Source organism: Panthera uncia, assembly GCF_023721935.1.
Source record: "Panthera uncia isolate 11264 chromosome B3 unlocalized genomic scaffold, Puncia_PCG_1.0 HiC_scaffold_1, whole genome shotgun sequence".
Classification (NCBI taxonomy): Eukaryota; Metazoa; Chordata; class Mammalia; order Carnivora; family Felidae; genus Panthera; species Panthera uncia.
This window is the reverse complement of record NW_026057582.1, coordinates 72,453,264-72,510,354: the sequence shown is the minus strand read 5'-3', so window position 1 is coordinate 72,510,354 and position 57,091 is coordinate 72,453,264. Positions and strand designations below refer to the sequence as shown.

The 57,091-nt window shown below is 44.9% G+C and overlaps 2 protein-coding genes across 6 annotated transcripts; one reads left to right on the top strand and one right to left on the bottom strand.

Moving 5' to 3' along the window:
* Positions 1 to 11,004: 11,004 nt before the first annotated feature.
* DAD1 (defender against cell death 1) lies at positions 11,005 to 31,899 on the bottom strand. Of its 2 annotated transcripts, XM_049611643.1 has the most exons (3): positions 31,597 to 31,899; positions 21,900 to 22,074; positions 11,142 to 11,246 (listed from the first exon to the last, which is right to left on the bottom strand). In XM_049611643.1, exons 1-2 carry the CDS (start codon positions 31,805 to 31,807, stop codon positions 21,944 to 21,946), a joined length of 342 nt encoding a protein of 113 aa, XP_049467600.1. In that variant the 5' UTR covers positions 31,808 to 31,899; the 3' UTR covers positions 11,142 to 11,246; positions 21,900 to 21,943. The 2 variants fall into 2 exon arrangements, with proteins under 2 accessions (XP_049467598.1, XP_049467600.1); XM_049611641.1 differs by lacking the exon at positions 21,900 to 22,074 and having other exon boundaries at positions 11,005 to 11,246; positions 31,597 to 31,897.
* Positions 31,900 to 31,992: 93 nt separating this feature from the next.
* Positions 31,993 to 55,824, top strand: ABHD4 (abhydrolase domain containing 4, N-acyl phospholipase B). Of its 4 annotated transcripts, none has more exons than XM_049611627.1 (7): positions 31,993 to 32,096; positions 46,051 to 46,139; positions 47,177 to 47,549; positions 47,707 to 47,861; positions 49,792 to 49,903; positions 52,679 to 52,865; positions 55,287 to 55,824. In XM_049611627.1, the coding sequence occupies exons 2-7, from the start codon at positions 46,100 to 46,102 to the stop codon at positions 55,659 to 55,661; spliced, it is 1,242 nt and encodes a 413-aa protein (XP_049467584.1). In that variant the 5' UTR covers positions 31,993 to 32,096; positions 46,051 to 46,099; the 3' UTR covers positions 55,662 to 55,824. The 4 variants fall into 4 exon arrangements, with proteins under 4 accessions (XP_049467584.1, XP_049467582.1, XP_049467585.1 ...); XM_049611625.1 differs by lacking the exon at positions 31,993 to 32,096 and adding an exon at positions 42,529 to 42,634; XM_049611628.1 differs by lacking the exons at positions 31,993 to 32,096; positions 55,287 to 55,824 and adding exons at positions 42,529 to 42,634; positions 53,601 to 55,162.
* The last annotated feature ends 1,267 nt before the right edge of the window (positions 55,825 to 57,091 follow it).

Here is a 57,091-nt window from a genome sequence, read left to right as displayed (position 1 = left end):
ATTCTCCTCTCCATATTAAATGCAAATGCCCCTGGGAGGGTTAACAGAGCAAGACTTTATCAACCGTTAAAAACCTAAGGCAAATTCGTTTATTTTTTTTTCTCCCCTAAAGTAGTAATTCACTTTGGTCTGTATGCAAAAGACCCAGGCACAGGATGTGTGGGTGGCTGGAGAAGCAGCTCTGCTCCTGAGAGTTGGCGGCAAAGATGCTGAGGCTAAAGGAGACACAGGGGCTTCAGGGCAGGGGACCGGACAGAGAGACCCCTCCAAGAACCTGGGAGGAAGCCCAGAGTGAAGGAGGCCAAGGGAGCCTGTGGAGTCATGCCAGCCCTGGGCCCTCATCTGTCAGGGCTCTGAAGTCATGGACCCCTAAGGCCACCCAAGGACCTATGAGGTGATGGGCAGTGGCTGGGGATCCACTGAGACCCACAGAGAGAGCAGGGGCTCCTGGTTCCAGACCCAGCCCAAGCCAAGGGTGACAACACCTCGGGCAGGTAGGAAGCCATCTGGAAAGCAGAGACATTTCTATCCCAAACCAGCGCTCCTCGATCCCAACAAGAACCCTCCCTCAAGTCTAAGGTGGTTACACCTAAAGCCACCTAGAGCCAAGTCAGGGGGCAGACCAGGAGCAAGCGGGTGTGCTGAGGGGGTGGTGCAGAGACTGTGCTCATCTTTATTCACTCAGCCCTCATGTCTGGCTGCAGGGCCCATCAAGGGTGTCAGAGGGAATTAAAGTAGGCTTATGAGATGGCCCAGATACAGGGTTCCTGTGCCCACTGGGAGGGTCAGTGCTGGGCCTAGGGTCACTGCAGCAGAGCCCCTCAGTGCAGTAAAGGACCAGGTGTTGCTCAGCCTGGAAGGAAGAGGCTGCCGAGGAAACCTAGAGACACAGTCATTACATCTATAGCAAGGCCCAGCCCTGAAGAGCCCCAGGCCCCATGAACAGGGACCAGCCTCAAGGAGAGGAGGCCACTGTTCATCCCACTAGGGAATATGTCACCAAGGCCAGTTGTGGAACGGATTCGTCTGGACAGACACCCTCCTGCCCCGAAGGCAGAAGAATGAACCAAATGACTTCTCAACCCCAGGCCTAAGATCCTAGAGAATTCTCTGACCCAGAGACCTACCCCTGAGTGTAAAACTGGAATCACTATCCTGTCAGGAGAAGGGCAGGCTACACAAGCATGTGCTTCAGGAACACCCTGAAGTGGGGTCTTCAACTCCAACAGAGGGACCCTCTGCCATGACCCACTGGCTGCTGGAGAAGCAGCCAACTGAGTCTTCAAGGATTATTCATCTTCTTGCTTTACGCATTAAAATCCAACCCCTCTGGGTCACCTGGGAAGCCTTAACAGGTATCACCTTAGTTATCAGGTAACATCTTGGCAAGAAAGTCCACTCAACTATGCACTCCTCAGGATGGGAAGTGTATCTTGTTCATCTGTGTGTCCGCAACACCTAGCACGGTTTCTGTCACACAAGAGACCCTTAACATACACATGACTAGCAAATGGACAAATACATAATTAGTGCCGTTTGGCATTGGGAGGGAAACCAAGTTGGTGGGGGAGGTGAGAGGAGCATAAGAGAAAGGGAAATGGAGATTAATAGAGGAGTTGGCCAGGTGAGCCACTATTTCACAGTTTTGCCAAGAGCTGAGAGTAACCTGTCAAGAACTATCAGGAAAAGCAAAACCTGAGTGATGGTCCATTGGCCAGTGAAGCCCCCAAGCAGGCAATCATCCAATAGTCTGGAGGGTGTTACTCTGGGAGAACACACAGGGAGCAGGGTAGGCAGAACCCCCGACACAGCCCAACCATTGTAAGGTCTGGGCCAGAAGGTCACATGACTGTTCCACCTCACTTTCCCCACGTGGCCTATCTTAAAACCACTTCTCCAGTCTACCTCCCTGGAGCAATGTGTGGGACAAAGGGCTCCTGACTAAGGACAGACCTGCAGGGAGTAAGCCAGGTAGGGACCCCGTGCTGTCATTCTGTTAATAAGTGCGCTGACTGGTGAGAAGCCTGCAGGACCACCTGAGCCCTGCCTTTGTATAAGGCCACCTGGTTTCCAGACCTCATTTCACCCAGGCACACACATGTATAAGGTTTCCTCTGAGGATCACGCCGGAGAGCTATATTTTGAAATTAATAAACAGGTCAGACACTGAGTCAGTAGCCAGAAGTAGGACAGGAAGTGGAAAAAGTCTCCCACTTCCCTGCAGGTGTTTGGGGACTCAGGGCCTCCCCTCCCCATTTCCATGACGTCATGGTTGCCGAGAGGGCAAATGGGGCACCCTTTGAAGCTCTCCCGCAAAAGCCACATCCTCTGCAAACAGGAGTTAAAAATACTGAGTGTGAGATAGCATCGCCCCAGGCCACGTGCCGAGGCCAGGCGGGCTGGGCCGTTATACCGCCACCAACCGCAGGTGCGACAGGAGGACGGAGAGCTGGGAGGGGCGCGGAGCCGGGAGGGGACGGGACGGGGCGGGGGGAGGGCTGCTGGCGCGCAGCAGGCCGGGGAGGTGCTGCACACCCCGTTGCAGAGAAGCCTCCCCCGCCCGCCTCTGCCCCTCCTCTGAACCAAGCACTAAGATCAAACCTTGACCACACCTGATTAAACATTTGCTTAATACAGGGCCGGCCCTCAAGGCTTACGTCCAGCCCACCCTCCCTGGAGCCACATCTGGCCCCACACACAGCTGGAGCTGGTTGGTTCTCGGAAGAAGACCTTTACTCCAGGCCGAGGCTGAAGTGCTGGGTGATGGCCCTGACGGACATCTGCCTCTCGGAGACCAACAGCCCAGGATGCAGGAGACCAATAGGCAAGGAGCCTCAGAACTAAGACCAGAAACCGAGACGCAACGCAGGGCTTGGACGTCCCGCTCGGTGGTAGTGTCCCCCGCCGCCCACCTGGGGGCAGCAGCGCTCCACCAAAAAAGGCCTCTTTCCCTTAGTCTGCTTATTCTGAGGAAGGGAAGCCCCCCAAAACTTAGGAAAACCTCCTTCAGAAGAAAATAAAAGGGCAGGTGACTTTCATTCCGTGAACGGAGCCCCTGATCATTGCCAATCGCTGCACGGGGCTCCAGAGCTTTTGTGATCCTATCACCTCCCCGTAGAGGGAAGTGGGTCCCGGGTCAGGCCCCGCAAGCGGCAGGGGGCACTACCTGCCCAGGATCATCAGGCTCGCTCACTCACGCTCAGGCAGAGCGCTAAAGGGGAGCCTAGGGGGAGGAGCTAAGGGGAGCCTTAGGAGATTCAGAACTGGCGTTAGGGTCCACCTTCACCCTGGCCTGGTGCCGGGATCAGCAAATGCCCAGAGCCTCAGTTTCCCAGTGAGATCAGTGCTCTCTCACAGGGTAGTTTAAGAACCAACGCCTTCTTTCACATTGCTTTCCTGCCACGTGCCGGACCCTGTGCCAGGCTCTGGGCGTTGTCTCTGTACAACTGCATGACTCCACACAGATGAAGTCCAAGAATGGGCAAAAACAATCACCAGTGATAGAAATGAGAACAGTGGATGCCTCTGAGGTAGAAGGATTGACTGGGAAAGGCCATGAGGGAAGTTTCTGGGTGGTGAAAACTATCAGTATCTTGATCTGGGTGATGGTTACATGGATGTGTACATCTGTCAAAATGTGTCAAAATCTACACCTCGGACTTGTGCATTTTTGTGCATATTAATTAAATTTCAATAAAGCACCCTTCCTATTAAATGCAAACACAGTTTCTGTCCTCAAGGAGCTAACAGTCCAGTGACTATGTAAGCATGAAAGAGATGTGTCAATTTCTGTACTTTCATGATGGAGGTTTCCGTTACATTTTGGGGACGAGTCCTGGGCAGGAGTCAGGAGAACCGATTATCTGTAAGCTTCACAGCCTCACTAGTCTTCAACTTTTGAGTCCCAATTTTTCACCAGTCATGTGGATAAAATATAAAGTAGCCCACCTACTTCTCAATGCTGTCGGTAAGGGTGCACAAGCTTAGTAAACACACATGCATATACAGTAAAACCTTGGATGGAGAGTAACTTGTTCTGCGAGTGTTCTGCAAGATGAGCAAACAATTCTAATAAATTTTAACTTCATAAACAAGCGATATCTTGCAATGAGTAGTATGTGACGCCGAACGTCACACGATCACAACTAAGCCAATGTTCTTGAAATTCACTTTGATATACGAGTGCTTTGGATTAGAAGCATGTTTCTGGAACTAATTATGCTCACAAAGCAAGATTTTACTGCATAAGGAAATACCTGGGAGGAAGGACCATGGCCCCGCATGCTGATTGCCAGGCTGGCCCACCACGCTGACCAACAACAGCCCCTGGCGAGCTCCAGGCTCCCAGGTCCCACTAGCATGTGCTGTTTCCCATAGCAGATGACCACCTCTCACTTCACCATGGCCGTGGGAGCTTCTAACTATACCAGCATGCACGTCTTGCTCCCTCCATGGCTTCCAGCTTCCAGGAAGAACCTGGATGGAAAGAACCTCCTGATGGAGAACCTGCCAGAAACACTGGCAAGGCTGTGGCCCCATTTCTAACAAAAGCCACTACTCCTGGCCCCAGAGCACTCCAGGCCTCCCTGATCCCCTACCCTGAACACTTCTGGTTCTTATCTCCCCTCTCACCCTCCGGGGCCTCTGTGCCCCCAGAAAGGTCCCTGGGAGCCCCACAGGACACAAGATCTGAAAGCATAAGGCAGACTTCTCCAGCACCCTCCAGGGGACACCTTCTCGGGGCAGCCATCTTGCAGGCCAGAACACCCTTAATGGCTCCAGGCGGCTTTCACCACCTTTGGGAAGAGCCCAGTCTTCCTCTTTGCTCTTGAAATGGGAGCACATTCCCATTCCAGGTGTAGGGTCCACAGGAGAGATCCCTCCCATGTTCAAAACCTTTTGAAAATCCCACTGAGGCAGAGGAGAGTGCCTGTCTACCCTTTCCCTGAACCACCCAAATATAATCCGGCCAAGGAAGGAGAAGAAAAGAAAATATTAGGGGAAGAGCACATAAATGTAAGACAAGGCTGGCAGGACTTAAGAGAGCTTAAGGAGACGAAGGAATGTGGTTTAGAGAGTGGTGAGAAACTGGCCTCCATTTCATGCTTCCAGCCTTGATCAGGGGAAACTGGGTTAACCTTAAAAAGGACTTCTCTCCAGTGAAGACTTCAAGACACTATTTTTAGCAAACTCTGGGGTGTCCTTGCTTCTCCTGGCTGACCCGTTATTCCAGAGATTTACCAAGCAACATGGGTGTGGCAACGTCCTTATCTAGAATCTTTAGTGCATGATGGCCTGTTCCACACCAAAGCAAACATTGTCTCCTCTGATCTTCATGGTAAACCTAAGCCTAAGACAGAGTACTATCTCTCCCTTTCACAACTGAGGAAGCTTAGGTTAAGTGGCTTGCTGGGGATACAGAGCACTAGGCCCACATCAGGACCCCCTGGCTTTCCAGGAAGCAACTGTGGATATGAAGCCCCAGTTGGTTCCAGAAGCTGCCATCAGAGGGGAAGGAACAGGAAAGACCTGGGGTCTCTGGACTTCCCCAAGACAAGTCTTGTATTCTGCCTGGATGTCCCTCCCCTCTTCTGAGACTCTGCACCTACTTGATCCCCCCTTTAGAATCAGACTAGATGGCAAAACAGAGGCCCACACATTTACGAAGCACTCCTCCAATGCACATTGTTCCTAGTAATCTCCCGAGGCAATACTTTCATTCTTTTTTTTTTTTTTTTTAACGTTTATTCATCTTCAGAGACAGAGAGAGACAGAGCATGAACGGGGAAGGGGCAGAGAGAGGGAGACACAGAATCCGAAGCAGGCTCCAGGTTCTGAGCTGTCAGCACAAAGCCTGATGCGAGGCTCGAACTCACGAACTGTGAGATCATGACCTGCGCCCAAGTCAAACGCTCAACTGACTCAGCCACCCAGGCGCCCCCCGAGGCAATACTTTCTGCACATGCAAACTCCACTACTCATTCATATGGCAACACAAGTTAGTAAAGTAGTATCTAGACACACTCAGCTGGTTGGGCTCCTGGCTCTCTCAGCTGTCAGATCTCAGCCTAAATGTCACCTGCTCAGGGCTTTCCTGACCACTATTTCTGAGGAGCTCCCTCCCCAGTTCCATTTACAGCCACCTCACATTGTTTATGTCCTCCACTCCCCAAAGAACAACACGATTCTATTTATGTGCTGATGTGGTTCTCGATTCTATTTATGTGCTGATGTGGCTCTCGTCCCAGCTAGGATTTAAGGCTCTGAGTGGGAGGCACCTGGTCTGTTCTGATCACCTCTATATCTATTGTACCTGGCACAGAGTAGGCACTCAAATATTTTTTTAACTAAATGATGAATAGAAAGAGCTCTCCCACCAGATATGTCTTACTAATTAATATCCTGAAACTTGATTGGGGTAAAATGTTAATAGTTGAAGCTGAGTGTTGAGCATCTGGGAGTTTACTAGTCGTGTGTGTGTGTGTGTGTGTGTGTGTGTGTGTGTAAATTTCTATAATAAAAAGTTAAAACCTAAGTGTTCATCCTTGAATTTTAAAAAGCAGAGCAAGCCAGGGGCACCTGGGTGGCTCAGCTGGTTAAGCATATGACTTCGGCTCAGGTCATGCATGATTTCACCTGACCATGAGTTCAAGCCCCGCATCAAGCTGGAGCCTGCTTCGATTCCCTCTCTCTCTCTCTCTCTATCTCTCTCTCTGCCCCTCCCCCACTCATGCTCTGCCTCTTTCTCAAAAATAAACAAGCATTTAAAAAAATTTTTTTTAAGCAGAGCAAGCCTGAATAGCTGACCTAATGAGGGCTCCTGGCAGCGAGGGCTCTCTCCTCTGGGGAGAGGAAGGCCTGCCACTGGCCACCATAGTCCTGTAGCCTAAAGCCAGTAAAAGTGGATGTGCAGCTGAGGGAAAAAAGCAATATGTGTGAAATGGTCCTCAGCGTTTCTGATGACAGCCATGAGAGTACGGACACATTTGTAGAGCAATTACATTAACAAGGTACTTTCACTTACATTTTGTTGGGACAACATGTGAAGTATGATTATCCCCATGCTTATTATTTTATTATTTATTGCACTCAAAGCCTAATCCAAATGCTTTGGAATAAGACAGAAATAAGATTCAAACCCTAACACTTGCAGACTGAATTTCCATTTCCTCATCTCAAGGAATAGCACCCCCTTCCTCATGGGATTTATAGGGAAACATAAACAGCAGGAGGGCACTTAATACCATTGCAGGCACATGGTAGACACTCCATGTCAAATCACTCACTCTTGGACAGCAAGGGTTCTTACTTTTTAGAACCCTGTGCACTATGCAGTGCAGTACGTAGGTGCCTAATTATTTGCTAAATTTTAGAGACAGCACAAAAGGTCAATACAGACCATAAGCAGCAGAACAGGTTCTTAAATCAACACTTTCCAGTCAAACAAAATGCTTTCTGCAACACCAGGCTGCCTGGGGGAGGGGGAAGGGGTGGCTGGAAAATACATCTCTTTTTCATCCCATCGATAGAAGTTTTGCAATACGCATGGACCTGCTTACTAATTCAATGTAAGCCAATGTGCTTTATTTTGCTTTGCAGAAGCTTCCTCCTACTTCTTTCTTATTTCCCTCATCTGAGAATCCTTGTTCCGAGAAATGTTCTGGTCCCCTCACAGGAGAGATCCATTTTTTTATATTTGTTGAATTTTTTTTTTTTTTTAATGAAACGTAGGTACAAAGCCATAGAGCACTCAAACTTTAGACAGCCCAAGCCTCTGGTAACTGGCCAGTGCTCACTTTCTGAACTTCCACAACCAGAGAACAGGCCTCTGTGACCTCGCCAAGTATTTTCCAACCATCATAACAAAAGTATTTTGAAGCCTGAGATGAAAGGGTATGATCAAAGAGGCCAAAGGTATAGGCTGCTAAGAGAAGAAAACACATGAGATGGTTTCCATGTGATAGGGCACAGGAAATGTGTGGGCAGGAGGTGCTCAGGGCTGGGCTTCCCACGGCTGCAGAGAATGGCGGGGAACAGACTCTGTACAGTGGTTGTGGCAAATGGCTTCCGGCCCCACAAAAGAGAACAGAAAATAAAAATAAACCCACCTTATAAAAGGTGTCGAGCTAGAAGCAGCAGGAAATGCTGCTACTCTCTGTACCGTAGTACTCAAAATCCACTCGTTCCACATGCTGTATTGAGCACCCATGTGTAAGGCCCGTGGAGAGACATTATCGCAACACCACCGGTGGGTATTAAGAAAGGTCCAGAAATAAGAAGAAGCATCTAATGAACAGACTACCTATCCTGGTTCAGTGCCTCTCATCTACCATGTCTTTAGCTACTTCAGCTAAAAAAAAAAAAAAAAAACACACACCTAAGAGTCAGAAACTCCATTAGGGGAGTGGAGTAGGGGTAACACATTCTTTTAAGCTTGAAGGAATAGTTCCAAAGCTAACTCTTCCGTATATGCATAGCTGAGAACCACCGAGCAAGTCAAACAAGTGAGTCACTTGTAATGAGTTTTTAACTAAATTTAAAAACCCGAACTTCAAAAGCATTCTATAGGCATTTTGCCCTATTACATATGGGGAAAAAGACACTTCAAAGATGAATGTTTCCGGTTGATGGTCCCTGGTGTGGGTTAAATGGCCTCTGAAACAATAGCTAACCTGATTAACTATGTATCTCAAGATCATTGAAAGGCATTAAACAAAACCTGATGAAGTTTTGGGAGTGATGGTGGGGTTTGGAACGGACAGTCAAGAAAAAATTCTTGAAGACACTGGTGCAAAAAGGTGATTTTATTAAAGCATGGAGACAGGACCCGTGGGCAGGAAGGGCTGCAGTGGGGTTGTGATGGGTAACTGATTATATACCCTCAGGTTGGGAAGGAGTTAGGGACAGCTTAAGTCTCTAAGAAATTTTGGAAGCAAGGTTTCCAGGACCTTGAGGGGCTAGCTGCTGTTAGGAAAACGCCATTTATTTCTGTTCAGTAAAACCTCAGTCATGAGACCCTTCAGATGTATATCAGGGGGCCATAAGCTTGGAGTATGATTGCCAGCATGTATCTTGGAGGAGTTGAGATAAAGGAAGCTTCCGAAGGAATTTTTATAGGTTAAAAATAACATGTTATATGTTACAGGGTCCTGGGGGATCAGGATGTTAAGGCAAGATTCCCTTTTGCCCCTAGCAAAGTGTCATCATTGAGGCAGCTGAGCTCCTTCCTAGAGGGAGGTCACTCTGCCGGTTTCAAGAACTTGTCAATGGGCTATATAAGCAGTAAGGGAATTTGATTTTTCATTTGCCTTAGTTTCCCACATCACCATGGCCAAGTACTTAAACCCCTTTCCTTTGTTCTTGGGTAGCCAGGCTATCCCATTTTGGGGGAGGGGTTGGGTGCTATTAGCCTGTACTTTGCCCTCAGCTTGCCTCATGCTCCCTCATCAAAACCTGTACATTAAAGTCTCTGAAAATTATGATGTTCTTCCTTGATAAAATTTATATTCCCAGTTTATGACCCATTTGCCTCAAAGTTCAGACTTTTTATCCAAAATACCTGTTTATCAATCTAGGCTAAAAATAGAAGCCTCCTGATAAAGCTTATCGGTATACCATTTAAAGGAAATTAAATTGCTCAATGATAATTTTAGTGAACCAGTATCTCTAAGAATTGTGAGATATACCAAAATTTGAGAACCATTGTTCTAGCTTAGTGCTTCTCAAACTTTAATATGCACATAAAGGGTGCATGAGTGGTTCAGTCGGTTAAGCAACTTCAGCTCAGGTCATGATCTCACAATTCATGAGTTCGAGCCCCATGTTGGGCTCTGTGCTGACAGCTCGGAGCCTGGAGCCTGCTTCAGATTCTCTGTCTCCCTCTCTCTCTGTTGCTCCCCTGCTTGCACTCTGTCTCTCTCAAAAGTAAATAAAGATTAAAGATTTAAAAACATTTTAATATGCACATGAATCACATGAGAACCATGTTAAAGATTTTCCTGCTATAGGATCTGGGGTGGGGGGGCAGGTGCTTGAGACTCTCCTTTTCAAAGTTCCTAGGTGATTCTGTTGGTCAGAGAACTACATTTTGAGTAGCAAGAATGCAGACCAGGGCTTCTCCAACTTGGCTGCATAGGAGGATCAGCTGTACCTAGTATAGATGCCACCCTCAAAGATTTTTAATTGGTCTGGGGTGTGACCTGGGCACTGGGCTCTCATTTTGAAGTTCCTCAAGCGATTTTAATGTACAGCCAAGTTGGGAGAACCTCTAGAGCACAACCCGTCATCTCAGTAGTCAGCTAAATTTAAATGGTGGAATTCTCAGCATAGCTTAGTTCCTATATATAGCACCCAAGATGGAAACAGAGTTGCTAGCATGATACACATAAATATGCCTACACTTCAACCAGCAGATCTATTGCTCTACACAAGCTGTGTCAGGACTTCTGATCTTAAGCAAGTGACAAAACTGATCTTTAATTTCTTCACGTATGTCATGAGAATTAGAACCCCCGAGACAGTTGAAAGAACAAAACAAGAGAATTATTTGCGCAAGTGGTTTGAAGAGTACCATTTCCTATAAGCAAACACATAAACAATCCTCACATCCTGCACTCCGTTAACACTGCCTAAGAGTTACATTCCACTTTTCGCCACCAAAGCAAGCTGAAACATGTAAATGTGGAAGTACTTAGTTCAATTCCTAACAAAGTGCTTAATGATGCGTTCCAGGAATGCATTGTGTCACAAGCATGGAACCACCTGTAACAAGTGAGGGATTAGTAAAGGATTACCAGCCTCAGGGAAAAGACAAAGGACTGTCATTTCCCAGGGTCGTCAGCACTGCCTTTTGTCATTAACTTCAGATATACTTAATGAAAACACGGAAGCAGATTCACATTTGCAAGTTATAAACTCCTAAAGAGCTCTGCAGAGGACTGAAAGGAAAGAAGGATTTTAATACCAGTAAAGAAGAAAAATAAAAAACAGAGCCACAGGCAGAGGAAGGAGTGGCATGGAGTTTATTAATTTGAAAGGCAAAAAGGAGGTCCCACTTAATGGAAAGTAGAGGCCATCTTCATAAATGCTCATTACAAAACTGCTCTAACACAGAAGCAAGGGAACTTCTCTGGGCTCTCCACCTACATTCCAAATCAGAGTCGGTAGGAAGTATAAATCGGAAGAAAATCCACGTGTCCAAGTTGCCATCTCAAAAGCTCTTATCCAGGGGAAAGCAAAAAGTGAACCTAAAAGAGAGAAGCAGAAAGGTAAGAGAGATATCCAAGGTTTTTAAAAATGTCTTAGAACACTACAAGACAGGGCCCCAAATCCTTCCAACAAAATTCTAAACCCACAAAGACAAAGACAACTATGGGGTTCCCAAATTCTGGACAGCATTTAAGCCAGGCTAGAAGAACCAGAATAAAGCAAATATTTTTCACAGAACATTTTACAGAGATATCCATAAAAAGGAATGTTCAAATCTGAATCCCAAGCACACCAAGGCAAAACTTACTAAGAGTTGCAGGCATGGGTTTCAACTCCGCTCTAGAATTAATAAGCTACATGACTTAACAGAAGTCACTCTGACCTCTCTGGCTCACAAACTCTTTGGGGGGGAGGAGGGGGACAGGGGTTGCAATTGAGCCTCCAGGGCTTTTCTGGATCTAGAAAGCCTACAAAGCACTACATTTCAGCAGGAAGAACAGGGAGTAAAAGGAAGAATTCAACAGAGAAAAACTCCCAATCTCAAATTTAACACGGAAAGAGAAGAAATAATTTGCACTGACAGATTAGGTTATTTTTGGCAAGAAGGTGGAGGATAACTCCAAGAGAAGCAGCTGCCCTACTGCTAGTCACTTGAGATGCGAGCTGTAAGCTGTGAGATGGGTTCCTCATAGCGTCTCGTGTGCTGCGCTAAGGGTGCAGCCAGAAAGTGGCCCCTTAGATTTAGGGGCTCCAACACACTGAGCCGTCAGTAGCCATTTCTCCTGCAGTGTGCCATTAAAATTCTGCAATCTTCTTTGGCTGCCACGACTTGAAAAGGGCTTGAAAACACTACCTTTCAGAAGAGCTGAGCCACCCTGGCAGGTAAAAGGGCATCACCTTATTTTGCATACCGGTTAAGGTGACCTGGAGATTCTAGCATCAGAGCTTAATAGAAAGATATTAGACTTCTAGCCAGAGTGCTTTTATGTCAGTAACAATGGTACTTAGAGACATGATACAGAACTGTAGAACATTCTTATATCAATAAAATTGTCAGAAATGCATAAAAGAGCAAAAAAAAAAAAAAACAGGGAAAAGTGTTCACAGTGAACAAACAGACCTGTTAAAACTCACCTATTCACTCCACCAAACTTCCTTTTTTTAAAAAATCTTAAGTAATGTCTACAGCCAACGTGGGGCTCAAACTCACAACCACAAGATCAAGAGTCACATGCTCTACAAACTGAGCCAGCCAGGTGCCCCACTCCATCAAATTTCTTAAAGCAAAAACTCTCTCAGGATGTCTGGGTGGCTCAGTCAGTTAAGCATCCAACTTCAGCTCAGGTCAGCTGGATTTCACAGTTGGTGGGTTTGAGCCCCACGTCGGGCTCTCTGCTGTCAGCAGAGCCCACTTGGGATCCTCTGTTCCCCTCTCTCTCTCTGCCCCTTCCCTGCTCATGTTCTCTCCCTCTCAAAAAAATAATTAATTAATTTAAAAAAAAAAAACCACTCTGGCCACAGACTATGAATTATGAATGCATCAGTTCTAATGGCCCAGGTGAGAGCAGACTAGAACATAGGATCATTTGAGTGAGGAGCCTTGAGACAGAATTATAAAAGAAATCATAGTTTAGTACAAAAGTCAAGTCTTAAGCTTCTATGGTATTAAAACTGTCAAACAAATCTAAGGCACGAAGGCTGGTCCATCTAGAAGGCAAAAATGACTCAGGACCTAAGTCTCGTGATAGTGGTTTTCAGAAAATTCTACTTAACAAAGACCTGCTCCCTTCTTTTAAGACAAAACTACATTTACCAGATAGTATTCTAAAAGCAGAGGAGGGGCACCTGGGTGGCTCAGTCGGTTGGGCATCCGACTTCGGCTCAGGTCATGATCTTGTGGTCGCGAGTTCGAGCCCCGCGTCAGGCTCTGTGCTGACCGCTCAGAGCCTGGAGCCTGCTTCGGATTCTGTGTCTCCCTCTCTCTAACCCTCCCCCCGTTCATGCTCTGTTTCTCTCTGTCTGAAAAATAAATAAACATTAAAAAAAAAAAAAACTTTAAAAAAATATAAAAGCAGAGGAGCTCGGATTCTTTGAAATGTTAACAAAACTGGACTATTCAACAGCTCAGAAGAATGGCTTCAACTGCTAACCAGGGGATGAAGATTTCAGGAAACTAATCAAATTTCTTCCCATAGTATCAAGACATGCAAAATGGAAGGCACCTACTGAGAAAAATTAGCATGACTTCTTCAGTCTATGTCACCCATGCAGAAAAGACAGTGCCATCTGATCAGTCTGCTCTAATCACCTTAAAAGAAAGCCAGGCACAACACAAAGTTAAAAATAATTATTCTCTGTATAGACACAAAAGATAATGCCAGACAGGGTCATTTCCATTTGGAATCCGTATTCTTCTCCAGCAGCATCTCTATTCAGACACTAGCACTGAGCAGATAGGCTCAAATACTGATTTTCCTTCAAACCCATCTCATCCTGGATCCCGGTCACCCAATTAACAGTGAAATTAGAGAAAATGTGAATCAAGACCATTCTGCAGAAATTCTAGGTTCCGAGCTCAATGTGAATCACTACAATCTCAGAAGGCACAAATCATGTGTTTCTAAAAATGAGAGGTACAGATCAAGCAGTCTGATCCTCTCATTTCATAGATGAGGAAAGCAGTAGGTACTAGGAGTTTAATAGATTTTTCCAGGGCCGTGCTATCTTTAACACTGAAGCCACCAGCCATACGTGGCTATTTAAACTTAGTTAAAATTAAATAAAATGTAAAAATCAGTGCCTCAGTCACGCACATTTCAAATGTTCATTAACAACACATGGCTAGTGGCTACCATACCAAAGGGTACAGACTTAGAACTATTTCCACGTTGCAGAGTTCTACTAGAGGGCACTGCACCAAGGTCATCCCCTCTGGATAGTCAGGTCTCCTGATCTGCCTTCTCTAGCATGTCTTCTGGACCCAAGATGACCAACTTTGTAGAAATATTTTATTTATTAATTTTAAGTAATCTCTACACTCAACATGGGTGGCCAGGCGCCCAGCAGAAATATTTTAGAGAGCCTACCTTCATCTTTTCTTATCTCTCCTAAGCTTTCTCATTGAAAAAAAAGCAGCTTAATATTTTTAATGAAAACCTTTTAACAAGAAGATGTAATTCATCATCCAAAAGTCTCTGAACAAAATAGAGAAGAAGGAATATGAAAGTTTAGAGTCAAGTATCTGTTATCAAGTTGCCACTCAGTTACTTAACAGTTCCAGGGCCTGGACAAGTTAATTTAAAATTCACCAAGGTTGGCGGGCACTTGGCTGGCTCAGTTGGTGAAGCATGGGACTCCAGATCCTGGGGTCATGAGTTCCAGTCTCACATTAGGTGTAGAGATTACTTTTTAAAAATTAAATTTCACTAAGGTTTAATTACCTCATGTGTAAAATAGGAATACTATCATTCATCAACCTCATTGCAGGAAGAGACAACAGGATCACATGGGTTAATGTGTCTAAGAGTATATGTGAGTCCCATAAGCCTGATAATATGATAACCGTAAAACATTTCCAAATGTTACCTAATTTTGTAAAAGGTCTTATGCAAACATTGTGCATTTTGTTGTATATACTGACACTAACTTTCTACCTCTTGTGGATGGATGATGGAAATCTGGTAACACGGATAAAAAGCAACAACTGAAGAAAAAAAAGCAAAGCTCAACTGAGGATCCACACAAACAGCACAATCTCCCTGAAATACACTGGAAACTATCATGAATTCTAATAATCACAGGCTATAGCAGCTGCAAGAGAGTGATGAACATCCAGATGATGTGCACTGGGAAACTGGGCCTCAGAAACAAGCTTATTTGTCCAATCAACTAGTTAACAGAGCAAACTCTACAATGCAGGCCTTCCAATTTCTAGTCTCATGCTTGTGCTCCACCCTACAGTCCTTCAAACAAATTGTTTCCTTGGCTTCTTTCTTCCACAGTACTTTCCATGTCTTAGCATCCATGTAACTAATGATTTAGCTATTTTTATAGCATTTTCTTATAGTTGAAAGGGTTTATTTATTCATACACTCATTCAACAAACATGCACAGTGACTGTTCACCTCATGCTAAACCCTGAGGTCCTTCAGGGAATTTAAGAGTTCAGTGGGAGAGACAGGAAAGCAAATGAACAGTTTCATAACTACTGGCTAAATACAGCACTACAGGTATGCACAATGGGCCCCAGAAAAGACTCCTATACAACTTGGGTAGGAATTATCCAAGCTGAAAGGATGGAGTAAGGAGTTAGGGCAGCAATGAACTTCATAAACACAACTCTACTTGATATATTTTTTTTATTGAGAGCTTTAAACAGACCAAATACAGAGTTCAATCACCAATTAGTCGTTAACTAGTGTTTTTTAGTAAATAAAATAAGCAGATTTAGGGCCTTAATAATGGGTACAGAATCTCCCCCTCCATCTGGTGAAAAAAGGGGGCTGGAAAAAAAAAGATTATACTGTGTGCTTAGCTCAAAATACAGTCTACAAATTTAGAATAGTTCCTTTTTTGAGAACTTACTTGGTGGCTAGCTCTAATTCAGTAAGAGGAAGTGTCAAAGAGAAAATGAAATAAAAACTGAACAGCGCCCCCCCCCCTCACCCCCCCCCTTCAAAAAACTTAAAGATTATTACCAGTGGAGGTCATGTTGGGAACAAAAACAGGTCTAGAATGAACCAAAAAGGTGCTCTTCAACTGACAAGAAAAGGAAATAAAGGGAAAATCTGTGGGTCTCTGTGCACTTGAGGTCTTCCCTGGATAACAAAATCCCTAAGCCACATTAAGGTTGCATGACCTTTGGAGCCTAACTCCACACTGCCCACCAGTGGTCAGAATGTAAAGCAACCCCCACCTAGCATGTAAGCCCACTTGGACCTCTGCTGCCCTCCTGCGACTAGAAAAAAACTAGATTTTATCACAAAGGTATCAGTGTTCCCCACCCCCACCCAGCCCCACCCAACTCAACTTTTGCTTTGTAGTAGTACATTCTCGGCATGAAATGTACGACCCACTAGGTGGCAGTAGAGCCTAAAGAATATTTAGATTCCCGTCCAGAGGAAATTTTCTAGGACACTACACAGGAGTACCCCCTTATTCAAGGTTTCACTTTCCATAGTTACTGCAGTCCATCACAGGGGAAGCAGATGACCCTCCTTCTAAAGTACTGTCAGGTCAATAGTACCCTAACACTAGGTCACAACACCTACATCATTCACCTCACTTCATCTCATCACATAGGCATTTTATCATCTCACATCATCGCAAGCAGGATGAATACAGAACAGTAAGATGTTCTGAGAGAGAATATAGTCACAACACTTTAATTCCAGTATATAATTGTCCTATTTTGTGATTCGTAACTGTTGTTAACCTCTTACTGGGCCTAACTGATGCACTGAACTTTACCACAGGTATATGTATATAGGAAAAACAATAGTATACATAGGGTTCGGACCAATTGGTAGTTTCAGGCATCCACTGGGGGGCTTGGAACGCATCCCCCACAGAGAATAGGGGACTACTGTGCTCCCCTGATAAATTCAAAGAGCCAATAACAATTGTTTGTAAATAGCACTGCTTGTCAGAGTTCTGTTCTGCCCAGCTCGGTTAGTCCCCTTGTTCCAGCCAGGATTAAACACCATGAATTTTTAAAGATCTGTGGGAGAATGGTCTCTATTATAAAAACAAAGCAACACTAACAAGATTTTAGCATGAGCATTGGAGCATTTTGCAAACAACCTCCCCAGGGGCTGAGCACATTTCCAAGCTCAGGTTTGTCCCTTGTGCCCAGTTCACTTTCCCTCAGATCCAGGGACCTTGTCATCAGGAACTTCCCTTCCCAAACTGTGATCCAATGGAGCTGTGTCCCTCTTCTTCATTTCCCTTCAGAACACCTCAGAGAAGCTGACAAATTTTGAAAAGAACTTCACAGACATAAAGAAACAAACATAGGAAATACTTACAGATAGTATGTAAATTTTAAAATATTCAAATCTACTGAACTGTGTCATAAATTCATCCAAAATAAATTTACAGCCACCTAAGTGCCAGACACTAACCAGCAACTCCAAAGGTCACTAGGAGCATTTTTTACTTTTGGATTTTCATTTTTAGGATCATCTAAAAACTATCATGAGTGGTATGCCTGGCAGTAGAACATGCGACTCTTGATCTCTGGGGTCACTGAGTTTGAGCCTCGAGTTGGGTGTGGAGTTTGCCTAAAAATAAAGTAAGGGGTGTCTGGGTGGTTCAGGTGGTTAAGCGTCAGACTTCAGCTCCGTCATGATCTCACAGTTCATGAATTTGAGCCCCGTATCGAGCTCTGCGCTGACAGTGTGCAGCGTGCTTGGGATTCTCTTTCTCTTTCTCTCTCTCAAAATAAATAAACTTTAGCCAACTATATAACCAGTGCTGCCAACTGAGTGGCACAGGATGGGTTTTCAGGAGACCACATAGGCTGGCTAAAGGTTGGAAAAGGCTGTGTTAATAGATCTAGGTTTTACATTAGTCCTAGCTGAATGAAATTGTCATGAAGCTCAGGTCTTCCAGCAGAGGGAAGGGAACTTCAGCTGAATCTACAACGTCTAATCTGTTCAAAATCTTTTTTTTTTTTTTTAATGTTTATTTATTTTTGAGAGACAGAGACTGAGTGCAAGCAAGGGAGGGGCAGAGACAGAGGGAGACACAGAATCTGAAGCAGGCTCCAGGCTCTGGGCTCTGATGCGGGGCTTGAACCCACGAACCAAGAGATCATGACCTGAGCCAAAGTTGGACACTTAACTGACTGAGACACCCAGGCACCCCTAATCTGTTCAAAATCTTAATTCCCAGCATCGATTGGTTAGGTTATTCTTTCTACTTTTCTGTATTTTTTAAACTTGTTATAATAAAAGCAAAGAAAATAATAAGGAAAGCACAGTGATAAATAACTGATTTTTTTTTTTTAATTTTAACATTTATTCATTTTTGAGAGATGGAGAGAGACAAAGCGTGAACAGGGGATGGGGCAGAGAGAGAGGGAGACACGTAAACCGAAGCAGGCTCCAGGCTCTGAGCTGTTAGCACAGAGCCTGATGCAGGGCTCGAACTCACAGACCGCGAGATGATGACCTGAGCCAAAGATGGACACTTAACTGACTGAGCCACCCAGGCGCCCCAATAGCTGACTTTTTAAACACACTTCTTTAACTCTTCAATTGTCAAATACTCTATAGTAAACAAACAAGCAAAAATGGGGCATAAGAAAACTTTTTTGAAGTCACACTGGATTATCAGGCTTTTTTGTTTTTAATGTTTTATTTATTTTTGAGAGAGACAGACAGAGAGACAGAGAGAGAGAGAGAGTATGAGCAGGGGAGAGGCAGAGAGAAGGAAACAATCTGAAGCAGGCTCCGGGCTCTGAGCTATTCACACAGAACCCAACGCAGGGACTCAAACCCACGAACCCTGAGATCATGACCTGAGCCCAAGTCAGATGCTCAACTGACTGAGCCACCCAAGTGCCCCCCTCATGAGGTTATTTTAAAATTAAAGTAAGACATGGGTGCCTGGGTGGCTCAATCAGTTAAGTGTCCAACTCTTGATTTCGGCTCAGGTCATGATCTTGTGGTTTGTGGGATTAAGCCCCGCAGAATTCTCCCTCTCTCCCTCTCTCCCCTGCTCGAACTCTCTCCCAAAATAAATAAATAAACTTTTAAAAAATAAAAAATAAATAAAAGACACAGAACAAGAAGCACTTAAATCCTGACCTATGGTGAGCTCTCACTATCTGTATGTTAATTTAGTTACTTCTTGAATATTTATTTTTTCAACTCAATGCCATTTTCTTCTGATCTGCCTTTTTTCAGAGTAGCTGCTAGTTTTAAATGTCATCCTCAAATTCATGCAAGAGCGTACACTATAGATGTTTATTCTTTTTATACCCAACCCTCAATGTACTTGGCAAGTATAGAGAATGTTCAATCTGTTTTGTTCTACCTTCTGAGTTGGTATAAATATTGAGAACTTACTTGGAAAATATTTTAAAAGTGTTTTGGCACACTACACATAAAAAGGGCAGGGGTGCCTAGGCGGCTCAGTTGGTTAAGCATCCAGCTCTTGATTTTGGCTCAGGTCAGGATCTCACAGTTCATGAGTTCAAGCCCCATGTCAGGCTCTGCACTGACAGCATCTTTCTCCCTCTGTCTCTGTCCCTTCCCCTGCTTTCTCTCAAAATAAATAATAAAATAAACTTTAAAGAAAGAGTTAGGGGCATCTGAGTGACTCAGTCGGTTAAGCATCCAACTTCAGCTCAGGTCATGATCTTACAGTTTGTGGGTTCTAGTCCCACGTCGGGGTCTGTACTGACAGCTCAGAGCCTGAAGTCTGCTTCAGATTCTGTGTCTCCCTCTCTCTCTGCCCCTTCCCTGCTTGCTCTCTCTCTCTCTCAAAAATAAACCTTTAAAAATAAAAAAAAAGCTAAAATACAAAGCACATAAAAAGGGAAAATAGATACAGGTTTAAAAGTAGGAGAGTATAACCTGTGTCAAATGATCTCTGTGAAAAATCTTTTGGACAATGTCCGAGAAAAGGATTTTTCAATGAGCATACTCTCTACAGAATGATTTACCACTATAATCTAGGATTGGAAGATTTTGCTCTACCTTGGGCCCATTAATTCCCAGTTGAACAAGTGGCCCTACATTGTTAATATGGTCTGCAGTATGCAATTCCTGCTGAGCCTGCTTTTTTGTCTCTGTTTTTGTCATAATTTTGAAATACTAAGCTCTCTGCAGCAGAGTCCTCTTCCAATCACGTCGGCCATAGGAAATCATTTTCTATGATTTGGTATCTCCCTGAGCCTAAAGAACACCCTTGAATTGTTTGCTCTGTTCCCTTCCTAAGCATACACATGACTCATCTAGAAAAAATAATTTTAGTAATCTAAAGCAAATCAGTCAAAAGACCTATGACTTTCCCAGCAAGGTTACTATCAGAGAGCCCAAGAGTCACTCATGAGGTTTGCAAGTATAAGGTCAATGTTGGTGGTTTGGTTTTTTAGCTGTACTCAAAGAGTTATCATCCTCAAATACCTTGTCTGCTGCCTCTGCTCCCAAATGGCATATAGCTCCCTTCTCTAGACTCCCACAGTACTTTGTTCAGATCTTTGGTGTGGCTCTAACTATGCTGAATTTTAACTGCTATGTTTATAGGCCTTCTCCTCTACTAGAAAAGTTAAGACCCACATTTTACTTTTGTTTGTATTCCCAGTAACAAGGCACTGACTGCCACATAGAAGGTGTGGTAAGGGGAGGGAGGGGGACAACTCAAGCCCTGATCAGGTTTCCAAAGAGTTAAACTGTATCAGAATAGTAGAAAGAAGTACTTCTCAAACTTTTTCACTGAAATAAACCGTTTCTGTCAACTTACCACTACCAAAAATGAAAAATTACCTGAATTAACAGAACTGTTTTTGAAGCAGTTATCAATGACAAAAAGAATCCATGGAACACTGTAAGCAACTGATTCATTCATGCCAGAAATTAATGTACAGTCCTTGTCGCATTATTGCATACACTTTGGACAGAGTCGCTAACTCTTGTGTTATACTGCCAATTAGTACAAACATGACAGATTTCTAAGTAGTGACAGAGGCTAGTCCTAGGATATTCTTCCCCCAAAAAGGATAACATTTCCTAAGGTTCTTTTTTTTCCTACCACCCAATAGCAACACTAAATGTTATGATGGAAAGGCAAAGAAAATAGCGCATTCGCTCATCGTAAGCCAGGTAGGGTACTAGAGGAGCACTAGGCCAAGGGCACCACTAGGGAAGGCACCACTCTGCAACCACCTAGCTGTGTGGCCACAGAAGGCCTCTGTTTTCTCATATATAAAATAACAGTGTCAACACACAGTTTGGAAACCACTCATGTGCTTCTTAGAGATTTAGGATTCTGCTTGGGAGGAAGAAAGGCCAAGCAGAGAGGGCTTTTCAATTCTGTCAATCAAAACAACTCCAGCTCCATTGCTGTTTTATATACTGAGATTCTACATAAGAGTTTAGAGAAAAAGGAGTTCTACACTAATAAAGGGAAAATGGCAAACGAACCAAATGACATTTCATCATATATTTTAAAGTCTTCCCCCAAGCTAATCCAATTTCCCCATTTATTTCCACTTTAGCACACATTATTAGCAAATGGCCACAGTCCTTCATTCAGCATATACTGGATGTCTACCAGATGTGAGCATTCTACTAGGGGAACAATGGCCCAGCATTTAAAAGTTACCTGAGATCAAAGAAAAAAATTATAGAGCAAATCTCCAGGCAGAACCTACAATTTATGTCTCTTCCAAGATTTCTGTTATTTTCATGAAGTTACTGATGCAGAAATTTAGGTATTAGCTACAGGCAAAGTCTTACTTTGTTATCTTAATGATTTGCAAAACAGTGAGAAGAGAAGGCAATGACCAAGAGAGACAGCACTGAAGACTCATGATCATATTAATGCTTTGCATTCCAATAGAAAATTCTGCAAATGTCTTATCAGCAATATGGGAACCCGGGCAACTATAATCAAAACCAGCCACACTCAACTTCCATGCCTAAAATCAACATTATGGCACAAGGGCTATGATCACTACTTACATTCTTCTAGCCTCCTACTCCTCAATTAAGTAAATGGGAGTAATTCAGCCAACGAAGTTCATTACGACAAGGTGCAGGATGGTGCTGGCAAAGAGAAAATCAGCAAAAGCTCGTTCTGGGGAGATGCCTTGGAAATCCGCTTTGTTCTGTGGGTTGATCTGTATCCTGAGGCAAACTGCACATGAAGCAAAACATGAAAATGATTATCTAGAAAAAAACACAAATATGACTGCTAATGAACACACCCATACTCTACGTCCCAATAATTCTAACAGAAATGATGCATAAGTGCATCCAAAGGCACGTACAGGAATGATACCCAGGACAGCCCCAAACAAGAAACAATCTAAATGTCTCTCAACAGGCAAATGGATAAACTATGGCATATGCACACAATAAAGTACCATGCAGCAGTGAAAAAGAACTTCACAATATGAAGACCTCCCACAAATATGTTAAGCAACACAATCCAGACACCAAAAACCTATGCTGTATGATCCCATCTATATACAGTTTAACAGGAGGCAAACCAATCCACGAAAATATAAGCCATATAAGCCTCTTTCACAGGAAGAGGAATGACTGGGAAGGTGTAAGGAGGGCTCTAGGTGCTGGTAATGTTCTGCTCTGGGTGCCGGCCAGACAGGTGAATTTAAGAATTCATGATGGTACAACTCAGTTTTATGTTCATGTTTAAGTTAAAAGAAAAAAATATGATGTGTCAGACTAAAAACCAAAAGCTCACTCAGAAAAAGATATATATTACTAACATATCTTCAGAACTCTCCTATCTCCTGACTTAAATTTATAATTACACCTCGATTGGGGTGTAGGTGAGGCAGTAACAAAGAGGCCGGGCTGAATGACAAAAAGTTATAAAACCGTGAATTTTTTTTTTTAGCTCATTTATTTATTTTGAGAAAGAGAGTGCATGTATGAGCAGGGGAGGGGCAGAGAGAAAGGGAGAGAGAGAATCCCAAGCAGACTCCACACGGTCAGTGCGCAGAGACCTATGCAGGGCTCAAGCCCATAAAACCGCAAGATCATGACCTGAACCAAAATCAAGAGTCGGATGCTTAATCGACTGAGCCACCCAGGCACCCCAAACTGTGAATTATTTTCTAATAAAATGTGCATAATATTGGATAGCACAGACTATAAATAGAAGATGCTTATCCATGAGGACCTCATAGTTATCATCTTTGATATTAAAGTTCTAGCAGCTGCTTGTCTCAAAAAAAGGCAAGAGATCTAAACTATATAACGCTGACAGAGAACTCTCCACTGCCACACTCTAGATCCCTGAAGATGCCAACCTGATACATTAGCCACAGTCACCATTTGACATGAAACGGAAGTTCTACGAGTACACTTTTCCAAAATATCTTTATGCCTGTGTTAAATAATTACACTACTTAAGAAAATCTAAATTTGCTTCAGGCTAGCAGCCCTTACATCACCAACCAAGAAAATGAAATGAACTGAGATCTAACCCAAAGATCAGAAAACTACCAGATTAGTTCTCCAGAGGCCATTACCATGGCAACAGTTTTCATTACGCTTAAACATGTAAATACTGTGGAAACACTACTGATCTTTTCAAGCACCTGGACTCTTCAAAATATGAAGGACACTGACTGAAGCAAGGGCAACCAATTAAAATCCCGCTGTGGAGAGTACAGACTGGTTCAACCATTTGGGAGAGTTGGCAATATCCATTAAAATTTTAAATGTTTTTACTTTTTGAATAAGGAATTTGTCTAGCAGAACAAAGAATTTCTAACAACATGTTCATAAAGTTGAAAAAAAAAGTGAAAGCAGTCCAAATGTCATCAAGGGGATTATTTCAATAAATTACACTACAGACATGCAATAAAATCCTATGCAATTATTTAAAAAAAGAGAGATAAATTCTCTATATCCTGACAGTAAAGACAACCAAGATATATTAAGTGAAGAAAAAAAAAAAAGCCAAAAAATTATTCCATTCTCCATTTCTCTTTAAAAAAAAGATATTTTCTCATTTCTGTTAGTTGGAACCTGGGAAAAAATATGGAGAAATAGATATCAAACTATTAACAGTGGCTCTGGAGATGGAGGGTGGGGACAGAGTACTGTTTCAGAAAATATGAGGGGACAAAAGAGAAGCTCCCTGTGAAGGTTGGTAAGGTAATGAATCGATGCGTTTTCATTACTACAATCACAGTAAGCCACCTTATTTTATTGACAATGTAAGAATCAGAGTTCCATGGAGACAGAAAGGACCTTGGAGTTATAAAGGTCAATACCCATCTGATACATAAAATGCCCAAGAAGAGGTGGGGGTGGGGCATACTGGTGGAGGGTGCATGATCACCTGGGAAGTTTTCCAAAGTATACTCACCACTACTAGAATCTGATAAGCCATCCCTAGGTAAGGAATTACAAACCTTCCAGAACCTGTGTTACTAATAGGGGTGTCCTATTCCTCATAAGCACTGGGATACAAACATGGCAAAGAAAATCTGTTCAAAAAGCTCCTCCACAAATGATCATTCAGTCTCTCCCTAAGCACTTCCAAAGATGGAAATTTACTACCTCCTAAGGCAGACAACTTCATTTAAGCAGTCCTAATTCAATCTATCTCCTTAAATGTTCATTCATCCAGCAAATTATTTACTGAGCACCTATTATGTGCCATGCATCATCCCAGGTGCTGGGAACATGGCACAGAACAAGACAGACAAGAGTCTGGCTCCCAAGAAACTTACACTCTAATAGAGAGAAACATATAATAAGTAAGCAAATAAACAAGGAAATATCAGGTAGTGATTATGTGCCATGAAGAAAATAAAACAAGGAAAGGTTCAATTTGGAGTTTCAGACCAGACATCACGTGAAGATGAGGCAAGAGGATTTACTAATTTGGAATGCAGGGAATGGGTCAGAACTAAAAACATCAATGTGGTAAATTGTAGTTATATAGACATTAAACTCACCTACGGAAAGAAATTGGAGAACAGGAGGTATCTAGCATCATGTCCTCAGACAGAGAAGTACCGAACACAAACAGTAGGAAGGGAAAACCAATGAGGTGAGAAGGAACAACCAGGAGAGTGTAGTGCTATAAAAGCTTCAAGAAGAAAGTACTTCCAATAGGAGGCAGCAGCCAACCATGTTAAATACTAAATGTTGTTGCGCATTCAGGCAAGGTGAAATAGATGGCCATTAGGTTTGGCAAGATGGCAAGCAGTTTCACTGAGCAGTGGAACAGACCACCTCAAGAGTGGGGTAAGGAATGAACGGTAAGTGAGAAAGAAACAGCAACTATTCTGTCAAGGCATTCTGTGATGATGGGGAAGAAATGGAATGGCAGCTGGAGGTGTTTCTGGGGCCAAATTTTTTTTTTGTTTGTTTATTCTTGGGAGAGAGAGAGAATGTGAGCGTGTGAGCAGGGGAAGGGACAAAGAGAGGGAGAGAATTCCAAGCAGGCTCCATGCCGTCAGTGCAGAGCCCGACGTGGCGCTCAAACCCACAATTTAAGATCATAAGCTGAGTCAAAATCAACAGTCGGATGCTTAACTGACTGAGCCACCCAGGCTGCCCTTAATTGGATAATATTAGAATCTGCATATATGATGGGAATGATCCACTAGAGAGAGAGAGGCTTTTTTTTTTGGTGGGGGGGGGGAGGGGTTGGGTGTTTTGTTTTGTTTTGTTTTTGGTGCAAAAAGGTGATTTTATTAAAGCAGGAGGACAGGACCCGTGGGCAGGAAGATCTGCTGAGAGAAAAATAATAATGCAGAATGAAAAGATGATTGCATAAGTTGAGTCCCTGAGGGAACAAGAGAACACTACCCAAGTGAAGGAGCTGGCATTGGGCAGGAAAGGGACACATCAACCATTATCATGGGAAGTCAAAGAGTAAGGGTACAGGTGCAGATGTGCTGCCAGGATTCCTTGCTGGGAAGACGAAAGGATTCCTGTCTACCTTTTTAGTAAAAAAATAAAACAAGATCATCAACTGAGAATAAAGGAAAAGAGGATATACAGAAGAGAGTTAAGAGAGAAGTTATAATGCATTATTTTGGAAAAGCAAACATTTAAGGGAGTATTATAGGACCACTGGGTAAGTGGTCCTGTATGTGTGCCCATGTGCCTATTTTCACCATACTTCTCCATCAGAGCACTCCATCCAGGTACTTGTCTGTATCTCCCACTAGATTATAAACTCTAGGACAGCAGAGACCATGTCTGTGGGTCTCACAGCTCATCCTCAGTACATGGCAGAGAATCTGGCACATAACTGCTTAGTATTCACTTAATTATTACGGGCACACTCACGATTTAACATATAGTGTTAAGCACTGAAGATGAACAGATGAAAAGACAGTCCCTTTCCTCAAGAGGCCCATCTTCCAGAGTGAAGACAGACACACAAACAAATATATACAGCACAGTATCAAAGTGCCACACCTCCCTCCCACCCTCTCTCTCTCACACACACACGCACGCACGCACACACACACACACACACACACACACACACACGTGAAATAAGAATATAGAAAAAAGACCAAAATCTGTTGGAGGAGTCAGGGAACGGTTCCAAAGGGAAGCAGCACTTGAGCTAAGCTAAGAAACAAAGGAATTTCCCAGGCAGTCAAGCAAAAGTAAAATAGCTTGAGACATCACAGCACGTTCAGAGAATATCAAGTAACAAATGCTAGGGTATGAAGTACAGAGGAAGCAGAGACAAGAGATGAAACTGGAGATATAGATGGGATCAGATCATGAAAGAGCCTGGTGCCATGAAAAAGATTTTTAGGGGCACCTGGGTGGCTCAGTTGGTTAAACTTCCAACTTCAGCTCAGGTCATGATCTCATGGTTCATGGGTTCGAGTCCTGTGTCGGGCTCTATGCTGACAGCTCAGAGCCTAGAGCCAGCTTCAGATTCTGTGTCTCCTCTCTCTGCCCTTCCCCTGCTCACAGTCTCTATCTCTCTCAAAAACAAACAAACAAACAAACAAATAAATAATTTTTTTTAAGGTTTTTAATTTTTCACTGGGACACTGACAAATTTTATGCGGGGAGTGGAATGATCTGATTTGCAAGTCAAATCGAGCCCACAAACACAAGTGGAAGACAGACTGGAGGGAAAGAGACCAGAGGCTGGGACACAAGTGAGGAAGATTACAGTGGTCTAAATAAGGGATATTGAGGGGTGCCTGGGTGGTTCAGTCGGTTAAGCATCCAACTGTGGCTCAGGTAATGATCTCGCAGTTCGTGAGTTCAAGCCTCGCATCAGGCTCTGTGCTGACAGCTCAGAGCCTGGAGCCTGCTTCAAATTCTGTGTCTCCCTCTATCTCTGCCCCTCCCTTGCTCATGCTCGGTCCCTCCCTCTCATAAAAATAAACACTAAAAAAATTTTAATAAAAAATAAATAAACAAGAGATACTGAGAGCCTTGGTCACTGAGGATGGAGAGCTAGCTACAGATATGAAAGAGATTTAGAAACAGGAACAAGGTTAGCAAACTTCCAGTCTCTGGGATAGCAGTTATGGTAGATAATATTAGGGCCCATAAATCTGATAGATAATTCCCAAAGAAATGCTGGACCCCAGTCCACATGGCCCAATAGCTCCCATGAGATAAATACTCTGGTTTAGGCATCCTTGCCTTTTAAATTCAAACTGCTTTTGGATTTGTACACTGGAAGAAACGAACTATTTTTTTTAATCCAAAACTGTTTCATATAGATTAGAGAATAAAATAAATCAAAGTTGTAAAATGACTTAAAAACTGATTTCAAGATCAAAGACTTATTTTTAAAAATCTTCATGTTTTCTGCTTATCTCTCCTAAATAGTACTCTGAATGAGTAGAAAGAGGGATTTCACTTAGGGTAAAAAAGGAAACTAGAAGGGCTGCCAACCCGGGAATGTTACTCTAACAAAGGGACAGATGTCCTCAGCTAGAGATATCTAACCATAAGATAAACAGTCAGCTGCTAAGGAAATGTGAAATCTGTCTTTTCAAGCTTACTATACTTTACACTGTTGATCCAAAAAAAAAAAAAAAAAAGATTTATCAATGGCAATTTTCTACCTCTGGCTCCTTGAAACCACAGGTAAGTCTCCTAGCCATAAGGGAATAGAAGAAAACAGACTATTTTCACTGACACCAAATTAACACCAGGTTTTTTAAAAATGTGACAGTAAAAAAAAGAAAGAAAAAAGAAAAAAAGTGTGATAGCATTCTATATTAGTTAAAAATATACTGATCAATTTCCAAAGAACATATGTTAAATTAACACATGTATAGAAGGAATGGAACAAAACAGGCTGCCAAAAAGAAATTAAGAAACCAGACAAAGTAAGTTTTCCCTCCAATTCATCAGTGTAGGCTAACACCAATTGTAAGTCTCTCCCTTATTCAAATTTAGAAAAAAAGCAGGGAGTAGAGGGGGAGGCACCTGGCTGGCTCAGTCAGAAAAGCATGCAACTCTAGGTCTCCAGGTTTTGAGTTCAAGCCCCACACTGGGTGTAGAGATTGCATAAGTTAAGTAAATAAATAAAAATAAAATAAAGTAAAATAAAATAAAATCTAAATCCTGAGATGCTTTCCCATTACCTACAGAGTAAAATCTTTGGCCTGGCACTCAAAGCTCTAGCATCCGCACTACCTAAACTTTCAACATAACCTCCTACAATCCCATTCTCCAGCTAAATGGCCTCCTCCCTCCTCTTCCAACAGGAAACCACAGGAAAATTAGCAACCCAGCACCATAAACAGGTACAAGGCTTCCCTTCCCAACAATCACAACAAAGGATAAACTCCAAATTTCAAATTTCCCATTAAAATATCTCCTGTTGAGGGGCACCTGGGCAGCTCAGTCAGTTGAGCATGACTTCAGCTCAGGTCATGATCTCACAGTTTTTGAGTTTGAGCACGGCATTGGGGCTCACTGTAAGCAGTGTGGAGCATGCTTCAGATCCTTGTCCCCCTCTCTCAAAAAATAAATATTAAACATACACACACACTTTAAAACATCTCCTGTTGGGGCGCCTGGGTGGCTCAGTCAGTTAAGCGGCCGACTTCAGTTCAGGTCATGATCTCACGGTTCGGGAGTTCAAGCCCCGCATCGGGCTCTGTGCTGACAGCTCAGAGCCTGGAGCCTGTTTGGATTCTGTGTCTCCCTCTCTCTGACCCTCCCCCATTCATGCTCTGTCTCTCTCTGTCTCAAAAATAAATAAACGTTAAAAAAAAAAAAAAAAAAAAAAAAAAAAAACATCTCCTGTTGAGGATCTGGGCTAACAATGAGCAGAGAGGTAGTAAGGGCATTTAATAAGGGCAACGCTGTCAAAAGAAATGCAGACGATACCCTTTGATGGTAACTATGAACTGTGATGAATGCTTTCTTTTCCTGAAGCAACTTTCATTTCTCTGGCCCAATTACCTGTAATCTAACAGTTTTGGAAATCCCAATCCCCCATATTGACTCCACTAATAAAGTGCCCTTTCACAGACATTCTCTTCAAAGACAAGCTATGACTTCTTACTAGGGAGGTGGGTAGGGAGTCTGCCAACTCAACTGTAGATACAATAGCTTCAAAAACAGGAAAAATTATCTGCTCAAAAAATCTTCTGGTTTTCAGGTGCCTGGGAGGCTCAGTCGGTTAAGTATCTGACTTGACTCAGCTCACATCATGATCTCACAGTTTGTGGTATTGAGCCCCAAGTCAGGCACTGCGATGACAGCACAGAGCCTGCTTGGGATTCTCTCTCGCTCTCCCTCTGCCCATCTCCACTCTCACATGGACACCACTCTCACTCTCAAAATAAATAAACATCTTTAAGAATTTGTTCCCGGGGCACCTAGGTGGCTCAGTAGGTTAAGCATCCAACTTCAGCACAGGTCACGATCTCGCAGTTCATGGCTTCAAGCCCTGCATCAGTCTCTGTGCTGACACCTCAGACTCTGGGGCCTGCTTCAGATTCTGTGACTCCCTCTCTCTCTGCCTCTCCCCTGCTCATGCTCTGTCTCTCTCTCCCCACCGCCACCCCCCCAAAAAAAAAAAAAAAAAAACATGTAAATAAATAAACATTAAAGATAATAAATAAAATAAAAATAAAAATAATTTGCTCTGGTTTTATCACATTAATAATCTACAACTGTAGTCCATACCTACTCTTCAGTAAATCACACTCTTCCATATAGCCTTGAGGAAGCATTCTTAACCTTAAGAGGCTTATGAAACCAGGGAGACTTCAGCAATAAACTTTCTTTTTAATCAGCTTGGGCCCCACCCTATTCCTACTCCTGCAGACCTAGAAGGCAAAAATCATCAAACACAAGTCACTGGAGGTTCTCAAAATTCCTTCTCCAGCCTAGATAATAAAAATCCTAGTCACAAAAAGTCGGGGGCAGGGTGAGGGCAGGTGGGATAGGTCAGGAATCTGGAGCAAAAAGGGTAGTGCATCTGGGGTATATGATGGTGGTAACATTTGAACTGATAGCCAGGATGCTGCCACAAAGAACCTAGTGTTGGTCCTCTAGGACAAAACTCAAAATCATAATGAAACATCCAACTAACAGACTATTAACTCTCAAACTCCAGACCAAGCTAGTGCACAAGTCAGTAAGTCTTCAGGCTTAGTTCTGAGAAAGCAAAATATCTCTGGTTTGAGTCTGAAGTAGCATTTGTGTAAAAGCCATTCTATAGACCTATAAGCAGAGAACCACTATAAATTAACAATTCTAATCCTGTATTTTATCTGTGCCCCACCTAAACTGTACACTCATTAAGAACAAGGAACATAAACCTGATGCACCTCCAAAGCTTTTATCACAGTATTTGTATTTGATTCAAAATGCAATTGATGGCCTGACTGATAATAATCACACTGGGAAAAAAAATTAATTCTGGCATGTTCTCAAAGTCAGAGAGAAGGCGATACCAGGGACTGGAAAGGCCATCTGATGGCCACCTATAAAGTGGACTGCCTAACACTCATGGGCCAAGCCTGAACTTGGCATTCATACAGTTCCTACTGGGCAAGAAAGGTCAGATTTTGGCAAAAATTTATGGGACAGTCAACTCTTGTTAAATATGACTGTCTACAAGGTATCAAATGCTGGGAATCAGAATAAAAGCTAAAACAGAACTATGTAAATAAAAACTGAGTTCAGGCTAATGAAATAAGTTTCATCCACAAGAAATCAGTAGAAGCACCTAAAAGCCAAAGTCAAGTAAAGGTTGATTCAATGAGCAAACCACCTGTATTTATATTTCTTACACTGTTCATTGAAATGTTTCACTGGCGGTTAGCAGTGATTAGGCCAAGTTGAGAGAGATGCTTTCAGAGCTGGGTTTCCATTTTAAAGGTCTACCAACTTTAAAGATATGTTAAAGCTAAATGAAAGTTGGAATGGAATTTTCCTGGACCAATTGGAACATAGTGTACTGGATCACCAAGTTGAGCAGCAGCATGAAGGGAGTTTTTCTAGAGACTTAATTCCAGCTCCTAGGCGGCTGTTTGGCATTAGGCTTGTGGTAACCTTTCCGAGCCTCAATTTCCCCATTCACAAGAGGGCAATGCAGCTCCTCTCATAACGTCACGAGGCGGGGAGCTGATACAAAAAAGAGTGCTGTGGGAATAAAAGCAGTGCGCCAAAGTAAACACATTATTACTGCGATTACTTATAGAATCATTACCCGCTAGGATGAAGCTCCCCACACAAGAGATGAAGCCCGAGAGAAAAGAGTTGAAGGGGAAGGTCCCCACGAGGAGGCAATAACCGAACTGCAGCGCCCCGGTCAGCAGTATGTACAGGAGGTACGCGTCAAGCAACTTCAGACGCTGAGGAGTGGAGCTCAAGTACTCTTCTAAGAACCGCGAGATGACGGACACTACCGACGCCGACATGACTACACACTCGGTCCTCCGGCCTACCCTCAGCAAACACCTGGCGAAACCGATGGCCACACCGGATGTAGCCTTAGCGCCTGCGCACCGCTGTGGCCCAGCTCCGCCCTTTCCGATTTGCCACTTTGCGCAGGCGTACACGCAGGCCAGGGCGCGAAACAACTAATGCGCAGACGCAGAATACATCCACAGAATGAGCGCTGCGGACAGAGAAAGCTAATGCGCCTGCGCAATGGATCTGTTCGTGGCCTGGAGACGTGTACTCTTTTTGTCCTACTTCCGCGGTCAGGTTGGTGACGCCCACAGTTGCTCTAGCAACAGGATAGCGTGAGAGGAAGAGGGGGACACGTTTTACAAAGGAAGGCGTAGCTCCCCTAGGATTCGGGCTTTCTTTGGACCACTGGCGTCTTCAAAGATTAACTGGATCGGAAGTGAGGCAATGTCTGGTGCTATCGGGGTTCAGCACCCGAGCCGCCCTAGCTGTTAAGGGCAGATGCCTGTCCCAGATCACTAGGGCAAGTTAAGTTCCCCTTCAGTGAAAAACACCGCTGCTAATCACTGCGCAAGCACCAGTTTACACTTGGTTATGGGCGGAGGGAAGTGTGGGACGGATGGAGGAGGGAGGGAGCTTGACCTCTACCTGGTCCTGAACTGGGACTGAGATCTGGCTCTGGGAGCGCTTACGAATAAGCACAGTAGAACCTAAATTGTAATTCAGCTAACATTTACTGGTCGCCTCCTCGTAGCGTTGTGCTAAATTGTAGGTACCGTTGGGCCAATCAGATATGGTCTCTTTTTTTTTTTTTTTTTTAAGTTTGTTTTTTGAGGGAGAGAGAGAGAGAGAGTGTACCAGTGAGGGAGGGGCAGAGGTGGTGGGGAGAGGATCCGAAGCAGGATCGGCGCTGACAGCAGCGAACCTGATGTGGGGCTTGAACTCAGGAACCTGGAGATTATGACCTGAACCCAAATCGGATGCATAACCCGCTGACCCACTCAGGGGCCCTTCAGATGCGGTCTTAAAGGGGCCTGTGTTTGGGGCGGGGAGCAAGAGAAAACAGTCGATTAACGTGAAGACAATAAATGATCAAGTTTAGCAACCTTTTACTCCAAGCTAGCATCTTGAATCCTGTGTAATATCCCAGGATATCAGCGTCAAAAGTCCCATAAGAGCATTGCTTGGTTCAAACCCTACCACCACCACCACCACCACCACCACCACCACCACCCCCCCCAACTCATTTTGCAGGGGAAACTGAAGGTTTGTGGTTTTGTATTTAACAAGTGGAATTGCCTATTTTTACTTAGCGTTTTAACTTTTTAAAAAAATAAGATCCACTTTAATTTCTGGCTTTTGCTGCACTTTTAATTTCACATTAATCTGACCTTCCAGCTCAAGTTCATCTCATCTTTCAGCTGCAGGTTGTACATAACCAGGTGCTTTTTAAGCTTATTAACAAATTTGAGCTATCCTAGGTACTCAATCAAAATTCCTAAAGCAGCAAGTAAAGACAAGGGTTCTGCATTTTCATTTTTTACTTGTTAAACTGGAAGCTATATCACCATCAACAAATGTGCCATTTAGCAGTGGTAAGGAAAACCTTGGTCAGGTTCTAGAAAGAAAAGAAATAATTCATGTCCTCAGAAAGCTTTATGGGGCACCTGGGTGGCTCAGTCAGTTAAGCGTCAGACTCTTGATTTTGGTCAGATCATGATCTCACAGTCCTGAGATCAACCCCAGGGTCAGGCTCCAAGCATGGAGCCTGCTTGTGATTCTCTCTCTCCTTCTGCCCCTAACCGCTGTGAAAAATAATGAATTAATTAATTAAAGGAAAGAAAGAAAGCTTTACAATATATTTGAAGAGGTATATTCATATTCACACCCACAGAGATTTGCACTGCCGCTATATGAACTTAAGTGCAGTCTAAACTCTCTTATGTTGCTGAGAAGAAAAGGGAAAAAAAGTGTGAATAACCAGGCTGGTTCCCATTTCAATATAATAAAGCAGGAACCTTCAGTTTCTCTGACAAGTTGAACCTTTCTCCCTGCCTCATCAGCAAGTAGGAGGGTAGCTTTCTCACCAGTATTCAACTTCAGACTTTAAAGGCTAGGCTGATGCCTTTTAATCATTCAGGAGTGAATTTCTCAAGGGGTTTCTGTTCCATCAGCCAGGCTCCTTCCAGCAGTTTCTCCCTTATGCTTTGTCTGCCTTTGATCCATGTCAACTATCATCATTAGCATCTCCACAGGAACTCCCAAAGGGGGAAAGCAGAAGAAATGAAAAATACCAAATTCACTTACCAAGTGCATTCTTTTCTGAGACCTGCAAAGTCAAACACCAATATAATAAACTAAAGCTGTTCTGGACTACTTAAAATATCAAGAAAAGGTCTTGTTCTGTGTTCAGTTTATGATTCTATAATCACGGAAACATTTTTGACTTATCTGCCAATAGGAAATTGCTAATACTAGTATTGATTTCAATCGTTTGTACATTTATTCATTTTTTTAAATGTTCTTTTTGTTTGTTTTAGAGAGAGAGAGCACAGATGAGTGCGGAAGAGGGGCAGAGGGAGAGAAAGAATCATAAGCAGGCTTCATGCTCAGTGCTGAGCCCGACATGGGCCTCAAGCCCAAGAAGACCCTAGGATCATGACCTGACCCAAAATCAAGAGTTGGATGCTTAACCTACTGCACCACCCAGGAGATCTGATTTCAATAGTTAAAATCAAAATGTTAATATATGTAAAAATTCAGGGTCAGAATAATGGATAAGAGTGCAGGCTTCCCAGTCAGCCAGTCCTGTGTTGGAACATTGATTCTGCTGTTTACTAATTGTCTAATTCATGACAAGTTAGTCTGGCAGCTCATTTTCCTTTTCTATGAAATGGAAATAACAATAGCAAGATCATTGGAATGTTATGTTAAAAAGAGAGCCATAGGCCCAAAATGGCACTGCTTAGGCTTAGTCCTCAAACCAGGGCTTAATGCATATTAATGCAATCTAATTGCAGTTTCAACATCTCCCAGAAATGTAGTCTTAACCAGTCGGGAATTTTTCAGTCAGCACCAGTGAGTTTGCCACACAGGCCCTCTCCATCCCTCAAAGGAAGATAAGACCCTTTGCTTTCCCCCACACCATGGAAAAGTGGCCTGAACAATCCTTTCCTTTGGCTAATAACTTTCTTGCCCTGCCCTCTTTCTATAAAAACCCCCCATTTTGTAAAACTCCTCAGCATTCCCCTCTATTTGCTAGATGAAATGCTACCCAATTCATGAATCGTTTTAAAAAGCCAATTAAGTCTTCAAAATTTACTTGGTTGACTTGTTTTTTAACAGTTGTGAGGACTAAATGAGATGTTGACACTAAGCACTTAACATAGTATTTGACACTCAGTAAATGTTTGTTCTTAACAACCATTAGTACTGGTGATTAACTATGATTCCTCTAGTTCTCTGAATAATTACAAGTTGGGCAAACCACAGAGCCCCAGTATTTTGGGCACGCAAGAGATGGCACTGAAAGACTACAAATTTATAAATTGAAGCTGAAGTCAGAATAGACCTTAGAGGTTTTATTACAAAAACACTGTTGGAGAGGGAAAAACTCTTTCCTCTAGCCATCTTAGTTTTATTGGCCCTGTAAATTAGACTAAAAAAAGACAGATTAACAAGAGAAAACAAACAGAAGTTTATTAACATATGCATCGTATATACACATGGGAGTACCCAGTTATGAGTAACTCAAAGGGGTGGTTAGAACTTGGGCTTATATCACCTTAAAAAACAAAATTCAGCTGAGTACATTTCAAAGATCTTACTGGCTTTATCCAATGATCCATAATCAGGCAATATTCAATCTAACAGAAAGGAGCTCTGAGGAGCTATACAAAATGAAAGACTTTTATAGGCAGAAGGGAGCTGGAACTAGGAAGTTATAATGACAAAAAACAGATTGGTTATATCAAGGTCACTTTCCTTCAGGGGGTGGCAGGGATCTATCAGGCACATTAACTGATTAAGGCTAATTAGGTAATTCCAGATTGTTACCATTTCTGGGAAAGTCAAAACTAATATTTGATGATGTAGGGCCTAGTATAAGTGACTCCACTTAGAGCCTGTTGCCTTGTTTGTAACAACATCACCTAAACAAAAAAGGAATACACTTTTGGAGAAATGACAAAGAAAAAAGACTGAGTTTCTAGGGCAGCAAATTGTGGGAAGGTAAAAATATATGAGGGAATTAATAAAAAATAAGGGTTAGTTAGGAGAGTTTGTTACATAGATTCCTCTGGTGCCCTCTCTGGGTTGATAAGGATCTAGAATGCTTCTGTTCTTCCTTTGTAAGGGGGGCGGGGGAGGGAGAAGGCACATCTACAAAGTTAAGTCTTACTTTTACACAAATAGGAGGAGGCTGAGAGCTTTTTTTGTATCTGCTTCTTCTCAATTGCCTTTGGCTCAAAATAATCTTTATGGTACAGTGACATATTTTGGGGTGGCATGTTCTGCTATTCAACACTCAACATCATAAAACAATAGGAAAGTGGAGGGGCAAGAGGGTCCCCTTACAGGCAAAGGCCATGACTTTACAGTGTCTCTGTACAGTAAGAAATGACACTCTTTATCAAAATACAAATCTTGCAGAGAAAAGGACTCTTCTAAAGAAAATCTCTGCATGGGAAAGAAGAGTTTTTTCCAATTCTTCTTCTTCCCTGTATATTTTGTCCTTCAGAGCCCTCCTTTTGCTATTCTTAAGTATTGTATATAACAGCTCCACCTTTTAAATTTGCCCCAGTGTGGCTAACACCCCCTTCTTTATATTTTTTAATGTAAGAAATGTGTATTCAGTCTTCACCCCTGTTCCTGGCACAGAGCTCCTAAAACTCTAGTAATTTCCTAATGATGATAAGAGCACTAGGAGCATCTTTTGTTATAATATTTGGTTTTGTCCTCAGTTTCTGTAATAGCTCCAGAGCAATAAAAGTGAAAAGAGCATCTTTTGTTACTCATAACAGGCCCCTTTGAACCACACTGGAATCTAAGTTAATGAAATGGCTTTTGGAAAGCCCTCAAGGGTAGGGACCGGTTACCAGGGAAACTAACTCTGTGATTCCAGGGTAGGAACTTTAAGCCCCATCCTAGAGAGGAAAGGGGCTGAAGATGGAGTTCAGTCACCAATGGGCAATAACTTGATCAGTCATGCTTCTGTAATGAAACTTCCATTAAAGTAAAAAGGAAAAATTCACCTAACCAGAGAGGTTTGGCAAATTTATGGGTTGCTGAGCACATCTGGGCACTGGGAGAGTGGTGTAACTGGGGACAACATGAAGGCTGTGTGCCCCTTCCCCCATGCCTTGCCCTATGCATCTCTTCCATATTGCTGTGCCTAAGTTGTATCCTTTTATACTAAATCAGTGTTAAAAAAAAAAAATTCAGCTGAGTAAATTTAAAGATCTAATTGACTTTATGCAAGAATTTATGAGTCAGGGAACATCCCATCTAGCAAATAGAAATGAGCTCCAAGGAGTTGTACAAAAATGGAAGGTTTTTGTAGGCAAGAGGAGGGTGGGACAAGGAAGCTAAAAGGATTATTCCAGGCAAGGTTACCTTCCCATAGATTAAGTCCCTGGGGTCTCAGTCAGATTGCCTCACCAGAGCTGACCAGGAAGTTCCAAAGGCAGAAACTGCAGTTAGGTTAGGTATTAAGTCTTGGTGAGGTTTTAGCAAAAGTGACTCCATTTTAGACCTTGTGAGCCATTCTAGCAATACAGTAATACAGTAAACTGTTTTCCTGGGTTCTGTGAGCCATTCTAGCAAATTATTGAACCTCAGGAGGGGGTCATGGGAATCTCCAATTTGTAGCCAGTTGGAAGAAGCACAGGTGATAACCTGGACTTGATATTCTCCTGTTTATTTTATTTGTCATGTCAATTTGATTCTTCAGCTAGAAAGCAGAGGAAATTCTTCCTCATTTTTTGTTGTTGTTGTTGTTTTTAATGTTTACTTATTTTTGAAAGAGAGACAGAGTGCGAGTGGGGGAGAGGCAGAGAGAGGGAGACACAGAATCCGAAGCAGGCTCCAGGCTCTTAGCTGTCAGCACAGTGCCCGACGTGGGGCTCGAACTCACGGACCATGAGATCATGACCTGAGCTGAAGTCGGATGCTTAACTGACCTTGCCACCCAGGTGCCCTGGAAATTCTTCCTCCTTGACATAATCTTTGGGAGCCCAAATCTTTAAAGAAAACCCTCATTTTTCCTCTCTAGTGCCCAGGAGTCTACTATATTGTGCTGTGCAAGGGCAGAACACTGTCCACACCATGGGACTGAATTTATCACTGCTTGAGGAACACTGTTCTATAGAATTTTCTGTGATGATGCAGATGTGTCTGTGCTGTCGGGTATGGCAGCCACCAAACACTTGTGGCTACTGAGCACTCAAATGTAGCCAGTTGTAACTAAGAAACTTTTTCATTTTTATTAATTCAAATCTGTTAAAAAGAAAACTACAGGCCTAGGGATGCCTGGCTAGCTCAGTCAGAAGAGCATGTGACTCTTGGTCTTGGGGTCATGAGTTCAAGACCCAGGTCGGGTGCAGAGATTACTTAAAAAAAAATTAAATCTAAAAAAAGAAAAAGAAAACCAAAGCCCCAAAATGGCTTCACTTACACCACATTCCCAAATCCAAGCTTTAGTACCTAATCTAATTGTAGTTTCAACATTCCCCAGAAATGTAGTCTTAACAGGTTAGTCAACAATTTTTCCATCAGTGCCAATGAGTCTGCCACATGGGCCCTCTCCCTCCCCCAAAGGAAGAGAAGACCCCTTGCTTTCCCCTACTATGGAAAAGTGGCTTGAACAATCCTTTTCTTTTGCTAATAGCTTTCTTGCCCACCCTCTTTTTATAAAAGCCTTCCATTTCATAAAACTCTTCCCCTCTATTTGCTAGAAGAGACACTGCCAGATTTTGAATTGTCTGTTTATTTTTAGGGAGAACACGAGTAGGGGAAAGGGACAGAGGGAGAGAGAGAAAATCCCACACCCCTGGGATCATGGTCTGAGCCCAAATAAAGAGTTGGTTGCTTGGGGTCCCTGGATGGCTCATTCACTTAAGCATCTGACTTCAGTTCAGGTCATGATCTTATGGTTCATGAGTTTGAGCCCCATGTCCTGCTCTGTGCTGACAGCTTAGAGCCTGGAGCCTGCTTCAGATTCTGTGTCTCTCTCTGCTCCTCCCCAACTTGTATTTTCTCTCTCTCTCTCTCTCTCTCTCTCTGTGTGTGTGTCTCTCAAAAATAAATAAACGTTTAAAAAAATTTTTTTTAAAAAGAGTTGGATGCTCAACAGACTGAGCCACACAGGCACCCCTCATGAATTGTTTAATAAAGGCAATTAGATCTGCAAAATTTACTTGGTTAAATTTTGTTTTCTAACAAACCTAAGTAGCCACATATAATTAATGGCTATCATATTGGACAAAACAACTTTACAACTATTCCACTCAGTTCCTATGTTTAATCTAAGGGTCATACCTTGTTCATAGTTCATTCAAAACACAGTCACACCCATTTGAAACCAAAGAATGTTCTATCCCTGCCAGACCTAAACTATCAGTTATCAGCTCCACCAACTTCTAGAATATTTAATGCGACTTATAGGCATAGGAAAGAGGGTTTGTCAAAATTAGTTTCCATCCATAAAGACCATATTAAAACTTTAATCATACAGGGGCACCTGGGTGGGTCAGTTTGTCAAGCATCCAACTTCGGCTCAGTTCATGATCTCAGGGTCATGAGTTCAAGCCCTGTGTCAGGTTCTGTGCTGACAGCTCAGAGCCTGGAGCCTGCTTCAGATTCTGTGTCTCCCTATCTCTCTGCCCCTCCCCTGCTCATATTCTCTCAAAAATGAATAAAACATTTTTAAAAATGTTTTTAAACTTTAATCATACATAAAATCACACATGATGGCAATAGACGGAAAATAGATTATTTTTTACTTGCACATAGTGTGTCTTGTCTTGAAGGTAAGGAGAAAATTTCTCTCCAGAGGCCTGCCTAGAACAGGCACTTAGTGTCTTCTCCAGTCTGTAATTCTAGCAGATCCAGCCCAATCCTAAATTATCCCAGCTCTGGGGACACCTTAAGGAATCTATTGACTTTGGTTATAAAAGGCATTTTCCATTTACACGTTTCCTACTTCCAAGTAGGAAGTACCTCATAAAGATGGTTTGGTGGGGCGCCTGGGTGGTTCAGTGGGTTGTGCATCTGACTCTTGATTTTGGCTCAGGTCGTGATCTCACAGTTCATGGGATGGAGCCCCAAGTCAGGCCCTGTGCTCGGGATTCTCTCTCCGTATTTGCCCCTCTCCCCTGCGTGTGCATATGTGTGCTCTCTAAATAAATAAACAAACAAACAAACAAAAGATGGTTTTGCACACAGAAACAAAATACACTGCCTCCTGAGATGAGGTCTAGAGAGATACAGTATCAGTTCTAGCCAGGTCATCCTTGCCTCAAAAAACTGCTACATCTTAACAGGTTTTCAGAAAAAGGAGAGATTTTGTTGTCCTATCTTGAAATGATGAAGCCCAGAATTTCCTATAAGGTACAATTTAAAATACAGCTCCCAAAGCCTTGACACTTAGCATATTAGTTTATAGGTAATTGTTTACACAGCTGCCTCCTAGCTGGACTTTTTATCCATTTATTCATCCAGTCATTACTGAGTATCTACTCTGAGCCACACCCTGTTGTAGGTGCTGGCAGCAAAGCTGAGAACAAAACAGACAACCCTCCCCCATACCCTCTCCCCAACCTTCATTCAGTTCTAGTGAAGGGAAACTAATAATAAATTAGTAAACATAAAGGCATAATAATTTCAGATGGTGATAAGTGTTATGAAGATAATAAAATACAGTGATGTAAATAAATGTAAATAAAAATAGAGTGATTGGAGGTCTCTCTTAGACCCTGTGGTCAGGAGAGGCCTCAGAAGACAGGAGGTTTGAGCTGAGCTCCGAAAATAAAGCTGCCAGCCCTGCAAACGGACAAACAGCCTGGGGTGGCAGCAGATAGAAAGTCTATGTTTACCACTAGAGCAGGCTGTCTATTTCCTTTTGATAACAGTATTCTTAGTGCCTAACATAAGGTTTGGCTTTGAATAGGTATACAGTAACAATAATAGTAATAAATTTTAGCATAAATGTACTAAATGTTTATTGGAATTATCTTGGTTAATCCTCACAAGACAGTCAGGGGAAGAAAATTAAGAGACACTAAGTAATTTACCCAAATGCATGTAGTGGATATATAGCAAAACCAAGACTACCCTTAACCCAGATTTCTGACCCCAGAAACAATGCTTCTAATTAACCAATGAGTCTCAGTGAACTCCAGCATCTAAAGGACTTCCTAAAAATGCAGTTTTTAGCATCAAGCCAAACCAACTAAATTAGAATCTCAGAGGTTAGGGATTAGAATCCTGAATTTGTAACAAAGCCCTCCAGACGATTTTTATACACACTGAAGTTTAGAACCACTGCGCCCAGTTGAAAGAATGTATGCCACAACTCCACTCTTTATACTGCTTTGCCCCACATCTGGCAAATTCCTAGGTCCCTAAACTCTATACATGCCCATTCTCTTAAACTTTGAGGCCTTATAATGGTCATCAGATCAATTTAACACTGTGTAACAAGAAAGGAGAAATCTCAGAATCTAAGACCTGCAAGAGGGCTAATGAAAAATACATTGACAAACCCCGTCCCTGTCAGCATTCTCCCACTCACCCTCCATCACTCCTTAGTTTGGTTTTAATCTAACCAAGGGGATGACCTGAACCCCGACAACTCCCTCAACATTAGGACTTGTTTACCAGTTCAGGTAAGTTCTGGAGCCAGCCTCAAGATTTGGGTCCTCTGCTGAGCAAGCCTGAAGTAAGCTCCGGACCTAAGAGATAAGCCAGCCACCCCCACCCCCATGCCCCATATGGGATTCCAGCAACCTAGAGCAGACCCAGCCTTATAGGTTAGTACTTCATTTGCCCTTCCTGAGGGTAGGGGAGGCAGGGATTCCCCAAACTGAGGGAGACCTGGCATTGAGCACATCTTTCCTGGGAACTAGGTTGGGAAATCTCCAGAGCACAAGAACTGCATCTTGGCACATGTCGCTAAGGTTTAGGGCTGCCAGATAAAATACAGGATGCCCAGTTATGTCCCAAACATTGCACGGGATGTACTTATTCTAAAAAAGCATTCGTTGTTTATCTGAAGTTCAGCTTTGGGCATCCTGTTTTTTATTTGCAAAACGTGGCAATGTACTTGAGTTACAGGCCCCCAGGCTCTTTGTAGAAACATTTAACCAATAGTAGTGTCTCCACAAGCATCTTAAGCATCACCTTACAAGAAACACCAGGAGGAGGATTTCAGCGGAGAGGGAGCTCTGCCGGGAAGCCCAGAGTTGGTGTGAGCGTGCAGGGGTAGTTTTGTCACTTTTTAACTAGGGCCGAACGAGGGCTGTGAGGGAGCCGGTTGTTTCAGTACTACCCATCTCCCTCACTGTCCCTCAAATGTGTGAGCAGGAATCCCGTCCTTTTCCGTGAGACCCCAGAGGCCCCTGTGCCGGCACGCAGACCCCGGCTCGACCACCAGCCGGGTTCAGGTCCCGCCTGGGCGTTCTGGGGACCTGCGCCTCCGCCCGGCGGCCCTGGCCACGCCCCACTTTGTTATCCGACCCTTTCCTGGGTCAGCTGGTGCTGGCGTCAGGCGGAGGGATGGGCTGGCTCGGCTCGACCCGGCAGGGCTTGTTTACTATGGCTGATGATCTGGAGCAACAGTGAGTTAATCCTGTGTCTTTCTCTTGCTCTCTCTCTCTCTGGGCCATGATCCCGGGACTGTCGGTGACTGAGGAACAGTTGTAGACACCTTCCCGCCTTTCCTTTTCCAGGTCGGCTTCATGGGAGGGCCCGGGGTTGCGTTTGCATGCTCTGCTTCTGCCCAGAAGAGGCAGCAGCAGAGCTCGGGGAGCGATGGTAGATTAGCTTGCCTGAGCCGGGGGACTCTGACTTTCCACGCTTAGTCTTCGCGATCGCTCCTCGCTCCTCTGGTACAGAGAGGTTAGACTTAGTGGTGATGGCCCAGATCCTCCGCGCAGCTCGTGGGATGCGGGCGTGGGGGTAGCAGCCGGGTCTGCTCACTGGGATTTGCCCCCAGGACGGTGGTCGGGGGGTGGCAAGGGCCTTTCTTAGCCCGGCAGGGAAAGGGCTCGCGAAGAAAAGAGAGAGGGCGCCGGCGCTGGGATTGTCTGGAGTAATGGGCTCGCAAGTTTCTTTAGTTCTCGCCTACTGAGACACTTAGCCGCTTCCCACTCTAGTTAATAACGTTTTTTAATCATCACGAGATCCTTAATGCTGTGCTTTCAGAATTACCGTTTTTGGGATTTGTTGACACTGTCTCAAGGGCATCAGGTTCGGGATGCCACCTGTAGGTAGTGTGGCTAGCAGTTCGCAGTCTGATAGAAGCAAGGAAAAGTTGCTTCCAGAATGACTCAGCTCCCAGCCAAGCCTTGGTTTCACCAGAACAGGGCCTCTCCTGGATCCTGTGTTCCTGCTTTTCAGAGCTGCAGAACTGGCAGCCTGCAAAACTAATTAACTTTATGACCATAGTATCTTCCTGAGCTTGAAGGAACTGCTCAGGAAGAGTGTTGCTTTCTGAAGATGACTTTTCCAAAAGGAAATTTACAATGGTTACGATGACTTAGGGAAACACAGATTAGAGCTGGTAGAGATGCAGGTAATTCAGCTCTTTTTTACAGATAAGAAGCCAGCACCCATGAAAGTTAGAGGACACTTGCCCAAATCACAGAGGTCCAGAGCAGGCTTCTGACCCAACACAGAACTCCTTTTGCTTCACCTCCCAACGGGATAAAAGCCCTTTAGAGGGGAGAGACCACTCTGGCCAGGCCAGGTTCAAGGCTAAGTGACTTATCTGCCCCTTGCCTCAATTTCCCACTCCAGCCCTCACATCCCCAGTAGTATTTAGCAGATGCAGTGTGCCAGATATCACTTCCAGTGCTTTAGAACATTTCTGGTGAAGAAGAGAGGCAAAGTAAAGCTTCTCCCTGAAGAATATCTTCTGAGCAGCCCATCGTGTTGTTCCATTGGACAGCGTTTCTCCTGAGCACTGCTTTGGGCAGATACAAGGCAATGTGGGGTCCACGTGTCATGGTCTGACTTGTCACAGTGTCTGATGTGTAGAGAAAGTCCGTCTCTTAAGACTGGCAAAATTCTGTGGTCTTGGTGCTCATGCTTTAAGCCCACAGTAAGGAATTCCAGTGGAGTATTAAAAGGGTTGAGAGTCTCCATAGAATTGGATTGATTGAGACTGACAATTCTCATCTGGCTTAAGCCATTGATACACCACTCTTGGCTGAACCCTCAGTATTTCTTGCAAGCCTCTGGCAGTCCTTGAAGAGTTGAATGTAGGCAGCTTATGATTTAGCTGGGGGAAAAGAACATTTATTGGAAATTTATCTTATGCTAGGCATTATTCTATGTGCATAAATGCACTTAATCTTTATGAGATCCCTATGAAGTAGATACTATTATTACCTGTCTCTTAAAGATGAGGAAACTGACAGATAAAGGCTACATAATGTGCCCCAAATCACACTGCTGATAAGTGGCAGTGCCAGGATTAGAACTCTGGCTTCTGGTTTTAGATCACACTTCCTTTCAGAAAACGGAGACCGTGTGAAGATGTGGTTATATATTGTGAATTTGAAAAGCTGAGACTGGGGCCTGAATGTCTCAGTCAGAAGAGCATTCAGCTCTTGATCTCGGGGTCATGACTTTGAGCCCCACACTGGAGATTACTGAAAAATAAATAAATAAACAAATTTTAAAACTAATTCTCCTTTAAAAAAGAAAAAAAGAAAAGCTGAGGTACCTGCCCAGAGGAAGGGTACGGAGAACCCTGGATCTGAGATCTGGGTTGTACTTCTGCTTGTTCTCACCAGCAGCATGGCCTCTTTGGGCATCAGTTTCCTCATCTGTAAAATAAAGAGGCTGGACTAGATGATTCCTAAGGAACCATCCTAATCTAAAATTCTGTGCTTCAGATGGTGTATCAGGATGTCCTGTGTGTGTGGCCAAGAGGATAAGTAATGGTTGCCCTCGTTCCCCCACAAAATACCCCTGCCTGAGTATGTCGATATTGAAAGACCCTTCCTGTAGCTGGTGGTATCCACCTTGTAATTCCTTCATTCAGGCACAATTCAAGAGAAATATACAATGGAAAAGGAGTAGTAAACTCATTTGTTGAGTGTCCAATTTGTCCCAGGCACGTTATGAGGTCTCTCAACCTATCTAGATGCTCCAACACTGGTTATTTATCAGGCCAAAGCCATTCTGCTTGTAAATGGTGATAGTGTGATGGCAGAACCAGAGGGGGTTGTTGTTTTGTTTTGTTTTGTTTCCCCTCCAAAACTGGTGCTTTCAATCTCTACCCTGCAATGACTTCAATTTCCTTGGGCATAAAGGGGCCGGCAGGATGTAGTCTCTTTATTTTACCACATGCTATTGGAGGTGAGGACATATGTGAGCTTTGTAGACATTTTATAATCTGGAAAAACAAAGCCAGAGGCAACCTGGGAACGCAATCACAGCAGGACTTTAACCCAGGTCTCCTGCCTTCTTCTCCGTTCCTGTCCCATCTCATTGTTCCAGGCTGGACTGATTGATTACGTGAGAGCCCAGCTGGGCACTGACCTTGCTCTGTTCTTCTAGGGGCTTAGAAGAGGGCATGCACAAACCCCAAGGCCCTGCCAGGAGGGCAGATGGCATGGGAATTTGTCCTACCCTAAAGGAACATCCGGTCCTGGGGATGGCAAAAGATAAAGATAACTGAAACATTAGTTAATAGTTGGCATTTTTTCTCTTGTGATCTCCTTGAACATTATGATAACCAGTAACAAAAGTTATAAAGCTCAAATGAGATAATAAATGTGAAAGAGCGTTGCAAACTGTAAAGTGTTATACACACGGCATCCTGAGTATCTGTTGAAACAAAGGGCATGTTGTTACCAGCCCTTTGCTGGAGAAGAGTAACAGTCTATCAGGCAGCAGGGAATTGCTGACCGCCACAGCGGCAGGTCTTCTGAGCCTGGGAAACACCCCGATAACTCTTGTAACTGTCAGCAAGGCTGAGAGTGTCAATGTTGCCAATGATTGTCATCGTGTCTCCTTGTCTCAGGCCTCAAGGCTGGCTGAGTAGCTGGCTGCCTGCTTGGCGCCCCACGTCGATGTCTCACCTGAAGAATGTGGAAGCCAGGATCCTCCAATGTGAGTAGGAGGGATGGTTTATCCCACCTCCATCAAGAGGCCCAAGGAGGATACAGGATCTCCCCAGAGCCTAGTTGACAGAACCCACAGATTCTTGATTAATTAATAGTGCTTGGGGTGGGAGTAAGTGGTGTCAGTGGTTTGAAGGGAGAGATTTGCACTGAGGATACCATATTGTGTGATAGTGATTTTTCGACATCTCCCTTCCTGTCCATCATGCTGGTTCCTGACACATCCCATAACTTCACTTCAAAGCCAGTACCAACTGTCAACACACAACACACACACACACACACACACACACACACACACACACTCATCTATATATTCTCTCTTTCCCTCCTTCCTTCTCCCCCCATTCTTCCCTCCTTCCTTCTTCCCCCATTCTTCCCTTCTTCCTTCTCTCCCTCTCTCTTCTTCCAAACACACATGCCCTTCTCAGCTTTACCACCTTCTACCTAAGGACCAGCAGCAATCCTCTGTTCTCTAATATTGCTCTCTTTGTATTCTATCCAGTTAGGCACACCACCTACCTGGTTACTACGGTAGTTTGGGATTCCAACAGATGAACTATCAAGAGCAGCATTATGTTGGAGCAAGGCATCCCATGATTGGCAGCAGCCACAGGCTCAGACAAGACCCTTGGGTCACGTCTGCCTGGTTTCCTTTATGATCTTCCCTGCCCTGCATCCACTGCCCCAGCCACAGATACCTTCTCTTCCCATGGGCCTGAGGAAGTAGGGCTGCAGAGCAGTCACAGCTCTCAAGCCTCCACTCAGGATCCAGGCACCTTCCCCCCCAAGCAGCTCTGTCACAGAGCAAGCACTGCCCTGTGAGAGACTAGATGGTCTACAAATAGTGCTTGGAGTTCATCTCTTAGGGCATATGGGTCAGAAGGTTGTAAAAGGAAGGAGGTGAGGCAGGTCAGGAGGGATTTGGCAGTGGAGAGAGAAAGCCAAGGAATGGTAGTCCAGGCAAAGTGATGGTGCTGTCAGAAAACAGTCTTACTGCTCTGCCCTGGATTCCCGTCTCCCCAGGCCTCCAGAACAAGTTCCTGGCCCGATATGTGTCCCTCCCAAACCAGAACAAGATCTGGACGGTAACCGTGAGTCCCGAGCTGAGGGAACGTACCCCCCTGGTGATGGTGCACGGCTTCGGGGGTGGTGTGGGCCTCTGGATCCTCAACATGGATTCACTGAGTGCCCGCCGTACCCTGCACACCTTTGATCTGCTTGGCTTTGGGCGAAGCTCGAGGCCAACATTCCCGAGGGACCCAGAGGGGGCTGAGGATGAGTTTGTGACATCAATAGAGACGTGGCGGGAGACCATGGGGATCCCCAGTATGATCCTCCTCGGGCACAGTTTGGGAGGATTCCTGGCCACCTCTTACTCTATCAAGTACCCTGAAAGGTAAGGAAGAGCCACCCCTCTTGCTCATGACCTAATTCCCTCTCCCACTGGGAACCTTACAGTATTAGTTTCCAGTGGGTCTCTTCTTCCTGGGCAGTTTAAGGGCTGTGGTACCTCTAAGCACATACAACTTGTTTTTCCCTTTTTCCTCCCATAGAGTTAAACACCTCATCCTGGTGGACCCATGGGGCTTTCCTCTTCGACCGACTGACCCCAGTGAGATCCGTGCACCCCCAACCTGGTTCAAGGCTGTGGCGTCTGTCCTAGGGCGTTCCAATCCACTGGCTGTTCTACGAGTAGCTGGGCCCTGGGGTAAGTAGCCTGCAAAGAAAGAATCTATCTCCTCAACCCAAGGCTGTCCCATTCTAGAAGCCCCATTGCATCCAGCCTCCCACCATCCCCACTTGTCCAGGAGAGGTGGGAATAGACCTGGCATTGTTCTTTAAAGCTGTTAATCTGAACTAGATCTCTTTGTCCGCATTTTCAGAAGGTTCTTTTTTTTCCTTCATCTGCATGCAAAAAGCTTTCCTGTGTGGGGCACAGATAGAGCAGAACTATCACTCTGTGCCTTGGCTAGACCCCCAGAGAGAGAGAGAAGGAGGCCATGAAGTGACTCTTCCTCTGCTGAGTTCTTATGCTACATATGTGAGTATGTGGCACATACAATCACATGTTGGTGATTCGGTATGGTAACCACCACTGGATACCATCTCTGCAGCTCACCCAGCACCTGTGGGAGGGAGATGTCAGAACCAGAGCCTCCAACATGACCCACAGTGGCAGGCAAGCCCCTCTAGACCATGGCCTACTCCGGTTAGGTATCACATCTTCCCCACTTAGAAGTTGTCAGCAAATTTTAATGGGTGAGGAGAGGAAAGGAAGTCGGGGAAAACCAGCCATAGTAAGTAAAATTTGTAGGTCTCGGCCTTCTGACCTCATCCTGCCAGCACCCTTCCTTTCTGGGGGGCTTTTTAATCTGATGAAGTAACAAGCAGATTCCCTCTGTAGAAAAGATTGTGGACCCCCTATCTTGCAGTGACGGCTTATGTACACATAGTAATATTCAGTTGCCAATTACTACAAATTGATTGCTAATGACTAAATAAGAGTTGTCTCTCTACGCCCTTCAAGAGAAACAGAATGGCTTTGGATAAAAGAGAAAAATGAGCATTTGAGTAGAGGTAGGAGCTTAGGAAGAAAGGAAGGATATCAAGAGACAGGTGCAAAAGAAGAGTAAATGAGCAGAGAGCTGACCCTCTTAGAGTTCCCAGCACTCTGGACTCCAGCAGACCCTCTGGAGCCCTTTTCCAGAGAGAAGTTCTGCTCTAACCACTCTCCCCATTTCTCGACTTGCATCTGGCCAGGTTCACGCATGGGCCTCAAAGCCAGTATGGTTGGGCAGTTGGCTAGCAGCCATGGAGGAGGACCAGGGCCCAAAGGATCCTGGCTGTGCCTCCATCTCCACACCTTGATCCTCAGATGCAGAGAGAAGACCAGGAGAGAGAGCGAGAGATCAGAAGTTGACCATCAGGCCCAATTTTTAGTCTGTTTTAGGTGCCATACTGCTTATGTGTGTGCTCTAAAGGAAGGTGAAGGGAACAGATTGCTCTAAAACAGCAGCCCAAGTCTGACATGCCAGAGTTAAGTTTACTTCTCCACTCGTATTCTATTACAGACCTGAACATGAGAGGCCTCTTGGCAGGTGGTTTCATCTGCAACCTTCAGAATATTAAAAGGCCCTAAGGGTCTCAGGGTGCCTGGCTGGCTCAGTCGGTAGAGCATGGGACTCTTGATCTCAGAGTTATGAGTTTGAGCCCCTTCCTGGGTGTAGAGATTACTTTAAAAAAAAAAAAAGGCCCCAAGAGTCTCAGGGAGAAAGAACTTAGTTCAGACTGTGAGAGAAAAGCATCTCAGCCATGGACTCTTGGGCTTGAGACCCTTAGAGGAAAAGAGCTTGGGACTTCCTTGAACTGAAAATAACCTGCTTCCTTAGTGACACTGGACTGTCTACCTTCTTTGGTAACCAACTGACTCTCAATTTGTAGTCATCTGGAGCTTCCCGACAGCTCACACACTCTGTCTGCCACTATCGAGTTAAATGTAAGAAGTAAACAAACCCCTAGAGAAATAACATTTGGTAAAGTTGTCCAAGCAAACGTAACACAGAAGTCTTCCTGCACACCCCCACCACCGCCCCCCGCCCCCCAAACTGGCCACTCCCATGTTTTTCTCTTCCCTCCAGGGCCTGGCTTGGTACAGCGATTCCGGCCGGACTTCAAGCGCAAGTTTGCAGACTTCTTTGAAGATGATACTATATCTGAGTATATCTACCATTGCAATGCACAGAATCCCAGGTGAGGGCGGCTCCCAGAGCCAGCTTGGAGTGCATGGGTTTGGAGATGAAACTCCAGCTGGTAGAAAAACTCCAGAACTTTGTTGCAATGCATCTTGCACAAAGCTCTCATTCACTTAGGGGAACGCAGGCACTAGCAGGCTCAATTATTTCCAGAGACCTCCCCAGGGATGGGCCCAAAGGGATGGAGAAGATAATAGATTGATGAAACATGCTGCCCATCTCTAGAGGAAGACTCTTACTCTCCCCTGGAGATAGGCAGTTAGCCTGACAGGCAAGAGTCTGGAAAACATTTTAAAAGATTTTTAACTGAAAAAGTGATATGAATATATGGTATTTTTTAAAAGGCAGAGAGAGAAAGAAAAAAAGAAAGAAAGAAAGAAAGGGAAAATCTTCTCCCTCCCAGCCTGTAGTTCTCAAATTTCCTTGCTGTTTCCAGTCTGAGATATTATGTGACATTGCTTCAGAGAACTTCTTTGCACATCTTCTTTTGCACACACGTGACTAGATCTGTACATTCCTACAAGTAGAATCGCTGGTGGAAAAGTGTGATTTAAAACCTAAATTCTGTACACCGTGAAATGCTTACTGTTGGGACAGGAACTCCTTCCACGCCTTTTGAACATTTTGGGGTGTCCCCAGAATCTTGAGAGGTTCCTATCTATGACTGCTCACACAGCAGGCCCCACAAATGTGCTGATCTGCATTCTTGGCACCTGAGAGCCAGGGCAGAGTCAGGGAGGTTATCTTCCTCTCAGGCAGTGCCCTGTGAGTGGCTGATACAGGAGGATCTGTGGGTGGCACCGCCTCTGTGGAGGCCTCAGCCAGCTTGCTGTGGGGCATCTGGGGGAAGCCAAGGACACCGGAGCAGCAGCACTGCCCGCCTCATGCCAGGCCTGTCCAGGTCACCTGTCGTGAGCCCAAAGCTGTGAAGACGGTGGGGGGTTGCATTCCAGCATTACTGTCTGAGCATTAGCCTCACACCCAGCTGGCTTTGGGGCAGCGTGGGAACTGTCTAGCCAGCATTCCGCATGAGCTCAGCTAATTGAAGGGCCCCGCTGAAGCAGCAGTATTGAAACTCAGCTCTGCAGTCAAATCAGGTAGCCCTCTGCTTCCTGCTCTCGACCCCTCTGTCAGCCCCCACTGGGCTCAGTGCCAGTCTCCTACCCCAGCTCCCTCCTCACAACTTTCCCCAGTCCCAGACCTAGTTGTGTGCAATGAATGGCCTCCCAATCTAAGCCTCAGAATATATAATCACGCAGCTCCTTTGTGTCCTGGGGAAAGCAGAGATGACATCAGTGATAGCCCTCTCTGCCTAACACCATCACTCAATTAAAAAAAAAAATTTTTTTTTAATGTTTATTTGTTTTTGAGAGAGAGAGAGACGGAGTGCGAGCAGGGGAGGGGCAGAGAGAGGAAGACACAGATTCTGAGGCAGATTCCAGGCTCTGAGCTGTCAGCACAGAGCCCGATGCAGGGCTCGAACTCACAAACAACGAGATCATGACCTGAGCTGAAGTCAGACGCTCAATGCACTGAGATACCCAGGCGCCCCACCATCACTCACTTTTATAACCACCTGAGTGTTTCTGAGTTGTAACCCTGACAGGCCCATAGTAACTCTTACCAGTCCCTTGGAAAACATGACATTTGGCCAAGAAGAAATATGTGGGGGCTACCTACTCTGCTCCACCTAACCTGAGGGGCCCTGTACATGTCATTTTCTTCAATGAAGGAATAAAGAGGATATAATTCCCCAGTTTGTAGATGAAAACATTAAAACGTATTCTGGTTACATGACCAGCTAAGAAAATACAGCCAGAATTTGAACTCCTGTCTCTCTGACTTCAGAGTCCATAGTTTTCCACCATGCTGCTATGTCTGAAGGAAGAACTCTGTTTCTGCTGGCCTGTGCAGAACTCAGGCCCGCCTTCATTCCGGGGCTCCAAAGGAGGGGGGACACAATACCTGAACAGGCTGAGCCTGGCGGGCAGCAGTCTCCCGAAGCACCCTGCCTCCTGCCTCCTGCCTCCTGCAAAAGCTGCAGAGCAGCTCAGAATGTCAGCTTCCTCCCCAGCCCTGCAGACCCCTTATGCTCCTTCTCGGTCAGCTCTGCCTAAGGAGATGGCCGGGGAGCAAAGTAGATTAGATGAGCCTTGCTTCTCACAAAGTACGGGCTCCCCCTGGGTCCTCACAAGACTGGTAACAATCCCATCAGGAAGCCCTTTGCACTGCTATAGTATTTGCTCTTCACTACCCCTCTAACATGAGCCCTTCGCCCCTCTCCTTCACCCCCAGCAAGCTAAGCCTCTAGTCCATTCTCTTCCTGCTCCACCACCCTTTCATGATTCTTGGGAAATCTGATGTTAAATAATCATATGATTAGCTATTTAACGCCTGCCTCCCCAAAATGTGGGATAATCGTGAGCTCCAGCAGGGCCGGCACCACGTGAATCTGACTCCTGTGTCCCTACACTCAGCCCAGGGCATGACATGTCAATATTGGTTGAGTAAATGTTAACCATTGCATCTTTGGACAATTCTCAGTGTCCGGGGTTTTCATACGTGTGTCCCTTCCTAACTGTCTTCTGTGCTGGGAGGCCTCCACAGATTCAGGCCTACCTCCTAATCTTATCAGGATTTAAGGCGCCCAGTGCTGGGGCCTGAGAGGGACAAGACAAGGATACTGCCCCAGCGTCTGAAGAGACCAAAACGTTGACACTTTATGCTGCAGGGTTTATTCTACTAATTGCCTCACCGTGTTTTGCTCCTTCAGTGGTGAGACGGCATTCAAAGCCATGATGGAGTCCTTCGGCTGGGCGCGGCGCCCCATGTTGGAGCGAATTCACTTGATTCGAAAAGATGTGCCCATCACCATGATCTACGGGGCCAACACCTGGATAGATACCAGCACAGGAAAGAAAGTAAAGATGCAGCGGCCGGATTCCTATGTCCGAGACATGGTATGTTGGCCCACCAAGGCACAGGATTGAGGTGGAAATGTGGTGTGTTGAATCCCTGCACACAGTGATTAGCTCTGGGCATGGATGAGCCTTGGGATGGAGAAGGGTGATCAGAGAGTTGGGGGGAAAAAGGAATGGACAGATGGGGATGGTGTAGTGCGTTTGAAAGGGCTGACTCAGTAATACCGTCATCAGGGGCTTTCATTCTTGCTTAGCACGGTCCAGGGAAATGACCGGTTCTCGTTCAGTAGCCGGACACAGACAGCATGATGCCACTCCAGACCCCCTGTCCCACCCAATACCAGAGCCATGAACAGTAGAGCAAGTAGTAAAGGCTGCCCGGAAGCCTTCCCACCACATTCCTGCCTTCCCTTTTTCTTATCCCTCTCCACCCCCATTTGCTAATGAGTGCTTAATTAGGCTGGGTGCCACGTATGGGCCCTGGTTCATCAGACCTGTGGATGAAATGAGCAGATAGCGGTGGGGCTGGCATTGAAGGAGGTACAGTGAATAACCAGAGGAGAAAATGAATGGGACCTTGGGATTCATGGACCCCTCCCCCTGCATGGGAAAGTGCCCAGATTCTAGGAGAAAGGTGGACCGATGTTTCTGGTAAGTGCTCATAGGTGATGGGCAAGCAGGTATAAGGGAAAAAGAATCGGTGTGAGACACCAGTTTCCGGTGCCCCGAATAAAGGGCCTTTCCACCCCTGGCGGGCTCTTCCTCTCTCCATAGGAGATTGAGGGTGCGTCGCACCACGTCTATGCGGACCAGCCACACATCTTCAATGCTGTGGTAGAAGAGATCTGTGACTCCGTTGACTGAGATGCTGTCCGTAGAGGAAGAGGAGAAAGCCAGAGAGTCGCTCTCGCCTCCCTGTCCGCTTACTCGCCCCTGTGTCCTTTCTTCACCGACTAACACGTGCCAGCCAGGCAGTCTTGGGCTGTCCCCAGCGCAGGACCACAGTGAAAAAGCGCACTCCTGAGCCCACGCTAAGGGTTGGAGGCAGAAGCCATGAGAGGCCTTGAGCTCCCCTCCCCGGGGAAGAACATAAAGGGTTGCATAGTGCCACCCATTCTCTCCATGCCAAGTGTCCCCCAGATGGTGGTTGTGAAGGGATCGCACGAGTCATGCTCCCTCCCTGAGCCAAAGGGAGGGCAGCCTCTTCCCCTGGGTGAAGGAGAGGCTCCCGGCAGCCTTTCCCAGCTCTGGAGTGTTTTGTGGGGGTAGGTTCCAAGCAAAAACATCTTCCTCCATCACCCCCTAGTCTCCATTCCTTGCCTGTTTTGTCCAGATTCTGATTGGGAGCTAACTACCAACTAACTACTAACTTCTCAACTACCAAGAATAGGTCCCAGAGCTCCCTTGACCTGCCGAGTGCCGCCCCCCCCCCCCCCACCCACCCCCGCCCCGTGACCTAAGAAGTCCTATTCAAAGCCCTCATGAGTGGATGAGGAGCAGGCCAGGGCAGGACATGGCTGGCCCATGGTGATACAGCTCTGCTCCAGGAGAGCTAAGGCCAGAACCCAGGTCTGCTGACACCCAGGACTCATCGCTGACTCTATTTTGCTAAAGTCTAAGGCAGGCACCATTGCCATGAGTCTGGTCCTGGTCACTGGCCATAGGTGAGCCCATCCCTGTCCCACATTCTAGCCCCATTGTGCAGGGGTGCCACTGTCCTGTCCTGTGTCTCAGCTCCAGATGCCTGAGCTGGGGACACTCCAGGGCTTCCTTCCCTTGCCCCCTCATCCTCCCAACTGGGAGGCCTCTTGGCCTCCCTCTGTGCCTTGGGCCTGAAGCCCCACCTGTAGTATAGAGCAAAGGTGGCCCCTGGTGGAGAGACAGGGAAAGGCCCTTCAACCCCAGGGCTGTGTCTGGATTCCTTACTCCCCCTAGTATCTGCGGGGCTTTTCTACTGTCCCCAGGGCCGAAGCCCACTGTGAGCCCCTGCCCACGGTCCAGTGGAGAGCCTCCAGCCAGCAGTTCCCTGTCCTCGTCAGCCACAGGATGGTTCTCACTGCCTGGCCCTCCATCCCTGCCATCTGTCCACACAGTCACCAGCCCATCCCACCCCCCAACTACCTGTCAACTGTCTCCCAGGGGCTGGTTCCGGGTGCTGCTCTGAGGTTCTGGGCAGCAGGCTGGGCCTGGCCCCGGAACCAGGGCAGCTCCTGTCTGCTCCCGTTTTGTAAAGCCAACCCTTTCACCAGAATAGTATTAACTCCTGGTGCTTTGTACTACTGGTCCGGCTGCCTTGGGCTCCTTTTCTATATTAATAAAGAAATGAGTGAAAACTGGTGGCAGCGATGTTTAATATTGCTCTGATAGGAGTGCTGGGATGGTACTTGAGGTGGAGAAGAAGGCCCAAGAAGTATCTGCTTACATGCCACCTGTCTCCTGTTTAATGTATCATTCACCCAGGTCGGCATGGGCCATGTCAGCCAAGCCCCTCAGAGGATGGATGAGGAGTGTGGACAGGCCAAGCCCCAAGTCACAGGAGGAGAATCGGGAGAACTGGGTGCTTCCCCACTGCCCATCAAAAAGCCCTGTCTTCGGTGTGCCGGGGTAGCTGAGTCAGTTGAGCATCCAACTCTTGATTTCAGCTCAAGTCGTGATCCCAGGGGTCATGGGATCGAACCCTACATCATACTCTGCACTGAGCGTGGATCCAGGAGTCCCTCTCTCCCTCTGCCCTTCCTCTTTCTCTCTCTCTCTCTCTCTCTCTCTCTCTCTTTCTCTTTCTCTCAAATTAAAAACAAAATAGCCCAGGGGTGCCTAGATGGCTCAGTCGGTTAAGCATCCGACTTCAGCTCAGGTCATGACCTCACAGTTTGTGAGTTTGAGCCCCACATAGGGCTCTGTGCTGACAGCTCAGAGCCTGAAGACTGCTTTGGATTCTGTGTCTCCTCCTCTCTCTGCCCCTCCCATGCTGATGCGCGCACTCTCTCTCTCTCTCTCTCTCTCAATAATAAATAAACATTAAAAAAAAAATTTTTTTTAACAAAATAGCCCTGTCTTCCAAAGTTCACTCCACATGGGCCTGTACTTGGACTGCTCCTACCTCCTACTCATCCTCCAGGTCTCAGCTCAAATATTCCTTATTCAGGGAAGCTTCCAAGACTGACCCCCTACACTAGACTTAGACTCCTTCTTCTGTGTCTCCATGGTGTACCCAACTGCCTCTTTAAGACTCATGAACTTGTCACTTGTTTACTGTCTGCCTTTTCATCGTAGACGAGAAGCTACTTAAGGAAAAGGAGCACATCTGGCACCTAGTTCATGTTCAGTAAGTGTTAGTTCTGATTGAGCCAAGAGAAACAAGGTATGCCAACTGCTCAAAATCAGGTTCAAATCACTACCAACAGTGCCTGCTGCGGGCTGGCAGGCTCCAGCAAGTCTCCGAATTCCTCACTCCAAACAGTATAGAAGCCCACACTTGTCATGAGGAATAAATGAATGAATAAGTAAGTGAACGGAATTCCTGGGTATAATTACAAAGCTCTGATCCATCCCAGGATGCTGTGTCTTTGTGACTGAAGATTGCTTGATGGCCAACCGCTGCTATGGCTGGTGTTTGGAGCTTATTGTATGCCAAGCACTAGGGTTACATAGTGGAGAAACGTGGTCCCTGTCTTCATGGCACATCAGACTCAGAGAGACACAATTAAATTATTATGTAAATCTATACAAAATTGCCACTGAAAGGGCCACCCTTGAGAGGTTAGGAAGGCCTCTCTGCAGAGATAAGGACCACTGCTGAGTCTGAAGGCAGTAAAGGGGGAAGGAGCGTCTGGAGAGAGCAAAGGCCTGTTAGCAGGGATGATGCTTGAAATGAGGCTGGGGCAGTAGGTAGGAATCTGGGTCCTCTGGCCTCTGGAAGAATGTTGTGTTCATCTGAACAGCGGTGGAAGGAAAGAACTGGAGTGAGGGCCAGGGTGGAGTGGGGGTTGTGACAGAATCTGATTTGTGACTTAAACCCGCTGCCCAGGCTGTTCTGTGGAGTACAGATCAGAGGGGGCGTGTCCCTGCTGGGAAACTTGAGGCTACTGCAGAAGTCCGGGCCAGACATGTTGGTGGCTTGGACTTGGCTAGTGGCTAGTGGACACATGGGAGGAGGGAGCTGCAAGAAAAGCTTAGGAGATAAAATCAAAGGGACTTGATGTCAACACTGAATGATGCTGCCACCCCCCTTGGAGAACTGAGTGAGTGAGGCACTGGTCACCAAA

What these genes read in the sequence shown, in the direction of transcription:
- DAD1 (XM_049611641.1), bottom strand. Translation starts at nt 31,807, where the DNA reads ATGTCGGCGTCGGTAGTGTCCGTCATCTCGCGGTTCTTAGAAGAGTAC. An exon ending in GGGGAGCTTCATCCTAGCGG is followed by an intron (nt 11,247 to 31,596) that starts GTAATGATTCTA and finishes TCTCTCTTTTAG; the next exon opens with GTTCACTTTTTGCTTTCCCC.
- ABHD4 (XM_049611625.1), top strand. Translation starts at nt 42,573, where the DNA reads ATGGGCTGGCTCGGCTCGACCCGGCAGGGCTTGTTTACTATGGCTGAT. An exon ending in GGAAGCCAGGATCCTCCAAT is followed by an intron (nt 46,140 to 47,176) that starts GTGAGTAGGAGG and finishes CCGTCTCCCCAG; the next exon opens with GCCTCCAGAACAAGTTCCTG. An exon ending in TCTATCAAGTACCCTGAAAG is followed by an intron (nt 47,550 to 47,706) that starts GTAAGGAAGAGC and finishes TTCCTCCCATAG; the next exon opens with AGTTAAACACCTCATCCTGG.